Source organism: Geotrypetes seraphini, chromosome 7 (genome assembly GCF_902459505.1).
Source record: "Geotrypetes seraphini chromosome 7, aGeoSer1.1, whole genome shotgun sequence".
NCBI lineage: Eukaryota > Metazoa > Chordata > Amphibia > Gymnophiona > Dermophiidae > Geotrypetes > Geotrypetes seraphini.
Window position 1 is genome coordinate 30,306,986 of NC_047090.1, and position 63,540 is coordinate 30,370,525.

Sequence of the window (63,540 nt, forward strand, 5' to 3'; positions counted from 1 at the left end):
AAAGCTTGAGGGTCAGTGGTTGTGGCCATTCATACTCTGATTCTTATGTGAGCCAAGGATAATGAAGCCATTGTGACATCACTGATGTGATTGGCTCTTAGGCACTGGTGGAATGAGGCGTTATGACATCACAATATCTGCTCTGGATACCAGAGACTGTCATTCTGTAGTGTCTGTTTCAACCTCGGTCCTTCTACACCAGATTCTTCAAAGCAAAGCTTGCGGGTCAGTGGTTGTGGTCATTCATACTCTGATTCTTATGTGAGCCAAGGATAATGAAGCCATTGTGACATCACTGATGTGATTGGCTCTTAGGCACTTTCGGAATGAGGCATTATGACATCACAATATCTGCTCTGGATACCAGAGACTGTCATTCTGTAGTGTCTGTTTCAACCTCGGTCCTTCTACACCAGATTCTTCAAAGCAAAGCTTGCGGGTCAGTGGTTGTGGTCATTCATACTCTGATTCTTATGTGAGCCAAGGATAATGAAGCCATTGTGACATCACTGATGTGATTGGCTCTTAGGCACTTTCGGAATGAGGCATTATGACATCACAATATCTGCTCTGGATACCAGAGACTGTCATTCTGTAGTGTCTGTTTCAACCTCGGTCCTTCTACACCAGCATTCTTCAAAGCAAAGCTTGAGGGTCAGTGGTTGTGGCCATTCATACTCTGATTCTTATGTGAGCCAAGGATAATGAAGCCATTACATTACATTACATTACATTAGTGATTTCTATTCCGCTTGTGCCTTGCGGTTCTAAGCGGATTACAAGTTAGAGGACTGGACATTTCCAGTAGCATTGCAGTACATGTAATCAAGAGTGTGTCCAGTTACAATTGTTAGTCTGGACTTTTCCAGGAGAAATTGATAGCAGGTAGTAGATAGTGATAGGTTGTTTAGACGAATAGAGATAATACTGACATTGTGACATCTCTGATGTGATTGGCTCTTAGGCACTGGTGGAATGAGGCGTTATGACATCACAATATCTGCTCTGGATACCAGAGACTGTCATTCTGTAGTGTCTGTTTCAACCTCGGTCCTTCTACACCAGATTCTTCAAAGCAAAGCTTGAGGGTCAGTGGTTGTGGCCATTCATACTCTGATTCTTCCATCTTTCCTTAAAGAATGACATGAAGATGGTTTCCCGCGGTTATCCGTGGGGACGGGGACGGTGATTAATTTTGTCACCGTGTCATTCTCTAATTCAAATCTCTCTTATTTAAAACTCCAGCTTTTATTTATAAAGCATTGACACCATATAATTCTTCTAGATTATTGAGATCAAATGACCAACATTTATTGGTCATTCCTTCTCTTAAAATTATCAATACCCGACGTCAATTTATCTTTTCTATTACGGCGCCTCAGACTTAGAATTCACTCCCATTTTACTTAAGAGAGGAAAAGAACTTGGAAAAGTTTAAGAGCAAACTTAAACGTTTTCTTTTTAAAGATGCATTCAATATTTAATTGATTTGCCTACTGCTCTTCTGTTTATTTTTAAACCTTCAATTCAGTTTTGTCTTTCCCTTCCTGTTGTGCTTAACCTCTAATTGTTGACTCCTATATTACTTAGATTGTATTTCTTTTCTTGCCTTACCTATTGTTTCATTGTGTTCGTAAATGAGTTTTTTAAAATTATGTTTTGCAAACTTAGTCCCTTGTTAGTTATGTATGTTTATTTTATGTATATTTTAACTATGTATTTTGCTGATCTGTACATGGCTTAGAATTTGGAATAGGCGATTAATCAAATTGTAAATAAACTTGAAACTTGCGTGCCATGAGTTTCTGGCTGCGGGCCATGATAAAATTTGATATTAAAAACAAATTACAAGATTTACGTGAATTATAGTAGTTGAAAGCGGACGTTTGCATCTCTTCCCTTCCCGTCCCCTTCAACCAATACATCTGGCATGTCCATTATGCCCCAATAAGGTACACACACATAATATGTTTGCTTACCATGTTGTTTTTCCCAGCACATGCGCACATCGATGCCACTTTCGTGGTATATTCTGCGCAGGTGCCAATCACTATCACCAGTGACTCGGGCAAGAATGTGCGGGGCAGGCGCGTGGGATCTCTTAGGGAACAGAGGAGATAGTGGATGCTGCGGATGGGCAGATCAGACGGGCCACGTGGCCTTGCTCTGCCATCGTTTCTATGTAAACGCATTGCTGATACTGGGATCAAACATTTTTAGCACCTACTTCTCTCACACATAAAAAGTTTGCACTCACCCGGCCGCTGCTTAGAGGGAACGTTGCCCAAGAAACCCAAGTCCAAGATCCTTCCCTGAAAATCTTCCGGTCAGGACCACATGGATAAACACTAGCCCAGAAACATGAGCGATTTTTACTCCACCGGCGACCCAGGAGTTAAAATTCAGGTATTTATAAAAGAGGAATTAAGCCTTTGGGACTTTCCCACACCTTCCTCTTTTGTGGAGTAATAACTAATCCTGCCATTGAAATGGGATTTGCGTGAAAGTCCAGTAATTTTAGCCTACGTTTTTACTCAGGTTTTAACACACTCTTCTTGTCAGTTATAAACCTTATGAAATCATGAGTAAAATGTGTAAAAAGAGCCCTAAGACACCTTGTTACATTAGCTTGGCAGTTTTTCTAACTTACTCTTAAAAACCTTCAATGACGGCTTCATCTGTCCTCCACCCCCAACTAATTCTGGTATCCAACTGCTCTTACAGCTTGAAATGATTTTTCAGTCTCTCTCTTAAATCTTCTGAGATCACTTCATATTTTCCATTTCTTTACTCTTTGTAATTCCTCCCCCCCCCCCTGTTTCTTTTTTTGGGGGGCTTTTGTTGTCTCACATCCCTCCCTACGATCTTAGAATGGAAGCCACTTAGGGCTAGATTCACTAAGGACATCGATCGTGTCCCGACCACTTTGCAACCCGATTGTTCCCCAACCTGACTCACTAACCTTGGTGCCGATCAACCTCCGATCCAATCCGCGCATGCAAATGAGGTGGAAACGGCACCCAAAGTAGGCAGGCAGCGATTCGCCAAACAAAATCTGGAACACAGGCTGGGCTGGTCGATCAACAAAGAAGCCACTGCCGAGGACCAGTGGCTCATGTCCTTTCCGACTGCCCTCTCCTGCTCTCTGCCACCCTGCTCAGTAAACTCCTGCTCTCTGCCCCGACTGTCCTTCCCCGCAGTGCGAGCCAGTGGATTTAACCCGCGGGTTTAAAGCGGGTTAAAACCACGGGCTCGCGAAGTAAAAGTAAAAGTTTAAAAAAAAAAAAAAGTTTGCAACTCTGTAAGCATGCGCAGACCATCCACAGGCAAAGAAGATGGTCTGCGCATGCATCGGGATCGCTGGAGAGTGATCCGCGCGGTCGGTTTGGGGTGTGATTCCAATCGCCCTCATTTGCATGTGGGCGCTTGGTGAATCAGCCCCTCCCCCCCGGCCACGGATCGAATGCGATCCGTGGTCTTAATGAATCTAGCCCAGACATGGGCAACTTCGGTCCTCGAGGGCCGGAATCCAATCGGATTTTCAGGATTTCCCCAGTGAATATGCATTGAAAGCAGTGCATGCAAATGGATCTCATGCATATTCATTGGGGAAATCCTGAAAGCCCGATTGGATTCCGGCCCTCAAGGACCGGAGTTGCCCATGTCTGATCTAGCCCATACAACACAAAAAACTCCAAAAAGATTGCCAAAGAAACTTCAAAAGAGACCAACAATGGTCCAAGGCATTGCTTCTTACTGTGGCTCTTGCCCCAGATAAAAACTGGCTGCTTAGATTGTTCTTTAGAAACAAAATGAAGGAATTTCTTGGACACAAAATATTAATGTTTCCAGACTTGGCACGGGAAACCCAGAGAAGAAGACGAGAGTTTCTTTTGTTGAAACCAGGAGTTATATCTCTTGGTGGGACTTTTTTTCTTCGACACCCTTGTAAATGTGTAATACAATATCATATGAAGAAATATGTATTCTTTGAACCATTCCAGTTGACAGCCTTTTTGGTAGGAACTCGGCTGGATGAAGGAAAATCAAAATCAAAGTGAAGTGCATTTGAATAATGATATCCTTCCTCAGCCAAGGGATCTTGTTTTCCAAATATTTGAATTGATAGTTGTTAGTATTTGTTACTAAGTCCGCCTTATCCTTCTTGGATCTAATTTTGAGGACTTGAGCTGAATTTAAGCTAAAAAAATTTTATTTTACTTGATTACCATGTATTTTACTTTTGAGTATTATTTTCCTGCTTTTCTTCAACTTTCTGTACAAGTGGATACTTGATTTATAACATGTAAAAATTTGATAAATAAATAATTTAAAAAAAAAAAAATGGTCCAAGGGTTCCCAGAGTGATTCAGCACTGACAAAGACAACTCTGTGATAATAACATTAATAAATTACTTTATAAATTTAGTGAAGTAAGGTACCCTCAGTGTGAGGGGTCAGCGACGGGAGGAATCCTCCAACGCTTCACACAACAGGGTGGAGGCAACCAAGCCCCCACCTGTACACCATCATCGGGTACCTAAGTGTGCTTTAAATCAAAATAACACAACCACCATAAACGCAGTGAACAGTGAACACAAGTGAATACCACTCTGGGAACCCCCCAGCCAACTCCCAGTCCTAGAATGAAAAATGAAAAAGGAGACTTAGCTTCAGTAAATCTTCATCTGTCGTCCAGGGCTACAGAAGGCAAGGCAGATGAAACGCCACAGAATACCAGGTCCAACCAGCCTGGTTTCGGGAACACGTCCCTTCCTCAGGAACCCGTAATTCAGAAAATCAATGGCATAATCCAAGTCAGCTGGAAGGAGGGAGGAGTTAAAGGAGCGGAGCACAAGCCTCGCTTAAAAACTGGCATCAGTGACATCACACATCAAGAGGGCCAATCACAGACAAGCAGGAAATACAGCACAGGGACTATCAACAACCAATCCAAATTGTATTAATCATGGGTAGCTGGTGTGGTTTTAGTTGGCATCTTTTAATTGTCATTTTGCTCATTAAGCCATTAAGCTTATCCGTAAAGCAAAAAAAAAATATGACCACGTAACCCCTCTACTCCGAAAAGCACACTGGCTACCCATCTCCCACCGGATTGCCTACAAGCTGCTCCTCCTCACCTTTAAAACCAGACTTACAAATTCTCCCGTTTTCATCGACAAACTTAGAATTCCCTATTCCTAGAACTTTACGATGCAACTCAGAAAATCTTCTTGTAATCCCCTCCATACATGAAATCTTCTGCGACACTGCACGGAAATCAGTTTTCTCTGTCATGGCCCCGTCATTATGAAACGCGATGGCCAACAAACTCAGGCAAGAGTCATCCCTATCGTCATTCAAATCCAAACTCAAAACTTTCCCGTTTCAAGACGCTTTTGATATGGATTAACACTTTCCTGCTTTAAGATGATAAACAGAAGAGTTTTGCACCCCCCCACACACTGTACTTACCCTCCCCTTATCTCATCTACCTTAATGTAATTGTAACTTCCCTTCCCCAGCTTCCCTACTTGTTTCCTGTTCGTCTAGTCCAGTGTCTCTCAAACTTTCTCGAGCCGGGGCACACTAAAGGTAGTGGCCACGGCTTGAGGCACCCAGAAGTGCGCGGAAGTCAACATGATATCATCACGTCAACGTCCGCGCATGTGCAGAGGCCCTTCAGATGGGCCTTGAGATGCCAGTAGGGGGTGCCAGCAGGGAAGAGGGCCAGAGAGAAGGAGAGGCACTGGCGCCAGCTGATTGCCTACAGCAGTTTCTCAACTACTTCAAGCTAAGTACCGCCTAAGTCTAACAAATATCAACTGAGTACCCCAACCACAGACCTCCCTAGGCCCACCCAAGCTCTGCCCCAGATCCCATTCGCTTTACTAATTGTAATGCAAATTTTTTCCATTCATTTTTCAGATACACACAATATACACAGCAGATATAAATTCTCAAAACTGACACATTTCAATCACTATATTGAAAATAAAATCATTTTACCTTCCGGCGATCCTCTGCAGGCTGCTGTAATTAGCTTTAAAGTTGAAACCGGGAGGCCAGGGGGGAAGCCGGAGGACGCTAGAGAGACGGGGGGAAACTATAACTAATATAGTTCCTACCCTTTTCCCCATACTTCTGTCCATCTGTCCATCATCTGCCCGTCATCTGTCCATCTCTGTTTGTGGCTTTGATTTTTAACAAGTTTGTTAATTATATGTATCACCCGTTTCACTGGTAAGTTTCCTCAGGGGCTGTAGCTCTGCTCCAACATGCTTTTTGTCTGCTTGAACGTAAGAAATGCTCTTGTGCTCCTCACGCACCACTGCAATAGCGATCTAATCTTAATGTAATTGTACATCCCTTCTCTTCCTTATTGCAGTGGTGCGTAAGGAGCACACAAGCATTTTGTACTGTCAAGTAGACAAAAGTGTGTTGGAGCAGAGCTACAGCCCCAGAGGAAACTTACCAGTGAAACGGCTGGGTAGCCGTCAGGCTTTAAGTTAAGTGTTCTTCTTTATAAGAATTTTCCACCACAATTAAGCATACATAAAAATATTTAGTTTGTTAACTAAAAATCCTGCGCAAGATCGATGATGAACACTTCACCCCAGTAAGGACACGAAAAATATCACAAGTAGTGTCTTGGGTGTATGAGGTCTCGAGCACAATTAGAACTCAGTCAAGTTTGTTCATAGCCAGTTGTGAATTAATTAATTGAACAAACGGTTTTTCCATATCCAGTCTAAAACTTTTAATAAACATAAATAAACTAAAATAACACTACTAAAAACTGCTTTGGTGATTACATGTACAGTACTCCCCCGAAATTCACAGGGGTTCCGTTCCAGACGCACCCGCAAATTTTGAAAAACCACAAATGCGGTTTAGGAGCGGATCGGAGGTGGGAGAGGGCTGCAGGGGCGGCGGCGGGTGCTGAAAAAAAAGGCCAATGTCCTGCGGGATCGTTCTTACTATTTTCCAACCGCCTCTTCCAGGAAGTAAAGTTAGGCTACACCAATCAGGAGCTGCTTTATTGGTGTAGCCTGACTTTAGTTCCCGGAAAAGGCAGTCAGAAAATACCATGAATGACCGAGTCTGCGATTCGCGAACCGCAAATTTGCAGGGGGTTTACTGTATACCAGTTTTGCCTTATGGTAATAATGGAAACAGGAAGTAGATGGCAGACTTCTGGAAGAGGTTGGAAAGCAGTGGGCAAAACTGAAAGGAGCTATTTAAGTTTCAAGTTTATTAGGATTTTATATACCACCTATCAAGGTTATCTAAGTGTTTTTTACAATCAGATACTCAAGCATTTTCCCTATCTGTCCCGGTGGGCTCACAATCTATCTAACGTACCTGGGGCTACGGAGGACTGAGTGACTTGCCCAGGGTCACAAGGAGCAGAGCAGGGTTTGAACCCACAACCCCAGGGTACTGAGGCTGTAGATCCAACCACTGCGCCACATACTCCTCCTATTGTAAGGGTAATAAACCATTTTGAAGGAAAAGTAAGAGGAAAAGAAGGCCACTTTGGTTCTTAAAAGTAGTAGCTGAGAAGGTAAGGAAAAAAAAAGGTTACCTTTCATAAACTACAGAAGATTGCAGAAAGAAGAAGACAGGCAAAAATATCTGGAAAAGTTAAGAGAGGTTGGTCTAGTAGTCAGGAAAGTAAAGATACAAATGGAAGAAAAAAAATAGCCAACAAGGTAAAACAGGTGAGGGTGGGGGAGGAGGCAAAACATTTTTTTGATATATTCGTGATAGGAGAAAGTGGCAGTGCAATAGTGGCATCGTGAAACTCAAAGGTGGAGAGGAGAAATGTGCAGAAGCTGATATAACACAAGGCTGAATTGCTTAAATATTTCTGTTCTGTGTTCACAGCTGAAGCACCAGGAGCAGGACCATAGAAAACAAAAGCAAATTGGGCTGGAGGTGTGGCAGACTCTGATCGATTTTCAGAGGACTGTGTTTGTGGCGCTCACTAAGCTAAAGGTGGATAAAGTGATGGGGGATGGATGGTGTATGTCCAAGGGTACCGAGAGAATGTAGGGAAGTTCTGGCGGACCTTTTCGATGCTAGAGTGGTACTGTAGGATTGGAGAAGGGTGGATGTGGTCCCTCCCTACAAAAGTGGAAGGAAGAAGTAGCCAGTAAGTCTGACTTCTGTGGTAAGTATATTAATTGAAACACTTTTAAAACAGAGAATAGGGCAGTATCTGGAGTCCAGTGGATTACAGAACCCAAGGCACCATGCATTCACTAACGGCAAGTCTTGTCAGACAAATCTGATCAATTTCTTTGACTGGGTGACCAGAGAATTGGATAGAGAGTGCTAGATGTGGTGTATTTCGATTTTAGCAAAGCATTTGACGGTGTTTCACACAGTCATCTAATAAACTGAGTGCCCTCAGGAGGGACCCCCACAGTGACGGGCTAGGTCAGGAACTGGTTGAGTGGAAGGTGGCAGAGGGTAGTGGTCAGTGGAGATCGCTCTGAGGAAAGGGATGTTACCCGTGTTGTGCCTCAAGATTTGGTTCTTGGGTCTGTTCTTTTTTAACATTTTTGTAAGCGATAGTGCTGAAAAGCTAACTGGTATGATTTGCCTCTTTGCAGACGATACCAAAATCTGCAATAGAGTAGACACCCCTGATGGTGTGGAAAACACAAGGAATGACCTAGTGAAGCTTGAGGAATGGTCTGAAATTTGGCATCAAAGATTTAATGCTAAGATTACGTATTTGGGCAGCAAAAATCTAAGGGAATGATACAGTTTAGGGGGGTGAAAAACTTTTGTGCACGTAAGAGGAGTGAGGCTTGGGTGTGATAGAATGTGATGATCTTAAGAAGGCCAAACAGGTTGAAAAGGCGATGGTGAAAACTAGAAGAATGCTTGGGTGCATAGGGAGATGAATGACCAGTAAGAAAAAGGAGGTATTGATGTCCCTGTATAAAGACTCTGGTGAGACTTCATTTAGAATATTGTGTACAGCTCTGGAGACCACATCTTCAAAAAGATATAAACAGGATGGAGTCAGTATAGAGCAGGGATGTCAAAGTCCTTCCTCGAGGGCCGCAATCCAGTCGGGTTTTCAGGATTTCCCCAATGAATAGCATGAAATCTATTAGCATACAATGAAAGCAGTGCATGCAGATAGATCTCGTGCATATTCATTGGGGAAATCCTGAAAACCCGACTGGATTGCGGCCCTCGAGGAGGGACTTTGACACCCCTGCTATAGAGGAAGGTTACTAAAATGGTCAGTAGTCTTCATCATAAGGTGTATGGGGACAGACTTAAAGATCTCAACATGTATACTTTGGAGGCAAGACGGGAGAGGCGTTTAAATACCTATGGGTACGGTTACCATATGGCTCCAGAAAAAGGACGGATTAAGACATCCGGGTTTTACTTTCATTGAACGCAATGGAAATAAGGAGGACAGACTGAGACATCTGGGTTTAATTCCACTGAAAACACTGGAAGTAAAACCGGGATGTCTCAATCCGTCCTCCTTTTTCTGGAGCCATAAGTTAACTCTACCTATGTGGCATAAATACACGATGTGAATCCCTTTTTATTTCAATTGAAAGGAGACTCCATAGTGAGAGGGCATAAAATAAGGTTAAGAGGTGATAGGCTCAGGAGTAACCTAAGGAAACATTTTTTTTATAGAAAGGGTGGTAGATGCGTGATGGAGGTCATGGATGCGTGTCGAGACTGTTAAAAACGAAAAGGATTGAGCACCATCTGGTCTCTTCCATTGTCGTTTTGTGTTTCTCACTGTTCTAAAACCTATTATAACACTTCTTAAGCATATTTGTAAACCCAAAACAGAATAAACTAATGCAAATTGGAAAGGGCCATGGAAGAACTTCACCTAGATGAGTTTTTTTCTCTGCAACAAGGTGATAGGTGGCAGTAGAGGTGATGGAGGCAGACTGTGTCTGAATTCAATAAAGTTTCAAGTTTATCAGTTTCTTGATACACTGTCAATCAAACTTATCAAAACAGTTTACAATAAAAGAAATTATAAAAATAAATGAAAACCTTTTCTTTTGTTGTTTTTTTATAAGCACGGGACAGGCATGTGGAATCTTTTAGGGAGAGGAGGCGATAGTGGATGCTGCAGATGGGCCGACTGGATGGGCCATTTATCTGCCATCTGTTTAAATTTTCTTGTCTCTATTTCAAATCAGTCTTTGGTTTGGCCCTTTTATACCTAGCTTCCCACTTTAACTTGGACTGTGCTATTAGGCCCACACGTAGAATCCACATGTTTACCCATCCAACAATAAAGGCCTGCCATTATAAAAGATTCCTGGACAGAACTCTAGCCTTCCAAGCAGGTAAATAGAACCATTGGCTGGGTAACATTATTATGCACTCCTCATCCTATTTTAGTTTTAAAAAATTAGTAAAAACGAAACTGTTTACAGGATTTGTTACCTAATGATTTATAGTTCATTAGCTCTCCTATTCTGTATACATATATCCGGTGATTTAACATTGTGACTACTTCACTGATTGTCCTGCTCTTCTTATTGTAAACCGCCTCGAACTACCAAGGCTTTGGCAGTATATATGAATAAAATTATTATTATTATTATCATGTTTATATGAAAGACATGGAGGAAGCCAGTGCTTGCCCTGGATCGGTAGCATGGAATGGGTTTTGGCCATGTACTAGGGACCTGGATTGGCCACCGTGAGAATGGCTACTGGACTTGATGGACCATTGTCATTCATTTACTTTATCTTTTTTTTTTTTTTTCCTAGCTCATGCAGTTTCTTTAATCTGCTGTAAGGCTATGAGTAAACTATCTTTTCTGTAACTGACCAGAATAAAAGCTTGTACAGCAGTGCCCTCTGGTGGTTCAACTATGAATTTCATTAAAATCAGTGCTACTGCATGTACTTCCATTTGGAAGAGTTGGATATAATTCTAAGACACAGTTTCTTCTCACTGTATTTCTTGAGTCTGAGGAGGTTGTAGAAGCCAGTAATGGGAGAAACCCCCAGCTATTTCATAACAATAATGTTTATAGGTGGGATTCAGGACATATGTAGCGGTTGGTCAGGGTAAGTCACATAATCACTATGGTTTTCAGCATATCCTCAACAAACATGAAGCAGAATTTCATGCCCTGCATCTGCAGTATGCAAATCTATCTCAAGCAATTCATTGTGGATGACATCAAAACCAGATTCCCTAGGTATATACTTTTCCAAATCTATTCCACTGTCCCTCAGTCCTGTCCTGGAGGCCCACCGAACCAGTCTGATTTTCAGGATAGTGAAAATGAATATACGTGACATAAATGTATGTACATTTTGTCCTCAGTAGATGAAAATCTTCCTCATGCATATTCAATGTGGCTAGCTGTAAAATCAGACCTTGAGACTGAGTTGGGAGTCACAGATTCCATGTACTTCCTTTTTGTGGTGAAATTATTTATACTAAACCTGGTAACCCGTTCTGAGCTCTTCAGGGACAACAAGATAGAAAACAAATTAATTAATTAAATAAATAAATAAATACAACCAAAGTGGTTTGCATCTTTTATTATTACTCCATACAGGCCATTTCTCTGTCCCTAATAAGCTCACAATGTAAGTTCTTATACCTGGGACAATTCAAGAAAGTTTCAAGTTTATTAGTTTCTTGATATACCGTCAATCAAACTTATCAAAACAATTTACGATAAAAGTAATTATAAAAATAAATCAAAACCTAGGACATGGATTTCAAATTTTCAAAAAATCCGTTCTACGGTAAAAGAATATGGGCATGCCCAGATGTGACAAAAATTACTCAAGAAAGAAGGAAACAGTTCCTTTCTTTAAGACAAGACATAATATCTCTGGGTGCTTCTTTCCTTCTGGCTTACCCCTGTAAATGCATTATAAAGTACACCCAAATTAAATATGTGGGGTTTTTTTTTTAAACCAGATCAGTTAAAATCTTTCTTGGAGCTGAAAAAGATAGCTTGATGAAGTATACACAGGTGCATTAAATTAATGGTAGCAAATTTTTTGAATTAGTGTGAAGCCTTACTTATTATTTTATGTAAATTGATTTATTCTCTCATATTATGTAGGCTGCACTCCTCTTCAATTGTGGTCTAAGGAAGGATGCATAATTATGCCGCCTGTATATTTTTGTTGGATGTATATTAACATTATTTTACTGTATTTCTTTAACAAGAAGTTAATTTTCTTGTAAAAATTTGGTGAAAATATAAATAAAGAATAAAAAAAAAATTAAAACCTTTTTCTTGTTGTTGTTTTTTTATTAGCATGGGACAGGCATGTGGAATCTTTTAGGGAGAGGAGGAGATAGTGGATGCTGCAGATGGGCCGACTGTATGAGCCATTTGGCCTTTATCTGCCATCATGTTTCTATGAAACATAAGAACATATGAATTGCCGCTGCTGGGTCAGACCAATGGTCCATCCTGCCCAGCAGTCTGCTCACGCGGCGGCTCTCAAGTCAAAGACCAGTGCTCTAAATGAGTCCAGCCTCACCTGCGTACGTTCCAGTTTAGCAGGAACTTGTCCAACTTTGTCTTGAAACCCTGGAGGGTGTTTTCCCCTATAACATACTCCGGAAGAGCGTTCCAGTTTTCTACCACTCTCTGGGTGAAGAAGAATTTCCTTACGTTTGTACGGAATCTATCCCCTTTCAACTTTAGAGAATGCCCTCTCGTTCTCCCTACCTTGGAGAGGGTGAACAACCTGTCCTTATTTACTAAGTCTATTCCCTTCAGTTTTTTGAACGTTTCGATCAAGTCCCCTCTCAGCTCCTCTTTTCAAGGGAGAAGAGGCCCAGTTTCTCCATTCTCTCATTGTACGGCAACTCCTCCAGCCCCTTAACCATTTTAGTCGCTCTTCTCTAGACATGGGGGAAGCCACTGCTTGCCCTGGATCAGTAGCATAGAATGGTTTTTTGGCCAGGTACTAGGGACCTGGATTGGCCACCGTGAGAATGGGCTACAGGGCTTGATGGACCATTGGTCTGACCCAGTATCGCTGTTCTTATGTTCTTAAGCAATTTACCCAAGGTCACATAGAGCTGCAGTGAGAATTGAACCCAGTTCTCTAGTCCACTGCACCTCCTTGAGAGGAAGCGTTCTTGTTACATTCCTCTTCAACTGCTGCTTTAATTTTTAACAATATTACATACTGCTGTTTAGACTAATCACTTATTTTTAATTGTATCCCTGACGGTGCTCATTCAAAAACCCAAAAGCAAAGCAGCAGTTATTAGCCAATAAAACAATGAGGATGCTTGTTTAAACAGCTAGAAGGCCGGCCAAGAAAGCTGGGCCGGCAGAATTCTCCAGATCTTGCCAGCCAAAGAGACAGATCCATGCCAGATGGGTGAAAACAAAAGGAGAAGCAGAGAGAGAGAGGCGAGAGGATTGGACAAAATGAAGCAGGATTGGGGATGGGGAAAGAAAGGGAGTGATAACATCACTTCTTCTCAATTTTGTATCCCCTCCCCCCACTACCTAATTTCCACTGAATTTATTACCTCACTAACTGTTGCTTTTTCCAGCCATGGCTTGCAATAGTTAAATTATAACAAAAGAGGGAAAAAGTCTTCTGATAACGGCACATAAAAACTCATACTTGTAAATTGAGATGCTGTGTAGCATGAAATGATTAATTTTGCTGGAGTTAGAAATATAAGATACTGCTTGAAATAAAGTGTGCTTCTGGCCATCTGTCTTCAGCTTGAAACCAAAAGGTGTTAAGTGCCCCCTATCAGTAAACCCAAATGGATGGCCAGGTGTAGACCAGAATCTATTCAGAACCTTTCTCTGCAAGATTTTCTCCCAGTCTGCAAGGATAATACATAGGCCCAGAGTCACTAAAGGGAGCAATTCAATCTCTGTTGGCCGATTTTGATTCACTATTTTTTTTGCATGTGAATGATTTGCACGGAGTTGCAAATCAGTTGCATACAAACTCCCCGATTCAATCGCTCAATGAGGAACAGAAAACCGTTCTGAGCTCTCTTGGGAGAACACTATAGAAAATTGAATAAATAAATATTGTAATACTTGTAAATTGCATGAATATAAAATTTTTAAAAATTGTTGCCCATCTCTGACTGTGGTGACATTTGTGGCAGGTATTCATGCTTGTTCATCACTTTCACATGTTGATCTTCCCCACATTTTCCCAGTGTATCTGCTGCTGTTGCTCGGTGGCCAAATTCACCACATTCACCTTGGTGATGTAGACCCTCATCTGAAAAAAAGCCAACATAATTTTTTTTTTGTAAAATTCCAGGAATATCTGTCCTAGTCCATCAGTTCCAGCATTCTTTGGGGCATCCTTGAAAAGAAACAAAAATGACCATTAATTTCAGACAGCACAAATCCAAGAAAAATATGCCCTAGAATAAACATTGCTGAATTTCTAGTTAACTACACAAATGAATATGAAATCTGCTTTCTTCTAAAAGTTTGGCTTATGGATTTAAGCCAGCCATTAAATCTTGTCTATATAAAGCAGGGGTGTCACAGTCCCTCCTTGAGGGCCGCAATCCAGTCGGGTTTTCAGGATTTCCTCAATGAATATGCATGAGATCTATTAGCATACAATGAAAGCAGTGCATGCAAATAGATCTCATGCATATTTATTGGGGAAATCCTGAAAACCCGACTGGATTGCGGCCCTCGAGATGGGACTTTGACACCCCTGAAATAAAGGCTAAAAAGCACTTCTGCTAACATTTTTATGCTGAAAAAAATGTTGAAGACATGTTGCAGGGAAAAAATCTCATCTAGGTGAAGTTCTTCCATGGCCCTTTCCAATTTGTATTAGTTTATTCTGTTTGGGGTTTACTTCATTTATAAATATGCTTAAGAAGTGTTATAATAGGTTTTAGAACAGTGAGAAACATAAAACGACAACGGAAGAGACCAGATGGTGCTCAATCCTTTTTATTTTTAACAGTCTCGACACAATCGTGTTTCAGCCCTATGAAGCCTGCCTCAGGCACCTCAAGCCCCTCCCAAGGGATGGGGCCTGAGGAGTGTGAGCAAATCAGGGTGTTCCAGATATCCACTAAAAGGGTTCCCATAATCATGATTAAAACCTAACCCTAACACAAGATAGGAAGTGAACGTTTTGAGTGTAGTGGTGGTGGTGGGGGGGGGGTCTTCCCCCATCCCCCCATCAAAAAAGAGGGTAACCCTCAAAAAGACAAAAGAGTATCCTAGATGGCGGGTCACCTCCCATTCAGTGCGTGCATTTGTCCGTGTACGCAAATGTCAGGGCGCAATTGTTGGCACAAAATTGTCCTACACTCATTTGACGGTTCACCCTCCATCCCCCCATGCCACACTTTGACCCTCCCTTCCCTGCCCTCCCGTACCTCTTTAAATCTTCATCAGCATGAGCAACTACTCTGGCCTGGCTCCCTCTGAAATCACTTCCGGGTCACGGGGCCAGGAAGTGACAACAGAGGGAAAGCCAACGCTGGCACAAGCAGCAGGCCAGAGAAGTTGCTTGCACTAGTGAAGATTGAAAGAGGTATGGGGGTGGGAAGGGAGGGAGAGAGTGTGGCGTGGGGGGTTATGCTACTGCAGGCAACTAGGGGAAATGACATTCTCATTGTGCCAAAATTAGCAACCCAGTCCTGGGGGCACACTCAGACAGTGGCGTTTTCAGGATTGCTAAAATGAATATGCATAAGATAAATTTGCTTACACTGCCATCCTTGGTATGCAAATCTATGTCATGCATATTCATTGCAAGAATATAGCTCACTTTGAAAATATTGTGATTTTAATAACAGCAGACTTGTGGAAACCAAATAACCAATATTTATTTTGAAACCAGTGACCTCAACTACTACTTTGTAGTCAGAGGGAAATTATGCACCAGTCAACAAAGATCGCATGAATAATGTTTCAAAACTTCTTTCAAATATGCCTTTGCAAAAATGGGAGAAGAGCCACCTGAGGATCATATGATGATGAATAGAAAAGGCGGAAACTTGAAACTACATCGAGTAAAATTTAAACAAGGGGGGAAAAGCCTCAGACGTCCTATATGTGCAGCAACTACACAATATGCAGTCACTACTTAGGACCGTTTTCCCTTCATCCACAAAAAACCCCAAATCACAGGCACATCACCGTTTCTGACTTAATCAAAATGCATTTTCAGATTATATATAAAGCTAGCACTTGTTTTTGTTTGTCCCAACAGGATCCATTTCACCAATGACTTTGTCAGGGGACTCAGTAGTGCAGCATTTAATCGGTTTAATATAGCTGGGTGTGTCCTGAGAACTGTCTAGCACAGTGTTTATCAAACGTTTTTTTTAGCTCTGGCACACTAAACAGAATAAGTTTTTTGTGGCACATTATAATTGAAATTATAAAATAGCAAAACCAACAAAAAATTAAATTTGAGAGTTATTTATTTAAAGTTTTTTAAGCTATGTATGGGCAATTGTAATAATGGCGAACCTAAAGTAGATAGAATAGAATTGCTAATCAATGTAATGGATGTGCTTGTTTTTGAGTACAAATTAACTCAAAACACAGCTCGATAGTTGACAAGAAAACACACCACAGGAGGAGCAGGACTGTGGCAGAGGGCCCCCTGGTGTAGAAGTACACAGAGGGAGGGAGGGAAGGGGATCCAAAGAGATGTGCATATGCCGGACTGAGGGGGGGAAAAAAGAAATAATGGGTCTAAAAACAGAGGAGAGGGAGAGAAATGGTGGACAATGGGATGGAGGGAGGGAAGGAATAGAAAGGGAGAGAAGTTGGACACAAGGGATGGTGTAGATAGAGGCATAGAGATACTGGATATGAGGGTAGTTGGGAAGAAAAAGGGAGAAATGGTGGACCCTGGGGTGGTGGGGAAGGAGGGAGAGATGCTGGATGAAAGGGTAGTTTAGAAAAGGAGGGTGGGGTCCATCGCTGCAGCTGCGGGGTTGGAGACAAAAAAAAAGGAAAGATGCCAGACCGCCGGGGAAGGGAAGGGGAGGACAGAGATGGAAGATGGATGGTTAGCAAAGAGAAAGAAGAAAATGGCAAATGGGCAGGAGACCCTGGCAAGCGAGTTATTAGAAGACAAACAGAAACCAGAGCCTGGGACCAACATTATTTGAATAATGATCAGACAACAAAAGGTAGAAAAAATCATTTTATTTTCTGTTTTGATTACAATAAGTCAGATTTGAAATGTGTATCCTGCCAGAGCTGGTGTTAGACAGCAAACATGAGCTAGGACTTAACAGAGAGAGAAAAAGTATTTTTTGTTTGTTTGTTTATTTTGTTTACACCACAGGGCCAGTGTGGGTAGGAGAGGGCAAAGGGGGTGGGGTGGGGGGGGTGAAGAACTATAAAATAAACCCACCAGGATGTTTGGGGGAAAAAAACAAACATCAATTGGGCAGGAAAATTGAATTGAAACGAAACGAAATTTTTTTCCTGAATCGGGCATTAGTGCCTAGCGGTTGATTGACCACCGCACCAAGCAACGCCTATGAGTTAGCCACTGTTTACAGAATCAAGGCCAAAGTCTGCTGCAAACTATTTCTAAAGTATAAATCCAGCATCCTTCCTCCAGTCAACTCCCGCTCAAGCCAACAGGGGACGTCCAGAAGGCAAAGCCAGAGAGGCACAAATGTAACCTAAACCAGATAGGTCAGGCATCTGCATCTCTCAAGCCCCGCCCCCTCGTCCTCTAGTCTAAACCCATCTTCGAAGCCGCCCACCCTGCGCCTTCAGCTTCCCCTCTCCGTCGCTCCGCCCCCTCTGACGCACGTCGCTCCCTCGGTCACGTCCCGCTCTTCCGGAAACAGGAAGTTGCGTCTGAGCGGGGCGGAAGGACGGGTGCGAACCTTGATGGCAAGGTTGAAGGTAGGATGCTGGGGTTGGGAGGATGCAGGGCAGGAGAGAGTCTCGCGCTCTCTCTCGGCTTGCACGTGGGTAGCGCGTGCCAAGGTGTCTCGTTCTTCCCTGGTAAACGTGGAGGCGGTTCCAGCCGTTGGATTCATCTGGAATCGATTTCAAGTGCCGCCCGTTTGGTTCCTTCTTGTTAAGAAACTTTTCGGGACTGTTAGCCCTAGTCTTGGTCTCTGCCGCATTTTGTTAGGTGCGAATCTAACCTTCCAAGGCTTAGGAAACTTTTGAAGTCCTGGTTGTTTAATAAACATCACAGTGATGCTTTCCAATGTATTATAGCAGGTTTTAAGGTCTGTATTATGCAGTTAGTTAAATGTTGGTGTCTTTACAGGTGTTGTTTTTTTAAGTTCAAAGATTTTTATGGAAAATTTTTAACAAAGTACCGTGTTTCCCCGAAAATAAGATGCCATCTTATATTAATTTGGGGCCCAAAAAACCCACCAAGTTTTATTTTGGGGGAAACAATGCCCAATCACAAACCCACAGCATCTTTCTATCTCCTCTCTCCTCCACCGCGCAGCTGAACCCCCGCCAACCCTTCCATCTCTCCCTCCCCATGCAAACTGCGAGACCAACATACCATTATCTTCTTCCAAACGGTAGCGCCGCAACAGCAATCTAAACGGGCTGCTTCGGGCCTTCTACCGCCGGGGCATTGCGTGTTCTGCTTGCTGATGACATCAGTGATGCGGCAGAGAAATGTCCCGGTGGGAAAAGGCATGAAGCAGCGTGTTTATATTGCTGCGGCGATGCTACCGTTTGGAAGAACATAAGAACATAAGCAGTGCCTCCGCTGGGTCAGACCATAGATCCATCCCGCCCAGCAGTCCGCTCCCGCGGCGGCCCGAACAGGTCACGGCCTGTCTGAGTCACCAGAAGGGGCCCCCTTGCCACCTTGGTTTCCCATTGAGTCTTATCTTCCCATCGAAGTCCTAACCCTCCGGTCTTGCACATGCACGACCTGGTTGGATTTCTATACTTATTACTTGGTTTGCTTTCTATACCTGTGTTACATCCCAGCACCTCTCTCAGTATCCCACGATCCCCCTATCCCTCAGGAATCCGTCCAATCCCTGTTTGAATCCTTGTACCGTACTCTGCCTGATCACTTCCTCCGGTAGCGCATTCCAAGTGTCCACGACCCTTTGGGTGAAGAAAAACTTCCTTGCATTTGTTCTGAACCTATCTCCCTTCAGTTTCTCCGAATGCCCCCTCGTGCCTGTTGACCCCTTCAGTCTCGTAATCAGTGTGGGGAGCAAGAGATGGAAGGTCGGTGGGGGAGGGTGCGCAGGGGGAAGCACTGCTGCCTGCGAATCCAGCACTTCAACTAGGACTTATTTTTGGGGTATGGCTTATATTAAGATCTACCCTGAAATCATGCTAGGGCTTTTTTTTGTGATAGGTCTTATTTTTGGAGAAACACAGTATCTGGAACAGAATAACATACACTTCTCCCTCCATCTTTGCGGTTTCAGCAATCGCAGTTTCGATTATTCGCAGTTTTTAGCTTGTTGGCCCCTCCCCCCAAATGATATCAGCTTCCCAGCACTTTCTTCACCATGTTTTGCCTCTCTTTCAGGAACAGGCCAGGTCTCCCACCATGATATTCGCGGTTTCACCATGTTCACGATGGTTTTTAATAGAAAACAGCGAATAACATATGAAAAAGTTATTTGCGGTTTTTCTGTATTCACAGGTCTGCTAATTCCCTATCAAAACTGAATATGTAGGGAGAAGTGTATATCTCAAACACTATTATTATTATAGTAATCTTATCCTATGCAAGGGATGCATTACAACCCAACCCTAGCCCACCCTTTCCCCATACATACAGAGAAAATTCACCAACAATCATACACTTTCATCCATACCATTCAATCCTTATTACATTCCATATATTTTTTAATAGGTAACCATATTTTATCTTTTCCCCGTACAGTTGCTTCATATTTTCCAATTAAAAAAACTGAGTTCCACTAGAATTGAAATGACAATATAGAAACATCTTTCCATGCTCTCAAAATAGACTGAATGGCCACAGCTGTTAATATCGTTAACAATCTTACATTATTTTTTTATTTTTTTTTCTAAATCAATTTTTATTGAACAGAGAAATGAAAGACACATCAAAGAAGGTACAGGTCTTACAAATAATACACAACTCCCCCCCCCCCTCCCAACCTCCTCTCCATCCCACCCTCTACCCAAAGCAAGCCATCAAAAGTAAGGAACAACAATATAAAAGACCAACAACAGGCAAAAAGCTCAACCCTGCGCCACTGGGGAGGCCCAGACAGCATAGTCTAAAATACCTTGTAAACAGAGTCCTGTACTCTGATGAGCCCTGAGAAATAGAAGGCAAGGTCTCCCCCCACTAAAACAAAAAGCCCCAAGGTCAACAAAACACAGCACCATGAACGAAAAACAAACAACTAAAAGTAAAGAGAATAAACCACAATAAGAACAGAGGAGATCCACAGTCCCCCCTCTTCACCGCTCAGAACAGCTCAAAGTTGCAGTGTATTAAGAATTGAGCTCCAAATTCTAGGAGACAGAGAATAGATATAGGGCCCCCAAACCCATAGAAAAAACTTGGACTGACAAAAGGAAGCACGCACCTGACCCTCTCAAGTAACATCAAATCATGCAGCCGATTGCGCCATGCCCAATATGCAGGAGGGTCAGCCAACACCCACTCGGTCAAAAGAACCGTTTTAGCCACCAAGCCTGCTTTCCGCAGGAGTAAACTGCCGACACCAGGCGGCAAATGAAAAGCCTCAAATCTGTCTAAAAGAAACTCCACTGGGGTAAACGACATCAAACAGCCCAAATGAGCTTCCAAATATTGGACCACCCGCCTCCAGAAGGACTTAACTACTGGACAACTCCAAAAGGCATGAAAGAAGGACTTAGGGGCAGCAGTACATTTCTCACATTGATCAGAATCTGCCAAACCAGAGCGATACAATTGAACCCTCGTAAAGTAAACCCTATGGAGCACCCGAAACTGACATTCCCAAAGTTCAGCAGAGACAGAAAGAGTCGGGATTCGCCAAATTCCGGGGCCCAACGGGCACACAAAGAGTCCCAAGAGCGAGGCGGGACCAACAAGCACATTGCCTTATGTAATGCCGAAACGAAAAGCCCCCCCATCTGCAAAGCTAGCAAAAAATGAGCGAAGCCGAACGCCTGAACCCAGCTGCAAGTCCTCCGTCTGCAAGGAATGAACATAATTGTCCAATTGCAGATAGGCAAAGAAATCAGTGACCTGAACCCCGTTCCTAAGTCAAAATACCGGCCAAGAGGGGAGAGTCCCAGCCTCGGTCAGTACACGCTCCAAAATAGTCATTCCGAATTGGGCCCAGCGTCTAAAAGAAGCCGAAGAGTTACCTGCAAGAACTGAATATTCCCTTGCAAGGGCAATTAGTCAGACACCCCCGGATGCCCCCCCCCCAAGCTCAACACCAAAATCTTCCAGATATCACATAAAGATCCCAACAATAAGCTAGAGTGCGAGGAAGAGAAGACCGAGGTACATGTAACAGAAGATAAATGCCAAGGATGATAGTACGCCCGTTCATAACAAAACAGGTGTAAACATCTTGTTCAAAAATCCAATCACCAAGATAACGGAGTAGGCAAGCCTGATTGTATTTCTGCTGATCAGGGACACCCATGCCCCCCCTCAACCAAGACCCTATCAAAAAGTGAAACTGCATCCACAGTTTTTTCCCATTCCAAAGGAACCTAGAGAGAAGTCTATAAAACACCCGAAGATCTTTTTGCAATAAACAAATAGGCAATAACTGCAGAACATAGCCATTTTGGACATTATTATTTTATTAAAAAAATCTTTCTTAAATTTTCAAAGCCAACAAAAAGTGCAATATAATATACATACAAATAATAATAATCAAATAAGCACTTATAATCAATCAGTATCAATACAAAAATAACCACCCCCCCTCTCCCAACCAACATTTTCACCAGGAAATAAAACCACATAAAAAATATACCCCCCCCCTTCCCACCCTCCCCCTCCCGGATATGTGTGTAATATAACAACAGAAACAAAGAGAAAAGATAATTATAATGAATCCACAAAAGACGTCAATGGGCTCCAAACTAACTTGAATATTTTAGTATGCCCCAGCATGTCTGCATTCATCTTCTCAAACTTATAACTTAAGCATAAATTCACCCACCAAAAAGTAAAATTAAGGCGATCCCAATTTTTCCAATTATGAGTAACCATTTGCATGGCTATCCCGGTCATAATAAGGGAAAGCCGACATTTATATCTATCCAACAACGGTTTAAGATGCAATATCATCCCACATATGACAACCTCTTACATTATTCTTACTTATATCAATAGATGTATCAAATATGTTTTATGTAACCTGCCTTTTTAAAATCTTTTATCTTTGTTAAAACTTAACTGACTGCTTATACTAGTACACTAGTACAAACTCTTCAAAGTGACGCACATAAACAGAGAAAAATGAAGGCAGATAAAATCATATGCATATTCAGCCATCTACTATCCTTTCCTGTAAAGTGATGCACATTGGGAAGAGTAGTCCAAATCATAGTTACCGGATTGTAGGGTCTACCTTGGAATTCAGTGCTCAAGAAAAAGATCTGAGTATCGATCGTGGACAATTTGCTGAAACCTTCTACCCAATGTGCTGCGGCAGCCAAGAAAACAAGCAAGATGCTAGGAATTATTAGAAAAGGTATGGTAAATAAGACTAAGAATGTTACAGTGCCCCTGTATTGCTCAGTGGTACAACCTCACCTTGAGTATTGCATTCATTTCTGGTCTTAACTCAAAAAAGATATAACGGCACGAAAAAAGGTTCAAAGAAGAGTGACCAAGACGATAATGGGCATGGAATTCCTCTCTTATGGAAAAGAGACAGCTGAGGGGAGATATAACTGAAGTCTACAAAATCCTGAGTGGTGTAGAACAGGTACAAGTGGATCAATTTTTTTACTGCATCAAAATTTACAAAGACTAGGGGACACTTGATGAAGTTATAGAGCAATACTTTTAAAACCAACAGAAAGGTCCACAGGGATCATCATTTTAATTCCTGTGGACCCCACAGATCCTCATCCTACCTCCCTCCTGTGGACACAGCTACCAATCTATGGGGTCTGCAGGAAGGGGGTAAGATGAGGATCCATGGGGTGAACAAGATCTGTGAGGTTCGTGGGAGTTAAAAACAAGGAAATGTGGTATGAGTAAGATCCTTGAGGACTGCAGCAGTTAAAACTAGGATCCCTGTAGACCCCATGTCATGGCCACTTTCTTTTTAAGATTGAGCGCTTTAGATCCGTGGGTCCAAGGCATCCTCATTTTACTCTCCCCCCCTAAGATGTACTCTGCTGCCCTGATTCTGGAAGTGACTGGTTCTGGGTGATAGGAACAGCTGATAACAACTGATTTTCTCTTCTGGCTTTTCTGGCATGCAGCTCCGTTAAAAGAGAGGCCCCGGTTATTTTTTCCATCCAACAGAAACAGGGTGCAAGTGGCACTTGTCTTTTATTATGTAGAAGGTGTGTCAGTATGTTGCATACAGTTATAATTTTGTACTGTATGAAAAATCACTTAAAGTAATTAATTTTGCAGTAAAATGTTTTGACCCTGTTTGTATAGTGAAAGCCGACCCTCCCCTGAGTACTTTTAAGACCCCTTTAATGAAGCTGCATTAGGCTTTTTTTTTTAATCGCCAGCCGTGGTGGTATTGGCTCCAACATTCATAGGAATTCTATGAGCATTAGAGCTTTTACCACCGTGGCCAGAAGTAAAAAAGCCTAATGGGGCTTCATAAAAGGGGGGTTGGGTAATTACTGAATGGTACTGCATCACAGCTTTTCTGAAAATCCTGAATGGCTATAGCATCCCCAGGAAAGGTTTGAGACGTCTCACCCTGTGGAATTATTTTTTAAAAATGTATTAAAAGCATATTAGGATGCTAAGGAAATTCATACAGAAAAGAGTTATTACCAGCATCTCCCTAAGAAATGAATTTGTGATAGCAAGCTTTAATGGATAGTGGCGTTGAATTAACTCTTCCAAGGCTTCAGAAATGACATTAAAGTTATAGAAAGCTAAAATGTGGATCTTTACAACGTCTATAGAATTCAGCATTTCAACTGAAACAAAATCAAAACTCCAATATGTTGCAGTGACCCCAGCTATAAGTGATGTCAAAATTGTCTCATGAGCCAAAAGTAAAGTCGTGCAGGGGCTTGTAACAATTGGATTTTCTTTTCTTCTTCACCTTCCCCTCTTTCTGGAATCAATTTTAACAAATATTCTCTTCTGGCTCTTTCTTAATTCTGTAACACAGACCTGCTGACTGTTGGGAGAGAGTTTTTATTTCTCCATCTTTGCATTATGGCTGTGGCTGGGAGACGAGCCACATGGTTTGGTGCAGCCTTGAAACAATTATCAGCACTTCGAAAGCAAGTCCCGGCACAAGGTAAGCGCTGTTTTCCTCTCTGACACCCCATATCCTCTCTCTAGCAAAAGCAGTAATTTGCCACCTTTTTTTCTGTCAATTTTTAAGGCGAGATGAATGATAATGGGTACTCTATCCCGTTTTATCCCTCAACTGAGAATCAGAGTGGGCTAACAAGATTACTATATTTAATTCTTTTTATTAATTTTTCAAATGACATGTCAAATATTCACTTGTACAGAAAGTAAGTTAGTGAGGTGCGAACTGTATACAATATAAATCATATACAGTCCAATAAAGAAACTAAATACAAGAAAATCTTCTAACCAACTCAACTCAAGTCCTCAAATGTAGATCCAAGATTTCATTGGAGCGAACAAAGAAATATTATTAAAGGAAGAATAGTATGCAGACAAAACTGAGAGATAGGCAGATATAAAATTATGGAGCTGTTGTTTTCTCTTTATCCAGGCTAGACGTAGCCAGAAAATTGTTGTGGTTCAAAGAAAACATATTTAAATGAGCGGTAGTAAATAATATATTTGCAGGGATGTCTCAAGTAAAAAGTTGCTCCCAGTGATGTGACTCCAGATTTCAACAACAAAAATTCTCTACGTCGCTTTTGAGTTTCTCTGGAAAGGTCAGGAAACATTTGTATTTTACAACCAAGGAACTCTTTGTGTCTATTTTTAAAGAAAAGTCTCAATAACCATGTTTTATCAATAGCGAGAGCTACAGTCAAAATCAAAGTGAAAAGTACAGCTGTTTCTCTATCTGAACAATTCAGAAACATTCAGTAATTCTTGATTTGCTGCTTTAACTTGCATTGGGGCCCCTTCTTTATTTGGCAAATAGTATACTTGAGCAAACGGTGGTAAGGTTTCTTCTGACACTTCTAATATTTTAACAAGATTACTATAAATACAACATAAGATAAATGAGTTATATAAACACTAAATAAACACATAAACAATAAACTCAAAAAATATATAAAGAAAAGATATAATTTCAACATCTTTTGAAACTGATAATAAGAAATGCAACAACGAACATTATATGGTAATATTTTCCATTGTGAAAAGGCTCAGGCCGCTTGGAGAGAGAAAATTGAAAATCGCCAGTGAGGGGGAGGGAGGGAGTGAGGGAGATGCCCCAACGAGCGGAAGAGATGCCCGGACCGTGGCGATCACAAGGGAGGTGGCTGCTGGACCACGCGATTGCGAGGGCTGCTGACCGGGAGGGGTGAGAAGTGAGGCAACGCAAGCAAGATTCTTAACTGCAGGGACAAGGCCATTCACCGCTCCACGGGGCGGTGAATGGCCTTGTTCCCTTACCCACGGCAACCAGCTTTTTTTTCTTCCTAGAAGTCACCGTGTCGTTCTTTATTGTACATATGCACATCGGTCTTGAATCACTGTTGCTCCACCTATATCTGCCATTAGAGATCACTATCTCTGTTATTCTTTAGTTATAATAAAGATATAAATTCAGATGTTGATAAATTATTCTGCCCATTCTTCTCAACATATTGTTTCTCCAAAAGGTGTAAGTCTCGTAAAAGTAACTCTTTGTATGTCAGAACTTGAGCATTCATCGGACCAGGTGCTCTCCACTTTTGGCAGTCATTTTGACCCTCCGCATTCCCGATGCCCCCTTTTTTGTGCATTTTTCCCAAAATATATAGTAACAGAGTAAATGAAAGACCTGTATGGTCTAATCTGCCAAACATAAACCGACTCCTCCTCCCCCCACCCTACATTTGTTTTCTAGTCTCCTTGTGTTTGCTCAGTTTTTCTCAAGCAAAAAGTCAACAATTCTTGCAGGTGTTTGTGTGAGAAATTTTCAGCACCCCCTCTTAGGGTGTCCGGGAGATATGGTACATTTATAAGAGGGAGTAGTTTAGCAGTTAGAGAAGCAGTTTGTGAACCTAAGAAGTCAGGATTCAAATCTCACTCCTTGGCCTAATTATCCCATTCTTTGTTGCCCCAGGTATCACTTAAATTGGTGTCAGGTCAAAAGCGCGCCGGGACAAAGGCGCGCCCAGACAATTGAGCGCAGCGCGCGCCGCCGCACCGCTCTAAATTACTGTTTTTAGCGCTCCGACGGGGGTGTGTGTGGGGGAACCCCCCCCCACTTTACTTAATACACATCGCGCTGCGTTGTGGGAGCGTTGTGGAGGGTGTGGGGGGTTGTAACCCCCCACATTTTACTGAAAACTTCACTTTTTCCCTGTTTTTAGGGAAAAAGTGAAGTTTTCAGTAAAATGTGGAGGGTTACAACCCCCCAAACCCCCCATAACGCCGGCGCGATGTCTATTAAGTAAACTGGGGGGGTTCCCCAACAAAACCCCCCGTCAGAGCCCATAAAAACTGTAATTTAGAGCGGCGCGGCGGCGCGCGCTTTTGTCTTTCGCGCCGTTGTCTATGAACCCTTAAATTGTAAGTCAGTTTGGGGAGGGAAATCACTCCTGACTTTTGAGCTCACATTTGGGAAAAGGCAAATGGTAAAGCCTCTTAGCCACTCAAGTCGCAAGACTGGACAACCAGATCTCCAACCTTCTGATGACCACCCCTGACTACAAGACATTCAGAAAAGAAATAAAAACTATACTTTTCAAGAAATTCCTGAAGCAGTCCTAACTTCACGTTCTCTTAATAACTCTAAATTTGACAAACGTGCTTCCATTGTTACCCCCTTTCAAATCTTTTGTAAGCCGCCTTACTCTTAACAACCCGAGAAATGTCAAAAGATCCACCCTTTACCACTCTAGTAAATCAATCGTTCTCCCAATGTAACCCCCGTTTATAAATCTTTTGTAAGCCGCCTTGAACCGCAAGGTAATGGCAGAATAGAAATCCCTAATGTAATGTAATATGCTACCTTTTTACAGCAAATGTACTGGGATAAGTGCAAGTAATGAAACATGAAATTAGCCTGGCACAGTACTTTTCTTGTTTTCCAAAACTTAAAATTAAGCTGTTAGTCTCACTATTTGTGTTATTTGTTGTTTAATAGGTGGAGTTGCATGTGCTTGCCATAAATCTACATATTCACCCCTTCCGAATGATTATAATTGGTAGGTACTGAGAGAGACTTTTCATGTTTACCGTATAGAAAACTAAGGATTATAGTTGCAAGAGGGGAAGATGGTAAAGATCAGTGAATAAATAAGACAAGTTTCTTCAAACTGAAAGGATGCTGTGGAATGAGGGGGCATAGGATGAGAGTGACATAGATAGACTCAGTAATCTCAGGAAATGTTTCTCCACAGAAATATTGGTAGATGTGTGGAACGGCCTCTAAGCAGAAGGGGCAGAGACAAGGATAGCATTTCTGAATTCAAAAGAGTTTTGAACAAAAAATGACATGGGGGACAGGTACGCGAAATTAAGTGTGGGACGGGGACATAGCCTGTGGGGACGAGGACAAACTTTGTCCCTGTGTCATTCTGTAAATGCTTGAGACTAGCCGTAAACAGGTTGTTCCATCTAGATGAACTAGCATCTGTAAAATGCCAGCATCGATATGTAAAAACTTAACACATCTTAGACAACTGGCAACTGAATTCAATGATTTTAAAAAATGCAATAGCTGCTTTTGAATTTAAATGAAGCACCGTTAAATGGTATCATTTCTGTCTTGTCTGCCTTTGATGTGGCTATAAGTTTTGTCTGCTAGTCAACTACCATCTGCGAATGCCCTTCCATCATGTGCCCAGTTGCTTAAGCATCTTACTGTTACTTCAACAGATTCATCCATCATTGCTGGCATCAAGGAGCATTTCCAGCCTTTAATAGATACTTATTTTCCCGTTCAACAGTGTTGGTTCTCTTCTACACCTATGCCTCAAAGACAATCCAATTATCTTCCCAGATGATATAAAAACTAGGGCTGCATTTTGATTAAAATGTTTAATTGCAGTTAATTGTGAGATTAAGATAGGGCATAGCAGTTCATTGGGGATGACACAGGAGGAGCCATGCATTTCTTCTTCCTCCTCCCCACATTAGGCATCATACCTTTGCAAGTGAGGATGCCAAAGCCCTGCCAGCCAAAGAAATACATTCCCAAAGCTGCCTCCTTCCTCCTTGTGCTGTTTCAAGCCCGAGGAAGTGCAAGGTGCTCTCAGCCACCGATGCCTGCACTCCCCAACTATGCTCGGTTCATGGATGAACTGAGCATGCTTGAGGAGTGCAAATGTTGGTGACTGGAGGCATGCCACTGACTTCTCCACTCCTAAGGCAATTATGAGGAGGAAGGGGGAAGACTCAGCAGATTTCTTAGGCTGGCAGAGCTTCAGCTACCCTACCAGCCATTTAACACATATGGCAGCTTTGGAGAGAGCCTGAGCCCACAGGAGGAGCCCCAATATCTCCCTCCCTCCCCCAGGTCCAAATCTCTTTCTTTCTTTCTTCCTTCCTTCCTCCTTCTCCCCGGTCAAACTCACACCCTGCCTAAGATCCATTTCTTTCTCTCTTCCCCACCGTCGTCCAATTCCCTCCCTCTATAGGCATCTTTCATTTCTGGACCCAATCGCCAATCTTGACACCCCACCACCATCCCACAGTGCTGCACCATCACCCTTTACCTTTGTATATCAATCTTCAGCCCCGCAGCCAGCAGCAGCCCTATTAAAAGGCTGCCTGTGGCCTGCACTAGGCCTTCCCACTGACCTGCCCCGGCCTGGCCCCTTCTGATGAACTTCCTGTTTTGAGAAGGGGGTGGCTGTGTCAGAAGGAAGGCCTGTAGGTGCAGACTGTAGGTGGACTTTCAATAGAGTTGCTACTGGTTGCAGGACCAAAGATTGATTTGCAGAGGTAAAGGGTATGGGGTGGGGGGGGGGAGGGTGGAGGCAGGTTGGCAGTTGAGTCCAGGAAGGAGTGATGCTGGACTGTTGAGAGGGATGGGAGGAAAGCGGGCAGGTAGAAGAGCTGCATGAGATTATTAATTGCAATTAATTTTTTTGTCACAATTAATAATTAACATGTTAATTGCAATTATCATGTAGCCCTAGTAAAAACACAGGCAACTGATTCTTTGGGAAGGTTGTACCAAAACCACATCAAAATTTGTGACTTATAAACAGCAGCTGCACAGAATATTGTTCCTTTTTATACTTTACTAAAAAGTAGGGTTGTACATCAATTAAAATTTTTTAATCACATGATTAATTGCACAATCAATAGCAATTATAATTTTAATTACACAATTAATCGCATAAAGCGCCCCCTCACATTTCCTTCTGTATAATACAGAACTTGACGCATTTCAATTCGGTTGTCCCACAGAAAGGTGATATATGAAATCCCATTACCCCCTTACTAAACTAAAAAATAAAATAATTTCTCTTACCTTTATTATCTGGTAATATTACCTTTCTAATCATCTCGTTCCGCATCTCTGGTTCTGCTTCCCTGCTCTGTCTATTCACTCTTTCTGTCCTCATTACTTCCTGCCCTATATCCATCTTTCACGATAACTTTACGATGTGATTTTTAAGAGTCTAAGGGATTTTCTCCCCATTGTTTCCTTTTTCTTTCAATTCTTATCATTTTCAGTCTACAAGGAATATGCATAAATTTAAATTAATGTTCCCTGCCATTAAAGGGATTCAAACTCTAGGTAGGCTTTCACATTCTTTGCCATTCACTATGGTTAAAATTTGGAATGAGTTTCCTTCAGTTAATCTCTCTTCATTGACCTGCTTTAGAAAAACATATCTATTCACAATATTTCTCACGGATAATTGTTAAAAATCCCTTGCTGACAAATTTTTGCTGACATTTACTGATTCTCCCTTCATTATTATTCTTCATCTGTGGTCTTAAGATTATGTTGTTAATCGGTTCGAGTCCCTCTGGGAATGACCCGGTATATAAAACTGAAGATTAGATTAGATTAGATCTCCCATTCCTTCCTCTTTTCCTTTCCTAGGGTTTTCCATCCCTATTTCCATATTCTGGTCCTCTCAAAGATCACCCTAACCCTCCTGTGTGCACCTCTTTCTCCCAGCAAATCTTCCTGTGATCCCCCCTCTCTCTCTCAGATTAGTTATAGGGAGAGGATGTAATGGACTGTTGCATTCAGCAGCAGATGGCTGTATCCATCTTTTCTCCCCTCTCTCCTTCCGTAGTCGGGTCAGTTGCTCTCTAGCAGTGCTCTGGCGGCAGGTGGTGGGGTGAAGCTGAAAAGGCAAGGGGGCGTTAACATGTGTTAAAATTATTATTGTGTTGAATGTGCAGCTCTAATAAAATCATAAGTATTTGAGGCTTGTGCAGATGGGGACAGAGGATCCCTATGGGAGAGGAAGGATATAGAGTTTAGTAGTTTGGGGATGGGCAGACTTGATAGGTCATATGGTCTTTATCTACTATTAGTGTATATGTTTTTGTAAGTTGTAGAGTTCCAGATTTGATATTTAGGCTTTTATGGAAGATTCCAGTATTTTATGATTGCCCATCAAGAGCTGTTTAGCAGTGCGCTATGGGATTAAACTATGAAATCAGTTATTAATCATTTTAAATGCAAAGTAATGAAGGAACCTATCTGGTTTCATGTCGATATTCTGGTGGTACCTTTATATCTAGTTTTATGCAAACACTAGATGAAGGGATAGGTCAGGCTTTGAAAACTAATAGTTTAACAACTAAGGCCACAAAAACAGACAAGCCACAAATTTCTGCACGGTTATAAAGGGATCCTGTGAAGTGTGTGTTCATCTTCATTATTCCTCCCCCCCCCCTCCCCAGTAGCAGGGCTTGTAAACAAATGCCTCCTTGCTCCCCAACTTTGCTGCATGCTAGAAACATTACATTCCAAAACAAATTTGTGCACAGCCCTGATAGGTTATTCTGAAATCTAGGAATAAAGTCTGCCGGTGTGACAGGCCACATGTGACATGTGGTGGCAAGTCCTGAGGAGTAGTGGCTCGTGGCCAGCAGGGGGTGATGTTTATGGGACGGTAATGGGAATGGATGTCAGGACATGATAAGTGCAATATTTTTTGTGGAGTTTTTCTACAAAAGCGCCTGTTTTTCGTATGATTCTGGGTAATTCTAGTTAGACAAACATATGTGTCAGGGACACGCCCAGTGGAAACGTACGAAAAAAGGGTAAATAAAAAATCTAAATATAATGTAGCTAAGGCCAGAAGAGAAAAACACACCACAGATTAATATAAGGGAAAGAATGGTATTTTTTTTATGTATTTTGCTGTTGGGTCAGATCAGAAAGGAAACTAAAGGAATCCATTTTGGGTTCTTTGTGTTTACTATAGCTGCTATGTCTTTGGACACCATTTTGGGCCAGTGACTAGTTTCTGTCTTCTTTGTCCTCTCTGAGTTTTTCCCGCTCTCAGCAGCGTGGGGTTAATTAATACCACATGTGCTGTAGACTGGCTAGGAAGATAACGTGTCCTGAGCTAAGAGATAAAATGCATTAAGTATGAATGGCCGAGTTATGAATGAATGGGGGCCCCTGGAGTGATTTGTGTGACTGTGTTGAACAAAAGCATAGGGTTTGAAAAACATATTTATATATCTCTGCAACTTAAAGAAATCCTAAAGCAGCATCTGGGAGTGATTAGGTCAGAGACTACTCCTGCTCTTTGTGTGTGAGACTGTCAGCATAGGAGGAGAGGGGGAGACCAGCCCCTCCCCATCCTCCTCCTCCTCCAGAGTAAGGTTTCTGTGTAAGGCTATGCAATTTGAACCTGTCAGATTCTTTTCTTTTTCTCCAAGGTTGAGAACTTTTCAGCACCCTGTTAATAATTGTAGATTCTCTTGAATAATGTTATAATGTTAATTCAGAAATCAAAAGTAATGTTCTAAAACTTTGTGTAACTTTGAAACGTGGAGGAATTTTCCTGTGTCCAACTTTTAAGTTAAGTTGGACTTTTAAGTTGGCCCATATTACTTTATTGGTTGTTATGCTGATGATGTCACGAAAAGCCAACAGTTTATAATAGAAAATCTGGAGCTATTAAAATGAGACCGTTATGAGAAGGCCAGCATTTGGCCACTATAACGATCTCCCATTAGCGCAACTGTTAAGCAATTATGCTTGAGTCTTTTGATATCATAATGGAAAAATAGAAACAATAATTCAATAAATCTTAATTATAATTTTGAAAACCTTGCGCTGGTGTCATTTTGCATGTGTTATTATTTTCAAACCGAAGCTTTCAAAGAGGCGTCGATGTCCCTTGCTCAGTCCCTCAACTGTCTTTCATCTAGCCAGGTCATTAAAGTGATAGCTCTTGGCTAGCGAATAGGGATCATAGGCCTTACTGAGGCTGGTGTGTGTGCATACTGGATCTGGCTACTACATCTCGCGATTCTATGATGGCTGAGGAGATTCCTGTTCCCAAGGAGCGACGAATGCTACCTCAGCTGCATCCTTGGAGAGGAAATGACAAGAAAAACAGCCAAGAAACCAAGATTCCTCAAGTTTTTCACTGGACCTAATGATAGCAGCTTTTGTATAATAACTTTTCTATTTCTTGCCTATTTCCTAGGAACAAATGCTGGAAAAAGCTACACTTAGGAAGGTACCACCAGAATATCTACAAGGAACCAGATAGGTTCATTACTTTGCATTTATAATTATTAATAACTGATTTCACAGTTTAATCCCATAGCATACTGCTAAATCAGTCGAGCAAGGAAAATGAATGGATTTTGTTTTCTTTTTTAGCAAAGTGGAACTTGCCTTGACATCGGATGGCAGAACAATTGTCTGTTACCACCCATCGATAGATGTCCCATATGAACATTCAAAGGTACTTACAGAATTAAAGAATAATTCAAAGCAACAATTCTTAGCATGCAGAGATATCTTTCACTTGATCCTAGGAGTACAGTTTTTCGGAGCTGGCTTTTATTTTTCACTTGATGCTTCAGTGTTCCTCTCTTATTACAGTGTCTTATTCTGTGACCCTTAATCCCAATAATGTTGGTTGTTATGGTTTAGTCCTCTTCCTTAAATCAGAACTACTCATATTATATTCCAGTGCTATTTTTGCCCCTAATGAGTGTTGACTGTTCTATCTGATAATGGATTCTACTTCACAGATATATTTTAATGAGCAAACTAGGAAATAAAATATCTTAACATTGAACATAAGAATTGCCACAGCTGGGTCAGACCAGTGGTCCATCGTGCCCTGCAGTCCGCTCACACGGCGGCCCTTAGGTCAAAGACCAGTGCCTTACCCGAGTCTAGCCTTATCTGCATATGTTCTGGTTCAGTAGGAACTTGTCTAACCTTGTCTTGAATCCCTGGAGGGTGCTTTCCCCTATAAGAGCCTCCGGAAGAGCGTTCCAGATTTCTACCACTCTCTGGGTGAAGAAGAACTTCCTTACATTTGTACGGAATCTATCCCCTTTTAACTTTAAATTTCTGTAGAACATAGGCAAGGAAAGAGTGAAATCCCTCAGAAATGTAATGAAGGGAAAATTTTGACTTGTTTAATTTCCTTTTCTTGAGATCTGCCAGACCGTTCCAAACAGGTGGGTTATGTCTCCCTGAAAGCAGACGGAGCCAGATAAAAACAGTTCTGATACTGGAAGGAAGTAGAGGGAGAATAGATTGCTCTCACTTAGATGGTATCTGCCTGTTCCTGATCAGGCTAAATATGCCAGCTGACATGACTTACCTGCAGAGTGTCATCTCTCTTTTTCTTAGACCAGGGATCTCAAAGTCCCTCCTTGAGGGCCGCAATCCAGTTGGGTTTTCAGGATTTCCCTAATAAATATGCATTGAAAGCAGTGCATGCACATAGATCTCATGCATATTCATTGGGGAAATCCTGAAAACTCAACTGGATTGCGGCCCTCAAGAAGGGACTTTGAGACCCCTGCCTTAGACGTACTGGGAACAGGTTGGGCGGGAGGGGGAAGCATATGACCACTTCAAATCCCCTGACTTTTTCCCAATCCAGCATAGCAACTCTCCGAGATAGGCATTAGCTCCATAGTTCTTGATTGGTTCTCCAAATTCTTGCGCTCCCGCTCTTACATGGTTAACATGAGCGGCACCTCATCCTCCCCCTGGACCCCGACTTGTGGTGTCCCACAAGGTTCACCCCTCTCCCCAATCCTCTTTAACATTTACATGTCCTCCCTGAAACTACTCCAACTATCCTCCCTTGAAACTCTTTACACTTATGCTGATGACATCCTCGTCCTCCTTGAGACCGACTCGAACCTCACTAATCTCTCTACGAACATATCCTCATGCATAACGAACCTCCAATCCTGGGCATTCACAATGCAAATGAAACTGAACGAGTCCAAAACAAAACTCCTTTGGCTCGGCCCAAAATTAGTCCATTTACCCTCCTCCATTCCATTGTCCTCCGGCTCCTCATTACAGCTCGAGTTCTCAAGCAAAGTCCTGGGTGTCACCTTAGACTCTTCTCTATCCTTCAACGATCATCTCCAATCCTTGGTAAAAAAAATGCTTCTTTAGCCTTCACATGCTAAGGAAAGTCAGACCCTATATTCACCAAAAACACTTCGCAGTCCTAGTACAATCCATCATCCTCTCCAGATTGGACTATTGCAATTCTATTTACCTCAGCCTAACCAAGAAAAGCCTCCACAGACTTCAGCGGATTCAGAACGCCGCAGCTAAGCTTATTTTCGCGAAAGGCAAATTCGATCACGTCTCGCCACTCCTGTCTGAGCTCCATTGGCTCCCAGTAATCCCCAGGATCCACTTCAAATGTGCGTGCCTAGCCTACAAGATCCTACATGGCATCCTTCCTGCCGTAATCCCTCTATCCTGGAACTCCCCAACCCCTACCTCCTCCAGATTGTCCCAAATTTTTAAACTATCCTTCCCTTCCACAAAAGGTATCTCCCATGCAGGCAAACTTGGTTCATCCCTCCCCTTTAGAATCACTGAGATCTGGAATAACCTCACCTCCCCGCTCCGAACCTCAAGCTCCCTCCAACTTTTCCGTAAACACCTAAAAACCTGGCTATTCTCAAAACTGTAACACTTCCCCCCTCTTAGGCCTTTCCCCCTTCCCCCACCCTTTTACACCTAACTCTTAATCTCTCCACTGTATTTCCTCTCTCATCCTACTTCCTGTAAACCGTGCCGAGCTCTGCATCCGTGGAGATGGTGTGGTATATAAACCCAAGGTTTAGTTTAGTTTAGTTTAGCACCATAGGAAACCAGAAGGCAGTCTGAAGTGGCTGCTCTCAAGATTGATTTTCCTTCTTTTTGTCAAAAAACTTGAATTGGCTGGTACTTAGGGAACTTTATCTCTGTTCCCCCTCCAAAAGAGTAAGGCAAGAAGATAGTAGGTACTGCAGCCTCAACTCCCCCCTTAAGGATGGGGGTGCAGGTGGAGGACCCAGCACTAGCGTGTTTAGCATCCCTAGGTTATGTGGATTGGTGTCTGCCAATTAGCCCTCTAGTTTTTAGATGGTTCATATTCTCAAAGGAGAAAGGTCCATTCATTTTGGCTTTCTGGAAATCAATATGGGGCCAAATAAATTGTCTATTAGAGAATCCGGTGGCCTTATCATATGATACTATTTTATTTGGCATGTCAATGGGGGCAAAGAGTCAGTTATCCTCAAATAATAACAAGCTCTTGCTAATTATGACTGGAGTTGCCATTCAACAAATTACATTTAATTGGAAGAATTGGAGCAAATTGAAATACAATTTCTGTTGGAATTCTTTGTGCCATATATATAAAATGGAAAGAACGATAGCCACACAGAAAGGACATTTTAATACATTTCAGGATATTTGAGGGCCATTGACAGATTATTGTAATGAGTAGATATCATTTTTCCCTTAATAACACAATTGAAAATAAGGGGGTAGGGATGGGGAGTTTCTGATTCTGTATTAAATATTTGGATTAATAGAAAATAATATATAATATAAGTGAATGCATATGAAATGGTAAGATTGGGAAGGGGGGATAAATTTTACTAAATTAAGATGACTGTAATAGAAAATCAAGTGATGTTTTCGAGTCCAAATGTTTTTTCCTGATACACTTGTTGTAAGTTGTAAAAATGAACAAAGATTTATTAAAAAAAAAAAGGAGAAAGGTAAATAGTGGGGTTCCCTAGGGATCTGTGCTGGGATTGCTGCTTTTTGACATATTTATCAGTGATCTAGAAATGGGAATAACTAGTAAGATAATCAAGTTTAATAAAGATTTGATTGATCGCTTAATCAGAATTCTAAGTGATGTACATATTACTAAAATTACAAAATTTAGGGAACAATACAACAAATGACAAAACTAAGGCTTATAAGATTAATGAGTAACGCTACAGACCCATGAAGCCCAAGGAGATGAAGGGGAAGGAAATACAAATTGTTTGATAGTAAATAAGACGTTCAAGGGAAAAACAAGAGGGAAGGAAAAATCAGTATACTTCAAAGAAGCTATACAGTGAAGTTAAAATTTGGCCACAAGACTGGCTTACTGATTATTAAATGCAAATTTACTGATGACACAAAGATTGTGAAAAATTGCAAGAGGACTTTGGGAGACTGGGCATCAAAATGTTTACCTTTCCTCTTTCTTTTTGTACGTTAACAGTGCTTGTGACTGGGGTGGTTCTATGAACTTTTCCCCAAACCTTTAAGGCACACATTTATCATTCTGGGATTTTGAATTCTCCTTTCCAAACCTTTAGGCAACCAACAACATCATTTTTTTTTTTTTTTTATTATTTATAAATCTTTATTCATTTTCAGAAATTTCAACAAGTATACAATAATCATTCAGAAATACATTAATTAATCACTTGACATTCTTGTTTGTATTACTCAAAATAATTATTTATAAAAGAGACCCACCCCTCCCACCCATATACTAATACTTAACATATATCAATTATTATCAATCATAATTCCACCCCTCTTTATCTTATCCAATATTCAGGTGTTAAGATGTCTGATCATTAGAATAAATAGTCAATGGCTCCCAAATCTTTTAAAACTTATTATAATTGCCTTGCTGCATATCAAATACCCTTTCCATTTTATAAATATGGCACACTGAGTTCCACTAAAAAGTATAATTTAGTTTAGTATGATCTTTCCAATTCCCTGTAATCTGCTGAATGGCAACCCCTGTTAATATTAATAGAAGTTTATTATTATTAGCTGAAATTGGGCTTTTAAATCTCATTGAAGTACCAAATAATATAGTATCATATGAAAGGGCAACATGATTTTCTAACAATGAATTCATTTGGGGCCAAATTAACTTCCAAAAAGCATTTATATAGGGACAGAAAAATATCAAATGATCTAATGTCCCAGCTTCTAAACCACAATGCCAACATCTATTGGATCTTGAACTATCCAACTTCTGTAAACGAACTGGGGTCCAAAAAGCTCTATGCAACATAAAGAACCAGGTCTGTCTCATAGATGCTGACCTTGTAGTTTTTATTCTCCAAGACCAAAAACGTGGCCATTGAGAGGCAGAACAACATCATTAATATTCAAATACATTAAGGCCCAAATTCTTTAACCAGCGCCTAATGTTAGGCACCTATTTTGGAGGCGCCCAACTAGGCAGACGCCTATCTAAATTGAATAATGAGCTCAATTAAGCTTTTTAATCAGCACTAATTGAAACAGGCGCCTATCAAGAAAGAGCATAAGAACATAAGAATGCCTCCACTGGGTCAGACCCGAGGTCCATCGTGCCCAGCAGTCCGCTCACGCGGCGGCCCAACAGGTCCAGGACCTGTGCAGTAGCCCTCTATCTATACCCCTCTATCCCTTTTTCCAGCAGGAAATTGTCCAATCCTTTCTTGAGCAATTCTGAAACAAGGCACCACTAAAAATTTTGGCGGCCTTCAAAAAAACTAGGCCCTATGAATTTTGGGCATGGCTTCGTGTTAGGCACTTTGCTGCAGAATCGCTGCTCTTAAGTGTGCTTAAGCGCTTGCATGGGCGCTTTAGTTGTGCCTAGAGCTGGCCTATTTATTGGGCACCTCCAAAATATGTGCTGCTCAGTGCAATTCACTAAACAGCAGCCAATTTTACTTGAATCATGCTGAATGGTGCCTACTTCGCCACCTAACTTTTGAGCGCATCTTATAGAATTTGCCCTTAAGTCCCTACCTAGAGAGCTTACAGCCTAAGTGGGAACTTGGGCAAGGCTGCCCCACATTACCTGAAGTTCACAAGGAGTGTTATTAGAGAGACTGAAATTTAAACTGGTAAGTCATGCTTCATCTTTTACCTTGAAATTTCAGTTTCCTTGGTGTCTAGGTCATTTTACTTCTGATGCATTTTCATTATTGTGACAAGTAACCAAAGTGACAGTAGAAGGACAATCTATTCAGTTTTGGAAAAAAAGTTATTTTAATACCAGAATAGCTATACATTCTGGTGGAATTCGTTGTGCCACATTTACAAAATGGAAAGAACAATTGCTATACAGAAAGGGAATTATAATAATTTTAAAAAGATTTGCGGGCCATTGACAAATTATTGTAATGATTAGACATCATTTTCCACTGACAGTAAATTTACACATAGTGGGGAGGGGGGATGGTATAAAGTTCTATTAAAGGTTTAATCAATGATAAGAATACAATATTTATATGATATTTTTGATTGAAATTTTTGTGGGAAGGGTGGGTGGGGAGGGAATAAATTTATGTATTTACGATGACAATAAAAAGAAATTCAAGTGATGTGTAAAAGTTTTAAATGATGTAATATTGTGTACTTGATGTAAGATGAAAAAATGAATAAAAAATTTGGAAAAAAAAAAGAATAACCATATTTTTAAAACTCACTTTTTTTTCTGAAACAGAAAGCCTTTCATAAAAATACAATACAATGCAATTTTTATTTGTATATTGTCAATACCTCATTTAAAGTTCACAGCGATTTACAAACAATGAAATATCTAATATTAAGTGCTTGAAAAAGGAGAATGGCACAGAGATAAGAACATAAGAATAGCCTTACTGGGTCAGACCAATGGTCCATCAAGCCCAGTAGCCCGTTCTCCTGGTGGCCAATCCAGGTCACTAGTACCTGGCCAAAACCCAAGGTGTAGCAATATTCCATGCTACCGATCCAGGGCAACCAGTGGCTTCCCCCTTGTCTTTCTCAATAACAGACTATGGACTTGTCCAAACCTTTCTTAAAACCAAATACGCTGTCCGTTCTTACCACATCCTCTGGCAACACGTTCCAGAGCTTAACTATTCTCTGAGTGAAAAAAAATTTCCTCCTATTGGTTTTAAAAGTATTTCTGTGTAACTTCATCAAGTATCCCCTAGTCTTTGTAATTTTTGACGGAATGAAAAATCGATCCATTTGTACCCATTCTACCCTACTCAGGATTTTGTAGACTTCAATCATATCTCTCCTCAGCTGTCTCTTTTCCAAGCTGAAGAGCCTTAACCGTTTTAGTCTTTCCTCATACGAGAGGAGATCTACCCCCTTTACCATCTTGGTCGCTCTTCTTTGAACCTTTTCTAGCGCCACTATATCTTTCTTGAGATGAAACCATTATTGAACACAATACTCCAGATGAGGTCGCACCATGGAGCAATACAGGGGCATTATGACATTCTTAGTCTTGTTAACCAGCCCTTTTTTAATAATTCCCAGCAGGAACTCAATTTATCCGTCCTATCCCTGCAAGTTTTGTCCCTGCCCCATTCCTGAAAGCTCTGCCTTAACCGCACAAGTCTCGAACACTTATGATTTTAAAGTGTTTGAGGCATGTGCAGATGAGGACATTGCTTACAGGAATGGGACAGGGACAGGAAAAGAACTCGGTACAAACTAAATCCCACTAAAGGGTATTTGAAAGAGATCATGGAGTAAAATGGTCTCAGTAACCCACTTGGACAGGGATAATTCAATCCCAGGATATCTCAATCCAATGCCAAGTCATTCAGGGTTTAAGATTACCATCACTGACCAAATTACCTCCACCTCCTTATTTGTGTAACCAATTTTTACTGTAGCATAAATAAGTGATAATTTGCTGTGTAGTAAAAAATAATAATTAATTTATGATACAGTAAAAATTGGTTACACAAATAAGGAGGTGAAGGTAATTTGGTCAGTGATGGTAATCTTAAACCCTGAATGACTTGGCATTGGATTGAGATATCCTGGGATTGAATTATCCCTATCCAAGTGGGTTACTGAGACCATTTTACTCCATGATCTCTTTCAAATACTCTTTAGTGGGATTTAGTTTGTACTGAGGCTATTCCTAAAGAATCCCACTTATCATCTGTGTTTTATTGAGTGGTTCACAGGAAAAGAACTCGCCAGGATGGAACAGGAAAGAGAGTTCCCGTGGGGATGGGGAAAAATTTGTCCCCATGCCATTCTCTACTTGAACAACGTCACTTCAAAAGACTTCTCTACTTCAAAAGATTCTCTACTTGAAAATATCCCTAACTGTCTAATAGGCTCACAATCTGATTAAAGCACCTGTATAAACAATTACTTACATACTTAGGAAATAAAATCATAATCAAAACCCCTTAAGGGTTAAAAAAGAAAAATAAAGCAAAAGAATAATTAAAGTTAAATAAAAATAAGACCCTGTCAAATTAAACTACCCACATTTCGAATAGATCAATACTATGTCTTTAATTGCTTGAATTTTCACGGTTGCAACAATCTTTTGATATTTCAAAATTTCAATTTTATAAATGGTTGCAACTGAAGCAGGCTATTCAGAAAGGGTTCCCTGAGTGGCGTAATTTAAAAAAATTTTATAGCCTGCAACTCCTCTGCTTTCAGGCAGACATGCTAGGACATCAAGCCGCTAAGCGGTATAAAATAATATCTGAACTTATGAATAAAAAACCCCAAAACGCTCTTGGAGCATCGAGATTAAGCAATATATTTCTGCATCTCAATGGCCACGTATTTGGTCTTGGAGGATGGGGTGTACAGCATCAGCATCTATGAAACAAACTTTTTTTTTTTTTTTGTTACATCATTCTTTTGGACCCCAGATAGACTGAATAAGTTAGATAATTCTAGATCTAATAGATGCTGGCACTGTCACCTAGACAGAGGAACATTAGATCGTTTGCTGTTTTATTGCCCTAAGATACTGATTTTTTGGAAATCAATTTGGGGACATATTAATAATATTTTAGAATCTGAGATTCCTTTAATTTATGAAGTAGTAATTTGTGGTACAATTTTGCATATCAAAGATCCCCTAGACAAATATAAAAGATGTCTTTTTTAAATTATGACAAGTACAGCTATACAATTGATTACAAGGAACTGGAAAAACTGGGATCGTCTCAACTTTACATTCTAGTGGGCAAGTCTATGTCTAATCTATAAATATGAGAAAATGAAAGCTGATTTAATAGGGAATTTTACAAACTTTAAATTAATTTGGGGGTCCATTGATGTCTTTTGTAGAATTATTATAGTTATGTTTTTTGTTGTTAGATAAAATGCACATCCGGGGGGGGAGGAATATAAGTTTTTTAATTGATTATTTTTAAGGATGGTAATTGGGGGGAAGGGTAGTATTTTTGAGGATTGATAAATAAGTCTGAATGGTTATATATGTGTAGTTTATGTTTTAAAAAATGTATAGTGTATAGCAGGTATACGGATTTTGGGTGGTGTTATTTCAAATGGTAAACTGCTTGACTTTTCACAGTTGCAGCATATATATGGTTTTAATAAATCACAAAGTTTTAGATGGTTGCAACAGGCTATTCAGAAGGGGTTCCCTGAATGGAAAAATCTCAATAATCAATATAGTCTGGAGTTCTTATGCTTTCAGGTGGACTTCTCGGGGACACCAGGCCGCACAGTGGTATAAATTGATAAACGGATTTGTAAATAAAAAACCTAAAAATGGACTTGGGGACATTTGGAGCATTGAGATAAAGCATCAAATTACTGCATCTCAATGGCCACGAATTTGGTCTTGGAGAATGAAATGTACAGTGTCCGCATCTATGAGACAAACTTGGTTTTTCCTTTTACATAGAGCATTTTGGACTCCAGTTAGATTACAAAAGTTGATAGCTCTAAGTCTAATAGCTGCTGGCATTATAATTTGGAAGCAGGGACTTAGATCATTTTATATTCTTTTTTTTTTTTTTTAAATCTTTATTCATTTTCAAGTCTTACAACAAGTGTATAATATTCAATCAGAAAATTTTTAAACAAATCACTTGACAATCTTACTTATAATCCTTAAAATATATATATATAAAAGAATCCCTTCCACCAACTCATTTATTAATACTAAAACAATTAACAATTATTATCTTTCCCAATCCCACCCCCCTATACCTTATGTAATACCGAGGTGTTTAAGATGTCTGATCATTAAAATAAGTAATCAATGGCCCCCAAATCTTTTTAAACTTATGATAATTTCCTTGTTGCATGGCAAGCACTCTCTCCATTTTGTATTCCCTGTAACATGATCTTTTAGAAATCAATTTGGTCTCAAATTAATTGTTTACTAGAAAACCATGTAGCATTATCATATGATACAATTATGTTTGGTATGTCAATGAGAACAAAGAGTCAAATTTTATCAAGCAACAATAAACTTTTTTTTTTAAATTCTTTATTCATTTTTCCAACTTACATCAAGAACACAATATTACATCATTTAAACCTTGTAAACATTACTTGTATTTCTTCTAACATAATCTTAAAAACATAAAATTATGCCCTCCCCACCCACCCACCCTTCCCACAAATATTTTAATCAAAAAATATCATATAAATATTATATTCTTATCTATTGATCAAACCTTTAATATAACTTTATACCTTCTACCCTATTTACTTTCAGTGGATAATGGCATCTAATCATTGAAGTAATTTGTCAATAATAAACTTTTATTGATTATGACAGGAGTCGCCATACAACATAGCACCAGTAATTGGAAAAATTATAGTAGACTTAGCTATACCTTCTGGTGGAATTCGTTGTGCCACATTTACAAAATGGAAAGAACAATTGCCATACAAAAAAGGGAATTATAATAATTTTAAAAAGATTTGGGGGCCATTGACAAGTTATTGCAATGATTAAACACCATTTTCCTCTGAAAGTACATTTATACATAGGGGTGAGGGGGGATGGTATAAAGTTCTATTAAAGGTTTAATCAATAGATAAGAATATAATATTTATACAGTATTTTTTGATTAAAATATTTGAGGGTAGGGTAGGTGGGATATAAATTTATGTATTTATGATTTTATTATAAGGAAATTCAAGTGATGTATTCAAGTTTTATTTAATATATTATTGTGTACTTGATGTAAGTTGGAAAAATGAATAAAGAATTTGAAAAAAAAATGTATAGTGTATTTCGGAAACTAAGATAAAATTTTATAGATATCTTAATGATAGTGAATAAGATGGGTGGGGGGAGGGTATTGATCTGTATTAATCCTGTAATATATTAAGTGATGTCTAAAGTGTACAATGTTTTAATTATTTCTATTTTCACTTGTTGAAAGTGTTTTTAAAAAATGAATAAAGATTATTAAAAAAAAAAAAAAGCTATGTCTTTAAACAAGCCAAGATTGAACCTTTCAAACAGCTGGGAGCTGAATGTCTGTCTTCACTTGTAAAGAGGTGGTATATGGGAGTGATGGCAGGAATGTGACTCAAAGGGACTGAGAGCTAGAAAATATAGTCCTTGTCAGTGAGTTTACAACAAATTTGTACAGAAGACCACATCTAAAATGTAAAAGTCTGGATAAAGGATGATCAGATATATTGTGATTATAACATAACTGTTCGTGATGGATCTTTCTGCAGTCTTTACCTCGACCAGATCCAGTTCACAATAAAGAAGAAACACATGACCAAGTGCTAAAAACCAGATTGAAGCAGGGGGCTTCGGAGGTCATGAAGGGTCCCACAATGGAAGAGCTCAGCCAAATGTTCTATACCACCAAACATCGCTGGTACCCCATTGGACAGTGAGTGCCTTCTTACTTACTCTGTACACTGGCATGCTGTTAACTGGGTTGTTTGATGGGTTTCTGGCACATTTGAGCAAAAAGTGACGTATTAGCAGCTGAACTGAACTTCTCACAGCAGTTTGTTGACAAAATTTTCACCTTTTAATTTCTATCTTCTACATAAAAGCCTGAAAGTGAATAAAAGGTTTTGGTTTCACAGCTTTTATATGGACTAAATTTTTGCAAAAGGCTGTTAGGATGTTCAAGAAGTGAATAGTTGGAGATGATTACATGTTGAAATCTAGTTTTTTTTGCACAGAAGAGGGCAAAGAACATGTGACACACTTGCTAAACATATACTTTAGTTCAGTGTGAGTTTGAAATATTTTAGCATTGATATTGATTCAGTTCTTGCTATCTTCTGGCAAGCATTTTGTCAAAGCTTTTCTTTTAGCTTTTTAAAATTGTCATGTGAATTTTAGTGCAAAAGGCATATGAGTCTTGAACCAGTGGGTTATTCACCTCTAATCATGAATTGTGTAAAAGGCATCATGTAGATTTTTTTGGCTCCGCCTCCTATATCTCTAGACACTGCTGCAGTTCCCCAGTTTTACCTTCTACACGTGAGTCGAAGTTGTCCATTTGATCAGCTTTGATTTTTATTTTTTGTTTTCAGATTTTTTAGCCTGAATTTGAGTTAAGTACTACAAGGCAAACTCTTTTTGTTTCACAGAATGCCAATAGCCAATGGAAGCCTCTCCCTCAGCCAGTATATCTTAGGGCTGTGCCAGAGTGGTCCCCACATAGAATGAAAAAGTCATGAATGCCACATCCATTCAGTTCCAGGTTTGATCCTTGAGACTACTGAAAATATGTGGCAGTGGTTTTTAGTTATCTAGCTATCTGTATTTTGGGAGCTTGGTTCAAGGATGTTAGTCTAGATCAGGGGTTCACAACCCAGTCCTCAGGACACCTAGCTAGGTTTTCAGGATATCCACAATGAACATGCATATTGCATACAATGAAGGCAGTGCATACAAATCTATCACCTTGTATATTCACTGTGGATATCCTGCAAACCCAACTGGCAAGTTGCGTCTCAAGGACTGATCCCTGGTCTAGATAAAGCAACTGGATTAAGTGACTAGGTTGTAACGTGTATAACTAGTGATGCAGGCTGGACCTAGTACATAAGCTTGGTTACTCTTCACCTTGAAGGTAAATCAGACATGTGAAAAATATAAAACAAGACAGTCCTATTTCTAAGAAGTCAGCTTTTCTATACAATAGTTATCCCAGGACAAGCAGGCAGGTATTCTCACTAGTGGGTGATGTCATCCGACAGAGCCCCGATGCAGACGTCTCACAAGCATACTTGCTTGAAGAAACTTCAGAAGTTTCGAGATGCCCGCACTGCACATGCACGAGTGCCTTCCCACCCGATGCACCGGGCGTGTCTCCTCAGTTCTTTTCTTTCCGCGGAGCTGAGAAGGTTTGCTTCAACTCTCTGCGCTGAGTGAACCCTTGTTCTTGCCTTCTAGTGCTCGCGGTTTTGAGTTTATTTCTCTTATCATGTGTTCTATTCTGTCGTTTTCTTGTTTTTCAAAAAAAAAAAAAAATTTTTTTCCATAGATTCAACCGGATCGGCCGCGTGGCTAGGGCCCCGCAGCTTCGATCTAGCGGCGGAGCTTTTTCAGCCTATGTCCCGGCCTATTACCAGTTTTAAAAAGTGTATCAAGTGCCAGCGCGCGATTTCGTTGACGGACCCGCATCGACGCTGTTTACAGTGTCTCGGGCCTCAACATCTTCCGAAATCGTGCCGGCCTTGTTCCACTCTAACAGCACGTGCTTTCAAGCGTCGCTGTTTCCTGTGGGAGTCGATGTTTGCTATGGAGGCTTCCAAGGAACCTTCAGCTTCGACCAGCGCTTCGCCTTCGAAGTCGACATCTGCTCCTGCTGCTTCGGGTCTTTTGAAACCGGCTTCCTTCATTCCGGTTTCGACCCCACCTCCTGCTCCGGTGTCTGCTTCGGTCTCCTCAGGTCAGGTAACTCAGCAGACCGTTCCCCCGGTGGCTCTTAAAGTGCCTAAGGCTTCTAAGGCCAAGCACTCGACCAACCGGGACCGCGAAGACCGTGCAGGGGGTCCCAGTTCAGATGCGGCTCCCCCCCTTGTCGGCTTCGATGCGGTCGCTCATGGAAGCCCACTTCCTCAAGCTCATGACTACCATGGGCCCCAAGTGGCTTGCCACAATCCAGCATGGGCATGCGGAACCCCCTCGTGGGGTTGAGCCGCCTCCTCCTCCTCCGCCTCGCCGCTCGCTCTCACTGCTAGGCGAGGAGGCTTGGCGTTTGGCTGCCAGTTCATCGAGGTGTGCTTCGCTTGGTGAGATGCCGCCTCTGGAACCCATCCCCGCCTCGGACGGAGACAATTGGGATTTGCCTCCGAGTAGCCGAAGCCCTGTGCGTCATCAGGAGGATTTCTTCCGGAGTCCCTTGCCTGCCAAGCCGTCTCTCGACCCGTGGAATGCTGCTCGAGAGGCATTGACCCATCCTCCTCTTCGCTCTACAGCCTCCAGTCCCATCTACTCGTTGGAGGCCTCTGCGGAGCCATCTTCGCATCGTCGTTCCAGATCTCCTTCGAGACGGAGTGAGGGGCGCTGCTCCAGGCATTCTTCAAGGTATTCGTCCAGACATTCTACCGTCTCGCCTCAGAAGAAGCTTCCTCTTATGGTGTATTCATCTTCGGATGTCTCGCCTCCTCCGGGCCCGGAGTTCGAGGATACTATCAGGTCATTCTCTCCTTGTAGATCCCATGTCTCCTTGGATCAGGAGGCCTCGACTTCATCGAGTCCGTCTCATCGTCCTGTGTTGGTGGACCAGCTGTCTTTTTCATCTTTTCTGCGGCAGATGGCGGATGATCTCGACATTACCTTGGACTCGGGTTCCCGCTACTCCAAGGAGTACCTTGATACCATGCATCTGCCTCATCCTCCTGCTGAGTCTCTTCGCCTGCCTCTACACAAGCTCCTCGACCAGACGTTCATGCGCTGTTTTGAAACACCGTACTCCATTCCTGCCATTCCTGGCAAACTGGATGCCAGGTATCGCACAGTGCACCATAAGAGGTTTGAGGGCTCCCAGCTCTCCCATCAGTCACTGTTGGTCGAGTCCTCCCTCAAGCGATCTCATCTGTCCCAGGTGTATGCCTCGGTGCCCCCGGGCCGAGAGGGGAGGACCATGGATAAGTTTGGGAGGCGCATCTACCAGAACTCGATGATGGCTTCCCGAGTTCTCAATTACATCTTCCATTTTGCCACCTATTTGGAGTTCTTCCTTCCAGTGCTTCGGAAGTTTATGCCTTACATCGACTCTCAAGCTCGTTTTGAATACGAGGAAGTCATCGCCTCGCTGTCCCAGCTGCGTCTTCAATTGATGCAATCCTCCTATGATGCGTTTGAGCTCTCGGCACGGGCTACCGCCTGTTCCATGGCCATGCGTCGCTTGGCATGGCTTCGGACCATTGATATGGACCCGAACCTCCAGGACAGGCTTGCCAACGTCCCGTGTGCAGGTGCAGATTTGTTTGATGAGTCCATCGAGACGGTGACGAAGAAGCTGTCGGACCATGAGAAGTCATTCCAGTCCATCCTTCGTCCGAAGCCTAAGCCTACTCAGTCTCGACCTTCTCGACCACCCTTGATATACCAACGGCGTTACACTCCCAGGCAGGCTCCTGCTGCGAGGCAACCGGCGAAGAGACAGCCTCCACAGAAGTCTCAACAAAAACCTCAGCCTTCTACTGTTCCCAAGGCTCCTCAGCCTTTTTGACTCTCTTGTCGGGAGCATAACCAACACCGTTCTGCTATCCCCTGTCTTTCCAATTGGGGGTCGCCTCCATCATTTTTACCATCGATGGATGGCTATAACCACCGACCTTTGGGTCCTTACCATCATCAGGGAAGGATATTCTCTTCAGTTCCATCGGGTCCCCCCGGACCATCCTCCAAGAGAGTATCCTTCCAACTTGACCCAGACCGCCCTTCTTCTTCAGGAAGCTCAGGCTTTGCTCCGGCTTCGGGCCGTCAAGCCGGTCCCTGTGGACCAACACAACCGGGGGTTCTACTCCCGGTACTTCCTTGTTCCGAAGAAGACGGGCGACCTGCGTCCTATTCTGGACCTCAGGGTACTCAACAAGTTCCTGGTCAAGGAGAGATTTTGCATGCTGACCCTAATTTCTCTCTACCCCCTCCTCGAGCTGAACGACTGGTTATGCTCTCTGGATCTAAAAGAGGCCTACACTCACATTCCCATTCATCCGGCCTCTCGCAAATTCCTCAGATTTCGGGTGGGACATCTTCATCTGCAATATCGAGTGCTCCCTTTCGGCCTGTCCTCGTCTCCCAGAGTTTTCACCAAGTGTCTGGTGGTGGTGGCCGCTGCACTCCGGAATCATGGTCTTCAGGTGTGTTTCCCTACCTCGTCAAAGCTGCCTCGGCTCCAGGGGTCATCTCGGCGACCCAAAGGACTATTTGGTTCCTGCAGAGTCTGGGGTTCGAGATCAACTTCCCAAAATCTCATCTGCAACCTACCCAATCTCTCCCCTTCATCGGGGCGGTTCTGGATACTATCCAACACAGAGCATTCCTTCCTCCACAGCGCCTGGAAGCTCTTCTTCATCTCTGTCAATCAGTGTCTTCTCGCCAGTCCATCTCAGCGAGACACATGATGGTTCTCCTGGGCCACATGGCCTCTACGGTTCATGTGACTCCTTTTGCCAGACTTCACCTCAGAATTCCTCAGTGGACCCTGGCTTCTCAATGGACACAGGTGTCAGATCCTTTGACTCGTCACATCCTGGTCACTCCTGCTCTTCAGCAGTCTCTACGTTGGTGGATGATCTCTTCCAATCTATCCAGAGGTTTGCTGTTTCACACTCCTCCCCACCAGAAGGTTCTCACGACCGATTCCTCGACCTATGCATGGGGGGCTCATCTGGACAGTCTTCGCACTCAGGGCTTTTGGACCAGTGCGGACCGGCTTTGCCATATCAATCTTCTGGAACTCAGGGCGATTTTCAATGCTCTTCAAGCTTTTCAACATCTGCTTCACGACCTGGTGGTCCTCATTTGCACGGACAATCAGGTCGCCATGTATTATGTCAACAAGCAGGGGGGCACGGGATCGGCCTCCCTCTGCCAGGAAGCTCTCAGAGTCTGGGATTGGGTGATTTGCCACAACACCTTCCTCAAAGCTGTCTACATTCAGAGGGTGGACAATGCCTTGGCGGACAACTTAAGTCGTCTCCTCCAGCCTCACGAATGGACCCTCCATTCCAAGCCCCTTCATCAGATCTTCTCTCAGTGGGGGACGCCTCAGATAGACCTCTTTGCAGCTCCCCACAACTTCAAACTGCCTCAATTTGCTCCAGGATCTACTCCTCATCGCCTCGAGGCAGATGCCTTTCTTCTGGATTAGAGGAATCTCTTTCTGTATGCGTTTCCTTCGTTTCCTCTCATTCAAAAGACTCTGGTCAAGCTGAAGTCCGACCATGCCACCATGATTCTGATAGCTCCTCGGTGGCCCAGACAGCCTTGGTACTCCCTTCTACTTCAACTCAGCAGCAGGGAGCCATTCCTTCTTCCAGTGTTTCCTTCACTGCTTACTCAGCATCAAGGATCTCTGCTCCATCCCAACCTGCAGTCTCTCCACCTGACAGCTTGGTTCCTCTCAACGTAACTCCTCTCCAGTTTTCCAGAGCGGTGAGGGATTTGTTGGAAGCTTCCTGGAAGCCTGCTACTAGACAATGCTACTCCCAAAAATGGACTAGATTTTCTACCTGGTGTGTTTCTAATCGTAAGGAGCCTCAACGAGATTCCCTATCTTCTGTACCTATCTCATTCTGGCCTCAAGTCTACATCGATACGGGTCCATCTGAGTGCAATTGCGGCTTTCCATCAGCCTCTGCAAGGGAAACCTCTCTCTGCTCATCCTGTGGTTTCCAGATTTATGAAAGGACTTTTCCATGTCAATCCTCCTCTCAAACCTCCTCCAGTGGTTTGGGATCTCAATGTTGTCCTTTCTCACCTTATGAAGCCTCCTTTTAAGCCTCTCAACAAGGCTCCACTGAAGTTTCTCACTTGGAAAGTGGTTTTTCTTGTTGCCCTCACTTCTGCTCGCCAAATCAGTGAGCTTCAGGCCTTAGTGGCGGATCCGCCTTTCACAGTATTCCATCATGACAAGGTGGTCCTCCGCACTCATCCGAAATTCCTGCCTAAAGTGGACTCTGAATTTCATCTCAACCAATCCATAGTTCTTCCTGTGTTTTTTCCAAAGCCTCATTCTCATCCTGGAGAATCAGCTCTTCACACTCTGGACTGTAAACGTGCTTTGGCTTTCTACCTGGATCGCACCAAACCACACAGAACTGCTCCTCAACTTTTCGTCTCCTTTGATCCGAACAAGTTGGGATGCCCTGTCTCGAAGCGTACCATCTCCAACTGGATGGTGGCTTGCATCTCTTTCTGCTATGCCAAGGCTGGATTACCCCTTCCCTGTAAAGTCATAGCCCATAAGGTCAGAGCAATGGCGGCCTCTGTAGCCTTCCTCAGATCGACACCGATTGAGGAGATTGTAATGCTGCCACTTGGTCCTCGGTTCATACCTTCACTTCTCATTATTGTCTGGATACTTTCTCCAGACGGGATGGACAGTTTGGCCAAACAATGTTGCAAAATTTATTCTCCTAAGTTGCCAACTCTCCCACCATCCCATTGGGGTTAGCTTGGAGGTCACCCACTAGTGAGAATACCTGCCTGCTTGTCCTGGGATAAAGCAATGTTACTTACCGTAACAGTTGTTATCCAGGGACAGCAGGCAGCTATTCTCACGTCCCACCCACCTCCCCTGGGTTGGCTTCTCTGCTAGCTATCTGAACTGAGGAGACACGCCTGGTGCATCGGGCGGGAAGGCACTCGCGCATGCGCGGTGCGGGCATCTCGAAACTTCTGAAGTTTCTTCAAGCAAGTATGCTTGTGAGACGTCCGCATCGGGGCTCCGTCGGATGACATCACCCACTAGTGAGAATAGCTGCCTGCTGTCCCTGGATAACAACTGTTACGGTAAGTAACATTGCTGTCTGCTAAGTGGTGTTCAGTCTTGCAAACAAATGAAATCATTTGGTAGAAACAGGTTTAGTTAATGGTTGTTCCAGGGTCACTGGAAGCTGGCTTTTACTTCCTAGGTGGGATGGGGTGCTACATATGCAGCCTTTGAGGCTGGGAGTCGGCAATTGCTCAGTGGTGGCCTCTTCTGGCCAGAGGTAGGATGCACATTTGTGTACTGGATTCCAGAGAGATCACAGTAATTCCAAGCAAGGGATGCTTGGTGGAGGCCATTTCCAGTCAAGCCTTGATCAAGATTCAGGCCTCATGACCCAAAGCAGTTAGTCTTTTTTTTTTTTATATTCTTTATTCATTTTTTCATCTTACAACAAGTGCAACAGAAAATAACATGCAACAGAAAATAACAGTTGTACTTACACAATATCACTTGAGTATCTATTCTTATTAATATCACAATTAAAAATAAATATAAATCCCTCCTTCCCAACCCTGTTATTACACATGTGATTACATATATATATTATTCTCTATTAATCCAACCCATCAATATATAAATAGACTTCCTCCTACCCCCCAACCCTGTACAATTATATCAGCTGAGGAAAAATGATAATTTATTCATTACAATACTCTATTAATGGTCTCCAAACCTCCTGAAAATTATTAAAATTTCCTTTCTGTAACGCTAACGTTCTTTCCATCTTATACATATGACACAGTGAATTCCACCAAAAACTGTAATTTAATCTGTTCCAGTTTTTCCAATTGAATGTAATCTGCTGAATGACAACTCCTGTTATAATAAGTAATAATTTATTATTATTTGCAGAAATTTGACGTTTTTTCCTCATTGGCATTCCAAATAAAATAGTATCATAGGATAAAGCCACAGGATTTTCTAACAAACAATTTATTTGGCCCCAAATCGATCTCCAAAAAGCCAAAATGAATGGACAGTAGAATAATAAATGATCTAAAGTCCCTGCTTCGAGATGAGAATGCCAACATTTATTTGACTTAGAGCTATCTAACTTTTCTAATCGAACAGGGGTCCAGAAAGCTCGGTGCAACAGAAAAAACCAAGTTTGTCTCATAGATGCTGACATTGTACAACTCATTCTCCAAGACCAAATTTGTGGCCATTGAGACGCAGTAATTTGATGCTTAATCTCAATGCTCCAAATGTCCCTAAGACCAGTTTTTGTTTTTTATTTATAAATCAAGATATCAATTTTTTTTTTAATTTTTCATATAACAACAAGTGTATCATAAAAATTCATACAATTGCATTAAGTATACACTTGATATTTCCATAACTTACTGTAAATACAACATATCCTTATATAGTCCTTACTATAATTTTAGACATCATATAATATTTAATAATTATATCAACTATTATTCAATTATAATCCCTTTCCCTCCCCTTATTTTGATAGTTGCATACAATATAACAAATATTATGATAATTTATTTATATTTTGTGATAAAGAGAATAAACCTACCCCCCCCCCCTTTATCAAGTATCTTATTATGGGAAAAATTATATCAATCATTGCAAAAATCTGTTAATGGTCCCCAAATCTTCTTAAACTTATCAATATATCCTTTTTGTGTTGCAAAGATATCAATTTGTACCACTGTGCGGCCTGGTGTCTCAGGAAGTCCACCTGAAAGCACAAGAACTCTAAACTGTATTGGTTGTTAAGATTTTTCCATTCAGGGAACCCTGCCTGAATGGCCTGCTTCAGTTGCAACCATCTATAACTTTGTGATTTATTAAGACCAAATCTGTGTTGCAACTGTGAAAAATCAAGCAGTTTACCATTAGATATAATATTTCGAAGCAGGGACTTTAGATCATTTATTGTTCTATTATCCATTTATTTTGGCTTTTTGGAATTCGATTTGGGGGCCAAATAAATTGTTTGTTAGAGAATCATGTGGCATTGTCGTATGACAGTTTTATTTGGCATGTCTATGAGAGCTAAGAGCCAAATATCTTCCAACAATAATAAACTTTTATTGATTTTGACTGGAGTTGCCATTCAACAAATAATGTATGATTGGAAAGACTGAATTATAGTTTTTGGTGGAATTCAGTGTGTCACATGTATAAAATGGAAATTCGCTGTCCTATTACAATTCGATCTCTCTGCAGCTTTCGATGTTGTCCACCATGACATACTACTTTATCAACTTTCCGAGATAGGAATTGAATCCACCGTCCTAAAGTGGTTCTCAAACTTCCTACGCTCTCGCACCTACACTGTCAACACAAATGGCACCATGTCCGTTCCTTGGACACCATCTTTCGGTGTCCCTCAGGGATCACCCCTATCCCCTATTCTCTTTAACATCTATATGTCCTCCCTGAAACTCCTCCAATTATCCCCCCTTGAAACAATCTACACATACGCTGATGACATCCTTGTCCTCCTTGAGACAGACCAGAACCTCACCAACCTCCAAGAGAACATTACAGCTTGCATAATGAGACTCCATTCCTGGTCCTTCTCGGTACAGATGAAATTGAATGAATCAAAAACAAAATTACTCTGGCTTGGCCCAAAATTAGAACACCTGCCCACCCTCTTCGCACTACCCTCAGGCGCTGAACTGCAGCTTGAGTTCTCAAGCAAGGTCCTTGGCATCATTATCGATTCTTCTCTCTCCCTCAATGACCACCTCAACTCCTTGGCTAAATCATGCATTTTCAGCCTCCACATGCTGAGGAAAGTAAGATCCTATTTTTGCCAACAACATTTTGCCATCCTTGTCCAGTCCGTCATCCTCTCCAAATTTGACTACTGCAATGCCATCTACTTAAGCCTATCAAAAAAAGTCTTCAAAGACTCCAGCTAATCCAGAATACTGCAGCCAAGTTGATCTTTGCAAAACGCAAGTCTGACCATGTCTCCCCACTCCTAGCCAAACTTCACTGGCTCCCAGTGATTTCCAGAATCCATTTCAAATGCTCCTGCCTGGCTTTTAAGATCATTCATGGCATCCTTCCTCCCTTAATTCCACTATATTATAACTCCTCGAGTCCTGACTCTACCAGACCCACCCAAAGGTATAAATTATCCTTCCCCTCTCTACATGGTATTCGCTATGCAGGCAAACTGGGGAAATCCCTTCTCTTCAGAATCACAGGTCTTTGGAACGACCTTACTACCCCGCTACGGAACCTGGGATCCCTCCAATTATTCCGCAAGCAACTGAAAACCTGGTTTTTCACTAAAATGTAATTCTAACCCCCTTACTCTTCTCTTCTATATATAAGTTCATGTAAACCTTTTTTTCCCTTCTCTTCCTATATTTTAAGTTCTTGTAAACCGTGCCGAGCTCCACAACATCCGTGGAGATGATGCGGTATATAAACTTAAAGTTTAGTTTAGTTTAGCTGTTCAAAAAGGTTATTTTAATATGTTTAAGGATGTGTGGGGGTCATTGATAAATTATTTTAAAGAATAGTTATCGTTTTTCCCTGATTTAAAATAAATAAAAGATTTGGGAGGGGGGGTTGACTTTTTAATATTCGATATGAAGAGTACGAATGATTTTATTATATTGTATGTATCAACTGATATTAGTATGGTGGGTGGGAAGGGGATAAATTTTATTTTGGGAACATGTGTGGTATTTCAAGTGATGTATTAAGTTAATCTGTACACTTAATGTAACTATAAAATGAATAAAGAATATTTAAAAAAAAAATAAAGATATGACATCGTCCAGAGTTCTAATACCTGCAATTACCCAATACTTCCAGATGACCTTAAATCCGCCTATTTGAATCTTGGAGTTAAGCCATATAGTTTGATTTGTTGATTTATGTATAGGAATAGGTGAGGTTTGTGAATAATTTAACACCTATTCCAAAGCAATTAGTCTAAAGCTCTCTCTAATTATCATCATGCTAGACAGATGCGATGGGGTCTATATCCTGTCACTGTCTAGCAGAGGGAATATTCTGCATGATAAGAAGGAGCTCATTTGCATATGGATACTGAAAAGACACCTGAGAGTTCTCTCCTCACTGAGAGAAAAAAGGATTTGAAAACAAGATTTCCAGAACAAAGAACATGGAATAGTATAACTCCTTCTGGAGCTCAGGTGACCATCAAGGGGAGGAATGCTGGTGAAAGTCTAACCCTCGGTAAGCCTAACTTTGACCAACCCGTGACTAAACTTGGAGTACCAGAGAGTCCAGGAGAGTACTGAAGCTTGACAACTGGCCGTAGCTGGGGAAAACTGAGTGACCAGTAGTGTGCTCAGGGAGAGACTGAGTGACCAGAGTCTCTCCGGAGAATGAAGGGGGATACACCGGGGATATCCTGACTGATGGTGACTGGTGAGTGACCAGTGGAGGGACTGGTAATGGTACCTGAAGCTGTCAAAAGAACTAGAGACCCTTGACTAATGGTGACTGGCGAGTGACCAGTGGAGAGGACCTGTGGCGTCCAACGGAGAGACTGGTAATGGCACTGGAAGCACACAGAAGTCCAGTGAGGGTTGAAGAGGACCCAGGTTGACCAGAGGGACCGGCATGATTTTTGGTGGCCAAATTGACCAGGGAAGTGTGTTTAGAAGAGTCTGGTGGTAGAGTGTCTGGAAGAACCTGGTGGTGGAAGGGAAAAATGTAATCAGAAGAGCCTAGTGGTAGTGATGTGGCGGGAGGTGACTGCTCGGCTCGTCACAACAGAAAAGACTGAAATATGATAGACTAGCAGCATTTTCCTGTGTTCTTCTTTTCCAGGTTTAATGTTGTTGTAGTCTGTATAAAATGTGTTAGCAAGAGTCTCAAAACAGTGTATCATCATGAAAATCAATGGATCATATAGTCATACAATTAACTATACAAATGATCCATAATTGTTGTTTTTTTTATTTCACTTAACATCAAGATTACAGTGGCTATAGAAAGTATCCCTTTCAAAGTGTTTGCGACCTGTATCTGTACATCCTACCTATAACAATCCAATTAAAAATATAATTAAAAATCAAGTATATTAAAAAAAACAAACCACCAACATGGTTGTATATGTACCCTACCCACCCACCCCACCTTCACATACCCCAATAGGAGCACCTTTCTGAAATATACATGTTCCATATGTAAATCTCAACATTACTATTTTTGAACATAGTGGTGCTTTCCCCTTTTGAAGTGAAGAATACATGTTAATTTTTTAGGCCTATCCAGACCCTGCTCCCTTGTCATAGGCATGTTTGTGAGTTTTAGACATGTATATCCTGGCTTTGTAAATCAGGAATTAAATGTTTATGAAATATAAATTTTATTGCATCTGCATTTTTTAAATAAATACCAAGGCCCTGATTCTGTATAGGACGCCCGGGAGAGGTGTCCTATACAGAATTGGGGCTACACTAACTCCGATTCTTTAACCGACGTCCATGTTACAGACGCCGGTTAGAGAATCGGGGTTAGATTAGATGCGGCCGCTACACTTATCGCATCAAGGGATAAGTATAGCGGCCGCCTGTCCGATCGCCGGCAGGAGAGTGCCAAACCCCTCCTGCCGGAACGCTGCCCCCCCCAAACTCACAATCGCCGGCAGGAGGGTGCCCAACCCCTCCTGCCGGAAAGCCGGACCCCCTCTGGATCCCCCATGCTAACGACCTCCCCCCCATGACTCCCCTAACCTCCCCCCCAACTAACCTTTAAATGTTGGTCGGCTGGACGGATCTTGCTGCCGTCCAGCCGACGGGTCCGCCTCGTCGAAATGAGACGGGCCCGCCCCTTCTTGGCCCATCCCCGCTAAGTCTAAGGCCTGATTGGCCCAGGCTCTAGAAGCCTGGACCAATCAGGCCTTAGGCATAGCGGGTCCGCCCATCCCCACTAATCCTAAGGCCTGATTGGCCCAGGTGCCCACGAGCCTGGGCCAATCACACCTTAGGGTTAGTGGGAATGGGCGGACCCACTATGCCTAAGGCCTGATTGGGCTAGGCTTCTAGAGCCTGGGCCAATCAGGCCTTAGACTTAGCGGGGATGGGCCAGGAAGGGGCGGGCCTGTCTCATTTCGACGAGGCAGGCCTGAAGGCAGCAAGACCCGTCCAGCCGACCAACATTTAAAGGTTAGTTGGGGGGAGGTCATTAGCATGGGGGGGGTCCAGAGGGGTTCCGGCGTTACGGCAGGAGGGGTTGGGCACCCTCCTGCCGGCAATTGTGAGTTTGGGGGGGCGGCGTTCTGGCAGGAGGGGTTGGGCACCCTACTGCTGGCGATTGTGTTTGGGGGGGGCGGCGTTCTGGCAGGAGGTGTTCGGCACCCTCCTGCTGGCAATTGTGAGTTTGGGAGGGGGCGGCATTCTGGCAGGAGGGGTTCGGCACCCTCCTGCCGGTGATCAGACAGGCGGCCACTATACTTACAATGTAGGCCAGCATTTTGCTGGCCTACATTTTAAGCGTCTCTTCCTCTACTAGGGAGACGCGTAGGGCCGCCTAGGTTCGCCTAAGGCCCTTAGGCGAGCTTAGGCGTCTTGCGGGCCTCTCTAGGCTCCCAGAGGCGCCTTCAATATAGGCAGCCTGCCTGGGGAGCATTTTTTAAAAAAACGTGCATTCCGATTGGTTGATTAGACAGCTGTAGGACGCCTACAGCTGCCTAAAATTGGACGGCACTTTTCAGAATCAGGGCCCAAATGTTTTACTTAGCTTAGTCCCCCAGTAAAGCATTTCCCCCTTTAGATAATATGTTGAGCCTGAAAAAGCCCATCATTGGAATGCAAGCTAGTCTGTCACACTAACACAACAAAAGAGAGTGTAGAGACCTTCTGTAGTCACTGCGGCTCTTACTATTGAGGAAAAAAAAGAGAAATATTTCCTTGTCAGCAAGAGACGAATCCAGAGCCTAGTGGGTTATGACCATCTACCAGCAGGTGGAGATGAGAATATTGGCCGACCGAGGATCATGTCATCCTGTGTGACAAAGCTTCAGTTTAATGTTCTGGTAGATGGTCATAACCCACTGGATTCATCTGCTGTGACGAAAGAAAATGATCAGGTAAGACACAATTTTTCCTTCTTTAGTCATTGCTGCTGTCTTACAGAGCTGGGCAATTAGGCCCAGATTCTCTAAAAGTGCGTCCCGATTTTAGGCAGCTGTAGGCGTCCTACAGCTGTCTAATCAGCCAATCGGGATGCACGTTTTTTAAAAAAAAATGCTCCCCAGGCAGGCCGCCTATATTGAAGGCGAGGCCCGCAAGACACCTAGGCCCTGATTCTGTATAGGACGCCCGGGAGAGGCGTCCTATTCAGAATCGGCTTAAACTAAACCCCGATTCTGTAACCGGCGTCCATGTTACAAACGCGGGTTAGAGAATCGGGTTAGATTAGACATGGCCCGCTACACTTATTGCGGCAAGGGATCTCTCTGCCGCTATAAGTATAGCGGGCCGTGGCCCCTGACCGATCACTGGCAGGAGGGTGCCCAAACCCTCCTGCCCGAAGACGCACCCCCCCCCCCCGACACTACCGACCGCCCTCCCCCCCTACATTACCGATCCCCCCCCCCCCCGACAATATCGGTCGCTGGCAGGAGGGTGCCCAATCCCTCCTGCCCGAAGACGCACCCCCCCCCCCGGCGCTAACAACCCCCACTCCACCAAACCTGTTCTTACAGATGGGTCTTGCACGTCGAGCAAGCAGGCACGCCTCGTCGAAATGAGGCGGGCCCGCCCCTTCCCGGCCCATCCCGCCGAAGCCTAAGGGCTGATTGGCCCAGGCTCTAGAAGCCTGGACCAATTAGGCCTTAGGAATAGCGGGTCCGCCCATCCCTACTAAGTCTAAGGTCTGATTGGCCAATCAGACCTTAGACTTGGCTCTAGAAGCCTGGACCAATTAGGCCTTAGGAATAGCGGGTCCGCCCATCCCTACTAAGTCTAAGGTCTGATTGGCCAATCAGACCTTAGACTTAGTAGGGATGGGCGGACCCGCTATTCCTAAGGCCTAATTGGTCCAGGCTTCTAGAGCCTGGGCCAATCAGACCTTAGGCTTCGGCGGGATGGGCCGGGAAGGGGCGGGCCCGCCTCATTTCGAAGAGGCGTGCCTGCTTGCTCGACGTGCAAGACCCATCTGTAAGAACAGGTTTGGTGGAGTGGGGGTTGTTAGCGCCGGGGGGGGGGGGGGTGCGTCTTCGGGCAGGAGGGATTGGGCACCCTCCTGCCAGCGACCGATATTGTCGGGGGGGGGATCGGTAATGTCGGGGGGGGGGGGGGCGGTCGGTAGTGTCGGGGGGGGGCATCTTTGGGCAGGAGGGTTTGGGCACCCTCCTGCCAGTGATCGGTCAGGGGCCACGGCCCGCTATACTTATAGCGGCAGAGAGATCCCTTGCCGCGATAAGTATAGCGGCCGCGTTTACTTACAATGTAGACCAGCATTTTCCTGGCCTACATTTTTAAGCTTCTCATCTACTAGGGAGACGCGTAGGGCCGCCTAGGTTCAGCCTAAGGCCCGCCTAAGGCCCTTAGACGAGCTTAGGCATCTTGCAGGTCTCCCTAGGCTCCCGGAGGCGCCTTCAGGCCTGCCTGGGGAGCATTTTTTTTAAAAAACGTGCATCCCGATTGGCTGATTAGACAGCTGTAGGACGCCTACAGCTGCTTAAAATCGGGACGCACTTTTAGAGAATCTGGGCCTTAGTGTCCTTCAGTCTGACCAAGTTAAAAGCATTAAGGAAGGTGGTGCGGGTATGCTCAAAGTGCAGACATAAACTCTGAAATAAATTATTGTTTCATTGTCTGCATGCAAAGATAAGGAGAACAGGGAAAGTCTTGAAGGGCAGAAAAGATATAGAATAAGTGAAGTAAGTGCTTGTCCTTTTTTTCAAAATGTAGAACAAGATTTTATTTTTAATGCAGTAATCTTAATACAGTATTAAAATGTAGAACTAGTATTCAATTCAAATTTTAAATATTCATTTTCCTAAGGTATCACAGAAGACGCATAAAGCTGAATCCCCCAAAAGATCGATGATATCAACGTTAAAAACAGCCTCTATTCAGCAGCCTACAGACAGCATAATTTACTCTATGTAAAGCATCCCTGATCATTTTGATTATGAAGTAAGCAGCAATACACTTGTTAACTTTCTGCCATCTTAAATTATATTCTACATTAAATACTTTCCCAAAAATGTGCTGCGTTTCACTTTGTGATGATGTATTTCAAAAGATACAATCCAATTGTTTTTCATTCTCTAGATATCCAGTAGAGGGCATTGTGTTTTCATTTGTGTGGTATAAAGTTCTAGGGCACTAAATCGGAAGCCAAGGATAGGCCTGAACGATGAGACAAAGACACACACGTGAGGGCAGAATGTCAGTAGATCAGCCAAGGGTGTTTTGTCTCCAAAAAATCACTTGATGAATATGCCGCATGGGCTCGATAGACTCCACACTGACAGTATTTCAGCTTCTGTGCCTTTTTCAAGTTTTACTTGAATGTGGCACAGTGCATGCATGCACTATGGTAGACGTGCTTTAGAGATGTCAGTTGAAAGCAAAAAATGAAAACTAGTGTCAGGAGCAAAACTCAAGATCACTGTCAGTGTCGAGTCTTTTTTTTTTTTTTTTAATTCTTTATTCATTTTACAACTTACAACAAGTGTATCATAAAATAACAATTAAACTTATACAATATCACTTGAGTCTTATCGAGTCCATACGACATATTCATCAGTAAAGTGATTTTTTAAGATGTACAGTGTCAGCATCTATGAGACAAACATGTTTTTTTCTTTTGCATAGAGCTTTTTGGACCCCTGTTCGTTTACAAAAAATAGATAGCTCTAAGTCTAATAGATGTTGGCATTGTCATCTTGAAGCTGGGACATTAGATCATCTTTTATTCTATTGTCCATTTATTTTATTGTTTTGGAAATCAATTTGGCCTAAATAAATAGGATGTTGGAAAATCCGGTAGCCTTAACATATGATACTATCTTATTTGGAACAACAATGAGAGCAAGGAGTCAAATCTCGTCAAATAATAACAAACTTTTATTTATTTTGACTGGAGTAGCAATACAGCAAATAACATACAATTGGAAAAAGTATGACAGGTTAAATTATAACTTTTGGTGGAATTCTGTATGTCATATATACAAAATGGAATGTACAATAGCAACACAAAAAGGATATTTTGGTAAATTTCAGAAGATATGGGGACCATTAACATATTTTTGTAATGAATGATAAACTTTTCCCAAGATAAGATATTTGAATAGAGGGGAAATAAGGGGGGGGGTTATTTTTATTATTTCATAATATATGAATATATCAATAGTTTCATTGTAATGGTACTTGTATGTAATATTGTGATGGGAGGGGAGGTTTTTCTATTTAATAAGAATAGTTTAAATATTAGGTCTATTACATAATATTCAAAATATTATAGAATATTAATTTGTAATGAAATGTTATACTTAAAGTATTATATGAGAGTTAATCAAGTGTGTATTTATAAGTTCATATGAGTTTATCTGCTACACTTGTTGTAATGTGCAAAAATGAATAAAGAATTTAAATAAAGTGATTTGGAGGGGGGGACAAAACACCCTTGGCTGATCTATTGATATCCTGCCTTCATGACTCCCCCATTGTGTATAGAGTTCTAGGGACCATAATTTAATTCTAGGAGGAAAAACTGGATTCTTTGCAGGTTCTGATAACTTTTATGGGACTAGCATAAAAAGGGTTTAAATTCTTAGTCCACCTGTCCAAATTATGCTCTAGGAAAATTATGACATTATTAAAATTTGTGCCATAAGTCCCTTCTTTCCAAAAATGCTTACAGTTTAAGTACATATGTGAGGCAGTGAGAAATAAGTGACTTACCCATGGTCTCAGAGTGATGGGGAGAAGGTAGAAACGAGATTCATAGGGCTGTGTAGCCAGAAAATTTTAATGTCTTTTATGGAAATGTTGCCACAGGAGCAATGTAGTTACAAATGTGTGCTCTTTTGAAAGGAGTATTTATTTATTTATTCAATTATTTAGCCCGTCCTCCCAAAGGAGCCCATAATGGGTTACAAAGTACATCCACGATGTAATTGAGACAGGACAGAGATGACATAATTTACAATATAGATATGACAATAAAACATATACACTAAGTAGCATCTGGTGAGATTAAGGACCTGTTTTACAAAGCCATGCTAGTGGCTGCAGCGCGGTAATGGCCCCCAAAGCCCATAGAGATTTAAAGGGCTTCGGGGCTGTTGCCCCACGGCAGCCACTAGTGTGCCTTTGTAAAACAGGCCCTAAGTGGCGTAGGTGCTTTTATCCTGAATGGGATTTCTGGGTACATGTCCTTGGCGCTGGGTTTGTAAAGAGGAAGGTTTTCACGGCCTTCCTGAAGCTCCAAAGTCCATCTAGTGTTCTAACAGATGGGGGATGGTGTGCCATAATCTGGGTATGAAATGTGAGTAGTAGAGTACGCATTATTTGAGGAACACACAATACAAAATCTTTTGGTTTCTGCTTGTTTTTGTTTGCCAGGGACATGGGATATATCTTCATTCATGTGTTACTTCAAACAAATGTATATCCCTAGAGATTTGGCCAATCAGGGACTTCCTTAGGTACTCACTAAGGAAGTCCGATTGGCTGAAGCGCCTGAGCCAATTAGGGCCTTAGGCGCCGCCCTAGGCATCACATGATGCACTGGGGCAGGGCCTAAGTCCTCAGAATCGTTGCAGGAGGCATTGGAGCTGGAGGGATTGAGCAGCCCTCCTACTCCATTAAAGGTACAGGGGGGGGTAGGGAGGAGACCGGGAACAGGGTGTCTGGTGGGTGGCAGGAGAGAGTTGGCATCCCTCCTGCTGTTTGTTTTTGATTGGTGGGTGGGGAGTCGTGAGGCATTGGAGCAGGAAGGACTGAGCATCCTTCCTGCTCCATTAAAGGTACGGGGACTGGGGATGGGGCATCCCTTGGGTGGCAGGAGGAAGTTGTCATCCCTCCTGCCATAGGCGGTGACGGCAGCGGGCATCGGCACGCTGGGGGGGTGCATCAGCACGCAGGT

The 63,540-nt window shown here is 42.2% G+C and overlaps 1 protein-coding gene across 1 annotated transcript; it reads left to right on the top strand.

Moving 5' to 3' along the window:
- The first annotated feature begins 17,771 nt into the window (after window positions 1–17,771).
- Window positions 17,772–60,654, top strand: MRPL42 (mitochondrial ribosomal protein L42). Its single transcript, XM_033953377.1, has 6 exons — window positions 17,772–17,903; window positions 24,311–24,442; window positions 27,437–27,497; window positions 33,116–33,200; window positions 44,234–44,397; window positions 60,447–60,654. The coding sequence occupies exons 2-6, from the start codon at window positions 24,358–24,360 to the stop codon at window positions 60,490–60,492; spliced, it is 441 nt and encodes a 146-aa protein (XP_033809268.1). The 5' UTR covers window positions 17,772–17,903; window positions 24,311–24,357; the 3' UTR covers window positions 60,493–60,654.
- Window positions 60,655–63,540: the final 2,886 nt, after the last annotated feature.

Excerpts from the sequence above, each read along its gene's own strand:
- MRPL42 (XM_033953377.1), top strand. The coding sequence starts at position 24,358 with ATGGCTGTGGCTGGGAGACGAGCCACATGGTTTGGTGCAGCCTTGAAA. Across the intron at positions 24,443-27,436 it reads AAAGCAAGTCCCGGCACAAG|GTGGAGTTGCATGTGCTTGC; the intron begins GTAAGCGCTGTT and ends GTTGTTTAATAG. Across the intron at positions 44,398-60,446 it reads CGCTGGTACCCCATTGGACA|GTATCACAGAAGACGCATAA; the intron begins GTGAGTGCCTTC and ends CATTTTCCTAAG.